General features: G+C 33.7%; 1 protein-coding gene, 1 non-coding gene and 1 pseudogene across 2 annotated transcripts; 2 read left to right on the top strand and 1 right to left on the bottom strand.

Moving 5' to 3' along the window:
• Positions 1 to 3,393: 3,393 nt before the first annotated feature.
• Positions 3,394 to 3,466, top strand: Trnai-gau (transfer RNA isoleucine (anticodon GAU)). The gene has a single exon. It is a non-coding gene; the product is annotated as a tRNA-Ile (tRNA).
• A 38,980-nt stretch (positions 3,467 to 42,446) lies between these two features.
• Positions 42,447 to 66,575, top strand: LOC128162124 (general transcriptional corepressor trfA-like). Its single transcript, XM_052825322.1, has 5 exons — positions 42,447 to 42,537; positions 42,665 to 42,793; positions 59,431 to 59,595; positions 61,725 to 61,822; positions 65,403 to 66,575. The coding sequence occupies exons 1-5, from the start codon at positions 42,447 to 42,449 to the stop codon at positions 66,573 to 66,575; spliced, it is 1,656 nt and encodes a 551-aa protein (XP_052681282.1).
• A 1,874-nt stretch (positions 66,576 to 68,449) lies between these two features.
• LOC128162123 (uncharacterized) lies at positions 68,450 to 70,308 on the bottom strand (annotated as a pseudogene).
• Between the last annotated feature and the right edge of the window lie 1,781 nt (positions 70,309 to 72,089).

The raw sequence follows: 72,089 nt of genomic DNA, 5'->3' as shown, positions 1-72,089 counted from the left end.
TTGACTGTACTTAGATTGGAAAATGTTGTAAGGATGCCCTTGGCCACTGCATAACAGTATTAGTTGAAGGTAAGACGCTTAATGAAATGCGTCTAATAAGTGTTTTTGCTGTTGAGCATGATTTGGCCTTTAATGCATGGAATCTGTAAACGGAACACACAAAAAGTTTTGATCTGGTTTCAGTTAGATAGCAACAATTGTTACAAAAATGCAGAACCTCGATTGTACACCGTTAATCCGAATTCCTTATATTTTTGTGTAGGATTAAATTATTAATTGTCCTGTATTGCATCAAATATGGGCTATTGTTTATGGAACCAGTATAAAGTATACCATAGGAGCGCTACTGTGTTTGAAATTTGTTTGCATGTGGCATTTTATAGCGATTTGGCCTCAACGAAAAAAACAGCCTGCAAGTCTGGGATTGTACATACTACAGACGCCCGCAAGACGGTGAATAAACACACTTTACAAGATGATATGAACTATTGTGAAAACATGTTTTATTAATTGTTTCCTACTGCGTACACATAATTAACATGATTTGTAAGTGACTTAAAAAGGGCACATGCATTTGACTGTACTTAGATTGGAAAATGTTGTAAGGATGCGCTTGGCCACTGCATAACAGTATTAGTTGAAGGTAAGACGCTTAATGAAATGCGTCTAATAAGTGTTTTTGCTGTTGAGCATGATTTGGCCTTTAATGCATGGAATCTGTAAACGGAACACACAAAAAGTTTTGATCTGGTTTCAGCTAGATAGCAACAATTGTTACAAAAATGCAGAACCTTGATTGTACACCGTTAATCCGAATTCCTTATATTTTTGTGTAGGATTAAATTATTAATTGTCCTGTATTGCATCAAATATGGGCTATTGTTTATGGAACCAGTATAAAGTATACCATAGGAGCGCTACTGTGTTTGAAATTTGTTTGCATGTGGCATTTTATAGCGATTTGGCCTCAACGAAAAAAACAGCCTGCAAGTCCGGGATTGTACATACTACAGACGCCCGCAAGACGGTGAATAAACACACTTTACAAGATGATATGAACTATTGTGAAAACATGTTTTATTAATTGTTTCCTACTGCCAGCTAACGTGTTTGTTAAACTATGTAAGTAGTTCAATTGTATGATATCCACAAATAGACTCAACCAGTATCAAAACATCTTATAGACTCGGAAGCTTCAACAGTTTGAGTTATGATGACTCTCCGCTCACGCAGGCTCAAACTTTTTTATTTTTTTAGTTTGAATGATAAAAATGATTGATTAAAGTTAGTGCCTCCTATACAGTTGGGAAGTTAAAAGGCTTTTGAGAACAAGTCAACTGTCACATAATCAAATATTTAAAATTTGAGGTTGTATTCAACATACAACATGCGTCCGTTGAATATTAATGTGTTCACATAATTAACATGGTTTGTAAGTGACCTAAAAAGGGCACATTAATTTTACTTTAATAAGATTGGAAAATATTGTAAGGATGCGCTTGGCCATTGGGTAACAGTATTAGTTGAAGGTAAGACACTTAAGAGCATGTCTACGAGAGAACCATGCAAATATGAAAAAAAAGCTGTGGCAGCAAGTCTCAAGAATGAACATAATTTTATCATAGATTTAAAGGATACCCATCTAGAGTCAGGTATATGATGTTTGTTTTTGCACTGGATGTTTTTATTTATAGTAACGGCCAGTATTGCATTCTGGTTGATTTGCCTCTAATACCAGAAAAGTTAAGAGAAAAAGTGTCAAATTCAGTAATTAAATACAAAATGAATAAACAATGTTTGAAAAAAATAAAATATATTCTTAAAGAGGAAGTTCAAACCTTTAATCTTTGCATATTTATTTTCATATTTCTAATTACACCATGAAGTCCCAAGGGTGTAAATGTTGGCAGGATGACAAGAAATGATAATTATACATTTTTGTTAATTTTTCAGAAAGAATTTCTCAGAAAATGGCGCATTATTTTTAGAAATTTTGAGTTAATAAGAAACTGTCTGATGTATTGTTAAAAATATTAAAAATCCATCCTTGGACTCTCAAGGACTAAAAAGTAATAAATTAACAAAACCATCCCATTTTCAAATAAAATAAAAATTTGTTGGTTTTTAAAATTTTATTTTACAAGCGATTTTAATCCACTGAAGTCAAAATTTGTAATTTAACATGAAAGAGACACCTTATTTTGCTTTTAATTAAAAAAAAAATAGTTGTTATCATTAGCTCTAATAGAATTCTTATTCATTACATGACTTGTGCATTTCATTACTACTGTTAGAATTGTCTCCCCTGTTGCGCTCTTCTGTAGAGAAGGTAAACTATTTAGAATGTTGACAAAACTATACAAGTTCAAGTTCAGGCAAAGTATTGAGAAATGCTGTGAGTGTAACTGTTGTTAATATATATTATGATATTGAATGATTTTAATTGCACAAAAATTGCCCCATCTTGTTAGTGTTAATTAGTATATCACATATTGAAGTTTGATGGCAACTTGTATCTATAGACTGTAGCAGTTTATCTCCTCTTGGAAAAATTAAAGTGTGTACCTTTTCTTAAAATTGAAATATAGTTGTAAAGGAAAAAAAAAGAGGTGTTAGATTACCCCGGGGATCTCAACATGCGAAAACCCAATAAATATTAACATAAACAATAAAAAAAAGTTATCCCAAATATTAATAAAGACATCATAACTTGTTTTTGAGGGATTGTTATTTGGGATGTTTTTTAATCATAACCCATCATAAGAGGACCTGGTCCCAGAATTATGAAGCAGTCTTGGAAAAAAGTCAAAATTTTTACACTGTTATTGTCTTGTGATTAAAAAAATTGAAAAAATGAAATGCTAATAAAATAAGTCTCTATATTATATTGTGCTGATATTTACAAATTTTAAGCGTAATTTATGATGTATTATATTTTTATTAACGATTTTTTTAAGGTTTGATATTGGGTCCATCCACCCCTCAAACAATAAAAGTTCAATCCTTTATACTGTCGGACCAAAATAATTACCCAATCTACCTTATTCTATAATTATTTGATGTGATAGACATTCATTGGCAATGGGTTCCACACCACTTCCACATTTTAAAATCGTCTGTTTATTTCAACAAATATATGTGTCACAGGTGGTGAAAAGTCAAGTCTCAACCGGGACTCGAACCCAGGTTAGAGTCCCGGTTGAGACTTGACTGTTCACCACCTGTGACATTTGGCGGCCAACGTACAAAACCTACGGTCACTCCCTAGGAACATGTTTCACAACATTTCAGTCACTCGTTGAGTTCTACTCGTAAATTCGAGGACGAATTTCTACCAAGAGGGGGAGCATGTCACCAGGTTCACAGGTGTGTGACTGTCAGTCAATACATCGGGTCTCAATAGCTCAGTGGTTAGAGCGCTGGCACGATACGCCAGAGGCCCTGGGTTCGAGTCCCGTTTGAGACATGACTTTTCACCACCTGTGACATGTTAAATCATTTTTTTTTCCATTTAGGTGATCTTTTTAGTTTTTGTTTTTGTTTTGGGATATTTTTTTTGAGGGGGGGGGGGGGGGGGGGCTTTGAAATTTGGTCCTACTTCCTGAATTGAAAGATCACTAGTTCAAGTATAATAAAATGAAAAGATCAATACATGTATCACTATGTTTATCGAATTAGAGAGAGAGAGAGAGAGAGAGAGAGAGAGAGAGAGAGAGAGAGAGAGAGAGATGTGTTAAAGTCAAGGGAGTCCTATAAGGCTTTGATAAAACATAACGATGGCGTCAGTTCCATGCTTGTTTAATTGTGTGAGCCTTCACATAAATTGATGACATCATACACATGAATATAATAGGGGTCGTTTCAAAACATACAAATGATACATCTTCCCTCTTGAGAAATTGAGTCAAATTAGCTATAATATGATATTGAAACATGTGAAACCTTGCATTGACTATTCTTAGGCTAAGACATTAAATTCTGTTGTAGATTATGATTTGGGATGTTACAATGTTATGGAGCATAGTACATTAACAGTTTTGTTTTGTTTTCCCAACATAAACAAATTACAACACTGAAACTATAATATAACAATGCACTATAAATTGCCTGTGCAATGTAACCAACTAGCATTTAAAAAAAACCCCAAACCCCCCAAAAATCAAACCTAAGCAAACAGTACAGCTTATCAAAAATTTACCACAAATGACATAGATATTCATGTCCTTCCTCTCATACCCCATTTTCATGATACTGATCTTACCCACAAACAGCAAATTAAATCTCTTCAATTAAACTCTGTGGTTTCTTAACTGACCTACCAGACCTTGTGGTCCCTGACATATTTTGGGTTGGTACATGATTGGTACTAATAGACATATCATGACTAAGTGATGGAGTATTTCCATCATCACATGGATTATGACTAGAATGATAAACATAATTATTGTTATGACAATCATATTGTTCATATGGTGTAAACTGTTCATTTGATTGCAAAATATGTCTACGATTTGTGCGGTACATATGTCCATTTTCAGTTTTAACCAAGTATGACCTCGGAGCCACTTGGTCTAGCACCTTGCCACAGTTACCCCAATTACTGTCATTATGATTCCGAAGTCGGACAGTCTGTCCTGGACTCAACGGCGATAGTTCTTTCGTGTTTCTGTCATGATACTGTTTTTGTTTGAGTTTCTGTTGTATCTTTGCTCGTTCATAAGACTCGGTGAAATGGTTACCCCGGCAACTATCAGCCATTGGTAAGTTCGAACGCAGTTTACCTCCATTGTTTAGTATTTCGGCTGGTGATTGTCCATCGAGTATAGGAGTTGCACGGTAAATGAGTAGACTCATTTGGAAATCTGATCCATCATCCGCATATTTTTTCAATATGCCTTTTACAATACCTACGGTTTTCTCGACTAACCCATTCGATTTTGGGTATAATGGACTGGATGTATGATGCTGAAAATCATATGACTTTGCAAATTCACTGAATTCAGCTGATTTGAATTGTGGCCCGTTATCACTGAACACTATTTTAGGTATGCCTTGGCCTGAAAACACATATTTCATTGCATTAATGACTGATTGACTTAACACATTGTGCAAACGACACACCTCTGAATAATTGGAGTAGTAATCACATAACACAAGATAATTTTTTCCATTGAATACACACAAATCTGCTCCCACTTTTTCCCATGGATAATTGCATAGATCATGTGGTTTAAGTGGTTCAGACTGTTGTTTTGGACAGAATTTGATACATGTTGAACATGAATTCACCATTTCCTCGATTTGTGCATATATTCCCGGCCAATACATCACTTGTTTGGCTCGATTTCGACATTTTTCGATACCACGGTGACCTGTGTAAATTTTGGTAAGCATCTCCTTTCGCAATGTGACAGGAATGACAATGCGGTCTGTTTTCATGATGATTCCATCGCATAAACTCAACTCTGTCCGTATATTCCAGTATTCTGATATTTCCTAAGGGCATTCAGTGCGTGTTTCTGGAAATCCTGTTACAATTACTTCTGCTAGTAACTGCAATTTCGGGTCATTTTGAGTTTCCTCACGAATCATCTGTAACTTACGATGTGATATGGGTAGGCTCTTAATGACAGAGTCTACATACACTTTGAGATCCTCCACCTGTGCTGATTTGGTCAGTTTCGTGGACATATCCGTTCCTCTGGACAACGCATCAGCGGTATGCATACATTTTCCTGGCGTGTAGCCAATACGCAGATCGTATTTCTGTACCTCAGCAGCAGTCTTTGTAATCGTAGTGGACAGTCATTCAGAGACTTCTTAAAGATGCACACAAGGGGTTTATGATTGGTCTCCACTTCTACAACCTGTCCAAATATGTATTGGTGGAAATGTTCGCATGCAAATGATATGGCTAGCATTTCTTTTTCGATTTGAGCATATCTTGTTTCAGCGTCTAACATCACTCGCGAAGCATCCACTCGTTGTCATGCCTCTGTAAAAGCACTGCTCCAAGTCCAGAACTAGAGGCATCTGAAGAGATTTTAATCTCTTTCTTCGGATCAAAGACTTTAAGTATTGGTGTACTTGTTAATATGGCCTTTAGCTCCTCAAATGATTTTTGTTCAACTGCAGCCCACTGAAATTGTTTTTTTTCCTCTGTAACATTTCGCAAAACTTGTGTTTTCGACGACAAGTCTGGAACATATCTTGCCTGGTAATTCAACATGCCTAAAAAGCGTTGTACATCTTTCTTACTTTTCGGAGTCTCAAAGTTAGTTATGGCCTTGACCATGGCCTCGTCTGGCTTGATTCCTTCTGCAGATATAGTGTCACCGACGAATGTAAGTTCCTTAACTCCAAATACGCATTTTTCACGATTCAGTTTGAGATTGGATTTGCGCGATGCATCAAACACCTGCTGTAGTCGTTGGTTGTGTTCTTGTAGCGTTGAACCCCATACTATAATGTCATCCATCATTGTCGTGTATCCTGGTATGTGCTCATATATCATGTGAATCGTCCTGTGATATATCTCGGGAGCTGATGTGATACCGAATGGTAGACGTAGAAATCGATACCTTCCGAATGGCGTATTGAAACAGGTAAGTTTTGAGGAGTTCTGATCCAGTTTCATTTGCCAGAATCCAGTACGAGCATCAAGTTTACTGAAATAATGAGCAGCCTTGAACTTTGCATGAATCTCATCTCTCGTTGGAAGCTGGTAATGTTCTCTCTGTATCGCTTTGTTCAACTGAATTGGATCCAGACACACACGGATCTTTCCGTCTTTTTTCGGCACTATTACAATCGGACTCACCCAATCGGTATGCTCGGTTTCTTTACATATGACGCCCATATTCTCCATGCGTTTAAGTTCATCTTGGAGTTTTTCATGTAAAGCGAAAGGTATATTACGACATGGACTCACTACTGGTGTAACGGCTGAATCTATGGATATTCTATGTTCCCCCGGTAGACATCCTAATCAATCGAACAAGTCATTATTTTGATCCACAATCTGTGCAGTGGTGTCTTTAATCTTTGTACAGTTTTCTATTGTATATGTGCGTTTTACTAGTCCTAACTTGTCGCAAGCTTTTACGCCCAAGATTGCTGTCAATGCGTCCTGAACTATCACAAAGTACACCTTAGCTGCTTTGCCCAGATGGGTCACTTCCAGAACACATGCACCTAGGACTGGAATACTAGGCTTGCTGTATGACATGAGCTGTATATTCGTCTGGTGGAGTTTTGGCTTCCATCGTAGACTGTAATACTGTTTCTCCAGTAAGATGTTGACTTGGCTACCTGTATCCAATTTGTAATTAATTCCTTTGCCATTGGTGCATAGAGTTACACGCCAATCCTCTGGTTTATCCGAATGAACTGTCTCCAGAGCATCAATGAAGAACGCTTGTTCATCCTGAATATCATGAATATGTTTCTTTTTCGGCATTTTCTTTTTCATGCTATTTTGTTTGCCTTTTGATTTGCAGACTTTTGCAAAGTGATTTGCACCATAACACTTAATGCAGATTTGACCCATGGCGGGACAAGTTTTATGCGAGTCATCATATCCACAACGCCCACACAACTGTGCACAACTTTTACCTTTTTTAGGTACCCATACTTTTTTGTCTTTGGATTTGGTACCGACCGCATGTACTTCTGATGAAGGGACGATACTTTTTATTTGTTCCTTTGTAGACTCTGCTGCTCTACAGGTTGCAAGTGCTTTGTCTAATGTCGACTGTACGTAGAAGCCTCTCTTTAAGTGCGTTGTCTGGTACCCCACAAATAATTCTGTCACGAATGAGCGAATCTACTAAGTCCCCAAACTCACAATTCTTTGCCATAGTTCGTAATTCATTCACATATTGATCTATGGTCACATCGGACCTCTGCACCCTCGTGAAGAATTTATGTCTCTCATACGTGGTATTGCGTTTTGGTGTGCAATATGCTTCAAATTTCTCGAGTATTTTTTTTAATTTATACTCATCACTATCATCAAATACAAAGGTGTTATAAACTTGAACTGCCTCTTCTCCTACTACGTGTAAGAAAATGCATGCTTTTTGCTTGTCACCTTTTTCGGACGCACCTGTAGCAGTCATATAAACATCAAACCTTTGTTTACACTTCTTCCAATTTTCTGCCACGTTCCCCGTGAGCGAAAGTACTCCTGGTGGTTCCAGTTTATCCATTGCACACTTCTGACACTTCTGACACCATGTGATAAAGTCACGGGAGTCCTATACAGCTTTGATAAAACATAACGATGGCGTCGGTTCCATGCTTGTTTAATTGTGTGTGCCTTCACATAAATTGATGACATCATTCACATGAATATAATAGGGGTCGTTTCAAAACATACAAATGATACAAGAGAGAGAGAGAGAGATATTGCCAATCTGTAGTAAACAATATGTAAAATTACACACCAAAAGAGCCCGGCTTTAAGTACTTCAGTACTTTGAGTTTCGTAGTTTTGCCCCTGTAATTATTCATTCGTGTATCTAATGGGTACTCTGTCTGTCTTAATGTGTAGCACTGGCAAATAATGAGGTGTGGGAAGTATGTAAGCTTGCTTACTTTTTCTTTTATTTATAGTGAGATATATAAGATTTTTTAAAAATAGTTAAATACACTTCAGCCTACATGTATATTCAAATTTCCATTTTCCCATGATTTCTCGGGTTTTAATTTATGGCATTGATTTAAAAAAACCCTGAAATGTGTTAAAACAACCCTTCAGTTCAATAAAATATTGTTTGGCTCGCGAATATATCGGTTTTTTCCCCATAATATACTTGTGACAATGTAAAAGTAACGCTAAACTACAGATTCTGGAGAGTTTTAAAAGTAGAAAAATGTCCAACTTTAAGACAATATATTTGCAAAATTTTTGAGAGTCCAAAGACAGATTTTTGATATATTGTAAAGATAAATGCCCTTTTATAACTAGAAACAGATTTAGTGAATTCAAAGTGCCATTTTCTGACTTTTAAGCATTTAAAAAATGTATATTTTTATAATTTTACAAAAGGTTGGAAACATGCCAAATTCGTGACCTATCTGCACTTAACAGAAAGAATATTTGGGAATTTTCACAAAATGATTTACACAAGTGTATCTTGTTAGTGTTAACTCTAAATGACTTTTTGAATTTATATTTAAACTAAACTCAGAATTCTTAACAATAATTTGGTGAATTATGCAAAATTTTATTCTTAAAAGGGTCCAAATGCTATTTTTAGTAACAGTGCTGCAGAACCAAGTTTAGACTGACCACATCAAAAAAAAAATTGTGGCAAATTATTTCATATAGATGCACACTGTTACACACAAAATATGAAGTTGATCAGAGAACCTTGCTCCCACCACCTTTTGCATGGTTTTCTCGTAGACATTCTCTTAATAAAATGCTTCTAAGAAGTGTTTTTGCTTTTGAGCATGTTTTGCCCTTTAATGCATGGAATCTGTAAACGGAACACACAAAAAGTTTTGATCTGGTTTCAGCTAGATAACAACAATTGTTACAAAAACGCTGAACCTCGATTGTACACCGTTATTCCGAATTCCTTATATTTTAGTGTAGGATTAAACTATTAATTGTCCTTTATTGCATCTAAAGTGGACTACTGTTTAAGGAACCAGTATAAAGTATATCATAAGTGCACTACTGTGTTGGAAATCTGTTTGCATGTGGCATTTTATAGCGATTTGGCCTCAACGAGAAAAACAGCCTGCAAGTCCGGGATTGTACATACTACAGACGCCTGTAAGACGGTGAAAAAACACACTTTACAACATGATATGAAATATTGCTAAAAGATGTTGCATTAATTTTATCCTACTGTCAGCTGACGTGGTTGTTAAACTATGTTCGTGTTACAGTTGTATAATATCCACAAATAGACTCAACCAATATCAAACACATCTTAGAGACTCAGAAGCTTCAACAGTTTGAGTTATGATGACTCTCCGCTCATGCAGGTTCAAACTTTTTTATTTTTTTTAGTTGGAATGATAAAAATAATTGATAAAAATTAGTGCCTCCTTTACATTTGGGAAGTTAAAAGGCTTTTGAGAACAAGTCAACTGTCACATCATCCAATATTTAAAATTTGAGGTTGTATTCAACATACAACATGCGTCCTTTGAATATTAATGTGTTCACATAATTAACATGATTTGTAATTGACTGAAAAAGGGCATATTAATCTGACTTTAATAAGATTGGAAAATATTGTAATGATGCGCTTGGCCATTGGATAATAGTATTAGTTGAAGGTAAGACACTTAATAAAAAGCTTCTAATAAGTGTTTTTGCTTTTAAACATGTTTTGCTCTTTAATGCATGGAATCTGTAAACGGAACACACAAAAAGTTTTGATCTGGTTTCAGCTAGATAACAACAATTGTTACAAAAACGCTGAACCTCGTTTGTACACCGTTATTCCGAATTCCTTATATTTTAGTGTAGGATTAAACTATTAATTGTCCTTTATTGCATCTAAAGTGGACTATTGTTTAAGGAACCAGTATAAAGTATATCATAAGTGCACTACTGTGTTGGAAATCTGTTTGCATGTGGCATTTTATAGCGATTTGGCCTCAACGAGAAAAACAGCCTGCAAGTCCGGGATTGTACATACTACAGACGCCTGCAAGACGGTGAAAAAACACACTTTACAACATGATATGAAATATTGCTAAAACATGTTGCATTAATGTTATCCTACTGTCAGCTGACGTGTTTGTCAAACTATGTTCGTGGTTTAATTGTATAATATCCACAAATAGACTCAACCAGTATCAAAACATCTTAGAGACTCAGAAGCTTCAACAGTTTGAGTTATGATGACTCTCCGCTCATGCAGGTTCAAACTTTTTTATTTTTTTAGTTTGAAGGATAAATATGATTGATAAAAATTAGTGCCTCCTTTACAGTTGGAAAGTGAAAAGCTTTTTAGAACAAGTCAACTGTCACATCATCAGATATTTAAAATTTGAGGTTTTATTCAACATACAACATGCATCCGTTGAATATTAATGTGTTCACATAATTAACATGATTTGTAAGTGACTTAAAAAGGGCACATTAATTTGACTTTAATAAGATTGGAAAATATTGTAGGGATGCGCTTGGCCATTGGATAACAGTATTAGTTGAAGGTAAGACACTCCATAAAAAGCTTCTAATAAGTGTTTTTGCTTTTGAGCATGTTTTGCCCTTTTATGCATGGAATCTGTGAACAGAACACACAAAAAGTTTTGATCTGGTTTCAGCTAGATAACAGCAATTGTTAAAAAAACACAGAACCTTAATTGTACACCGTTATTCCGAATTCCTTATATTTTTGTGTAGGATTAAACTATTAATTGTCCTTTATTGCATCTAAAGTGGGCTATTGTTTATGGAACCAGTATAAAGTATACCATAAAATCCTATACTTTAGTGTAAGATTAAACTAATAATTGACCTGTATTGCATCAAATGTGGGCTATTATTGTATGGAACCAATATAAAGTATACCATAGGATCGCTACTGTGTTTGAAATTTGTTTGCATGTGGCATTCTATAGCGATTTGGTCTTAACGAGAAAAACAGCCTGCAAGTCCGGGATTGTACATACTACAGACGCCTGCACGACGGTGAAAAACACACTTTACAAAATGATATGAAATAATGCTAAAACATGTTGCATTTAGTTTATCCTACTGTCAGCAGAGGTGGTTGTTAAACTATGTTCGTAGTTCAATTGTATAATATCTACAAAAAGACTCAACCAGTATCAAAACATCTTAGAGACTCTGAAGCTTCAACAGTTTGAGTTATGATGACTCTCCGGTCACGCAGATTCAATCTGTTTTATTTTTTTAGTTGGAATGATAAAAATGATTGATAAAAATTAGTGCCTCCTTTACAGTTGGGAAGATGAAGGCTTATGAGAACAAGTCAACTGTCACATCATCAAATATTTAAAATTTGAGGTTGTATTCAACATACAACATGCGTCCTTTGAATATTAATGTGTTCACATAATTAACATGATTTGTAAGTGACTTAAAAAGGGCACATTAAATTGACTTTACTAAGGTTGGAAAATATTGTAAGGAAGCGCTTAAACATTGGATAACAGTATTAGTTGAAGGTAAGACACTTATTGAAATGCATCTTATAAGTGTTTTTGCTTTTAAGCATGTTTTGCCCTTTAATGCATGGAATCTGTAAACGATACACACAAAAAGTTTTGATTTGGTTTCAGCTAGATCACAACAATTGTTTCAAAAATGCTGAACCTTGATCGACACCGTTTAACCGAATTCTTTATATTTTAGTGTAGGATTAAACTATTAATTGTCTTTTATTGCACCAAATGTTGGCTATTGTTTATGGAACCAATATAAAGTACACCATAAGAGCGCTACTGTGTTTGAAATTTGTTTGCATGTGGCATTTTATAGCGATTTGGCCTCAACGAGAAAAACAGCCTGCAAGTCCGGGATTGTACATACTACAAACGCCTGCATGAAGGTGAATAAACACTCTTTAAATCATGGTATTAAATATTGTTACAGCATGTTGCATTATTTGTATCCTACTGTCAGCTGACTTGTTTGTTAAACTATGTTCATAAGTCGTGGTTCAGATGTATAATATCCACAAATAGACTCAACCAGTATCAAAAACATCTCTGATCTGGTTTCAGCTAGATAACAACAATTGTTACAAAAACGCCGAACCTCGACTGTACACAATTATTCCGAATTCCTTATAGTTAAGAGTGGGATTAAACTATTAATTGTCCTTTATTTCATCAAATGTGGGCTATTGTTTATGGAACCAATATACAACATACCATAGGAGCGCTACTTTGTTTGAAATTTGATTGCATGTGGCATTTTATAGCGATTTAGCCTCAACGAGAAAAACAGCCTGCAAGTCCGGGATTGTACATACTACAGACGCCTGCAAGACGGGGAATAAACACACTTTTCAACATAATATGAAATATTGTGAAAAACATGTTGCATTAAATTTATCCTACTGTCAGCTGAGTTGTTCGTTAAACTATGTTAATAAGTCGTGGTTCAATTGTATAATATCCACAAATAGACTCAACTAGTATCAAAGACATCTCTGATCTGGTTTCAGCTAGATAACAACATGTGTTCACATAATTAACATGATTTGTAAGTGACTTAAAAAGTTCTCATTAATTTGAATTTACTAAGATTGGAAAATATTGTAAGGAAGCGCTTAAACATTGGATAACAGTATTAGTTGAAGGTAAGACACTTATTGAAATGCGTCTAATAAGTGTTTTTGCTTTTGAGCATGTTTTGCCCTTTAATGCATGGAATCTGTAAACGGAACACACAAAAAGTTTTGATCTGGTTTCAGCTAGATAACAACAATTGTTACAAAAATGCTGAACCTCGATTGTACACCGTTTATCCAAATTCTTTATATTTTTGTGTAGGATACAACTAATAATTGTCCTGTATTGCATCAAATGTGGGCTATTGTTTATGGAACCAATATAAAGTATACCATAGGAGCGCTACTGTGTTTGAAATCTGTTTGCATGTGGCATTTTATAGCGATTTGGTCTCAACGAGAAAAACAGCCTGCAAGTCCGGGATTGTAATACTACAGACGCCTGCAAGACGGTGAATAAACACACTTTACAAGATGATATGAAATATTGCTAAAACATGTTGCATTAATGTTATCCTACTGTCAGCTGACGTGTTTGTTAAACTATGTTCGTGGTTTAATTGTATAATATCCACAAATAGACTCAACTAGTATCAAAACATCTTAGAGACTCGTAAGCTTCAACAGTTTGAGTTATGATGACTCTCCGCTCACGCAGATTCAAACTTTTTTATTTTTTTTAGTTGGAATGATAAAAATGATTGATAAAAATTAGTGCCTCCTTTCCAGCTGGGAAGTTAAAAGGCTTTTGAGAACAAGTCAACTGTCACATCATCAAATATTTAAAATTTGAGGTTGTATTCAACATACAATATGCGTCCTGTGAATATTAATGTGTTCACATAATTAACATGATTTGTAAGTGACTTAAAAAGGGCACATTAATTTGACTTTACTAAGGTTGGAAAATATTGTAAGGAAGCGCTTAAACATTGGATAACAGTATTAGTTGAAGGTAAGACACTTATTGAAATGCTTCTAATAATTGTTTTTGCTTTTGAGCATGTTTGACCTTTAATGCATGAAATCTGTAAACGGAACACATAAAAAGTTTTGATCTGGTTTCAGCTAGATAACAACAATTGTTACAAAAACGCTAAAACCTCGATTGTACACTGTTATTCCAATTTCTTGATGTTTTAGAGTAGAATCTAATAATTGTCCTGTATTGTATCAAATGTGGGATATTGTTTATGGAACCAATATAAAGTACACCATAAGAACGCTACTGTGTTGAAAATTTGTTCGCATGTGGCATTTTATAGCGATTTGGCCTCAACGAGAAAAACAGCCTGCAAGTCCGGGATTGTACATACTACTGATGCCTGCAAGATGTTGACTTACACTCTTTACAACATGATATGAAATATTGTTAAAAACATGTTGCATTAATTTTATCCTACTGTCAGCTGACTTGTTTGTTATACTATGTTCACAAGTCGTGGTTCAATTGTAAAATATCCACAAATAAACTCAACCAGTATCAAAAACATCTCTGATCTGGTTTCAGCTAGATAACAACAATTGTTACAAAAACGCTGAACCTCGATTGTACATCGTTATTCCAAATTCCTTATATTTTTGTGAAGGATTAAACTAATAAATGTCCTGTATTGCATTAAATGTGGGCTATTGTTTATGGAAACAATATACAGTATACCATAAGAGCGCTACTGTGTTGGAAATCTGTTTGCATGTGGCATATCAAAGCGATTTGGTCTTAACGAGAAAAGCAGCCTGCAAGTCCGGGATTGTACATACTACAGACGCCTGCAAGACGATGAAAAAACACACTTTACAACATGATATGAAATATTGCGAAAAACATGTTTCATTAATTTTATCCTACTGTCGGCTGACTTGTTTGTTAAACTATGTTCGTGGTTTAATTGTATAATATCCACAAATAGACTCAACCAGTATCAAAAACATCTCTGATCTGGTTTCAGCTAGATAACAACAATTGTTACAAAAACGCTGAACCTCGATTGTACATCGTTATTCCAAATTCCTTATATTTTTGTGAAGGATTAAACTAATAAATGTCCTGTATTGCATTAAATGTGGGCTATTGTTTATGGAACCAATATACAGTATACCATAAGAGCGCAACTGTGTTGGAAATCTGTTTGCATGTGGCATATCAAAGCAATTTGGTCTTAACGAGAAAAGCAGCCTGAAAGTCCGGGATTGTACATACTACAGACGCCTGCAAGACGATGAAAAAACACACTTTACAACATGATATGAAATATTGCGAAAAACATGTTTCATTAATTTTATCCTACTGTCGGCTGACTTGTTTGTTAAACTATGTTCGTGGTTTAATTGTATAATATCCACAAATAGACTCAACCAGTATCAAAAACATCTCTGATCTGGTTTCAGCTAGATAACAACAATTGTTACAAAAACGCTGAACCTCGATTGTACATCGTTATTCCAAATTCCTTATATTTTTGTGAAGGATTAAACTAATAAATGTCCTGTATTGCATTAAATGTGGGCTATTGTTTATGGAACCAATATACAGTATACCATAAGAGCGCAACTGTGTTGGAAATCTGTTTGCATGTGGCATATCAAAGCAATTTGGTCTTAACGAGAAAAGCAGCCTGAAAGTCCGGGATTGTACATACTACAGACGCCTGCAAGACGATGAAAAAACACACTTTACAACATGATATGAAATATTGCGAAAAACATGTTTCATTAATTTTATCCTACTGTCAGCTGACGTGGTTGTTAAACTATCTTCGTGGTTCAGTTGTTTAATATCCACAAATAGACTCAACCAGTATCAAAAACATCTTAGAGACTCGGAAGCTTAAACAATTTGAGTTAAGATGATTCTCCACTCATGCAGGTTCAAACTTTTTTTATTTTTTTAGTTGGAATGATAAAAATGATTGATAAAAATTATTGCCTCCTTTACAGTTGGGAAGTTAAAAGGCTTTTTAGAACAAGTCAACTGTCACATCATCAAATATTTGAAATTTGAGGTTTCATTCAACATACAACATGCGTCCTTTGAATATTAATGTGTTCACATAATTAACACGATTTGTAAGTGACTTAAAAAGGGCATATTAATTTGACTTTAATAAGATTGGAAAATATTGTAATAATGCGCTTGGCCATTGGACAACAGTATTAGTTGAAGGTAAGACACTTAATAAAAAGCTTCTCATAAGTGTTTTTGCTTTTGAACATATTTTGCTCTTTAATGCATGGAATCTGTAAACGGAACACCTAAAAAGTTTTGATCTGGTTTCAGCTAGATAACAACAATTGTAACAAAAACGCTGAACCTCGTTTGTACACCGTTATTCAAATTTCTTAATGTTTTAGAGTAGAATTTAATAATTGTCCTGTATTGCATCAAATGTGGGATATTGTTTATGGAACCAATATAAAGTACACCATAAGAGCGCTACTGTGTTTAAAATTTGTTTGCATGTGGCATTTAATAGCGATTTGGCCTCAACGAGAAAAACAGCCTGCAAGTCCGGAATTGTACATACTACAGACGCCTGCAAGACGGTGAAAAAACACACTTTACAACATGATATGAAATATTGCTAAAACATGTTGCATTAATTTTATCCTACTGTCAGCTGACGTGGTTGTTAAACTATGTTCGTAGTTCAATTGTATAATATCCACAAATAGACTCAACCAGTATCAAAAACATCTTAGAGACTCGGAAGCTTCAACAGTTTGAGTTATGATGACTCTCCGCTCATGCAGGTTCAAACTTTTTTATTTTTTTAGTTGGAATGATAAAAATGATTGATAAAAATTATTGCCTCCTTTACAGTTGGGAAGTTAAAAGGCTTTTGAGAACAAGTCAACTGTCACATCATCAAATATTTAAAATTTAAGGTTTTATTCAACATACAACATGCGTCCGTTGAATATTAATGTGTTCACATAATTAACATGATTTGTAAGTGACTTAAAAGGGCATATTAATTTGACTTTAATAAGATTGGAAAATATTGTAAGGATGCGCTTGGCCATTGGATAACAGTATCAGTTGAAGGTAAGACACTCCATAAAAAGCTTCTAATAAGTGTTTTTGCTTTTGAACATGTTTTAATCTTTAATGCATGGAATCTGTAAACGGAACACACAAAAAGTTTTGATCTGGTTTCAGCTAGATAACAACAATTGTTACAAAAACGCTGAACCTCGATTGTACACCGTTATTCCGAATTCCTTATATTTTAGTGTAGGATTAAACTATTAATTGTCCTTTATTGCATCTAAAGCGGGCTATTGTTTATGGAACCAGTATAAAGTATACCATAAAATCCTATATTTTAGTGTAGGATTAAACTAATAATTGACCTGTATTGCATCAAATGTGGGCTATTGTTTATGGAACCAATATAAAGTATACTATAAGAGTGCTACTGTGTTGAACATTTTTTGCATGTGGCATTCTATAGCGATTTGGCCTCAACGAGAAAAACAGCCTGCAAGTCCGGGATTGTGCATACTCCTGACGCCTGCAAGACGTGAATAAACACACTTTACAACATGATATGAAGTATTGTTAAAACATGTTGCATTTAGTTTATCCTACTGTCAGCAGAGGTGGTTGTTAAACTATGTTCGTAGTTCAATTGTATAATATCCACAAATAGACTCAACCAGTATTAAAACATCTTAGAGACTCGGAAGCTTCAACAGTTTGAGTTATGATGACTCTCCGCTCATGCAGGTGCAAAGTTTTATTTTTTTAGTTTGAAAGATAAATATGATTGATAAAAATTAGTGCCTCCTTTACAGTTGGAAAGTTATAGGCTTTTTAGAACAAGTCAACTGTCACATCATCAAATATTTAAAATTTGAGGTTTTATTCAACATACAACATGCTGCGTCCGTTGAATATTAATGTGTTCACATAATTAACATGATTTGTAAGTGACTTAAAATGGGCACAATAATTCGACTTTAATAAGGTTGGAAAATATTGTAAGGATGCGCTTGGCCATTGGAAAACAGTATTAGTTGAAGGTAAGACACTTAATAAAAAGCTTCTAATAAGTGTTTTTGCTTTTGAGCATGTTTTGCCCTTTTATGCATGGAATCTAGGATTAAACTAATAATTGACCTGTATTGCATCAAATGTGGGGTATTGTTTATGGAACCAATATAAAGTATACCATAGGATCGCTACTGTGTTTGAAATTTGTTCGCATGTGGCATTCTATAACGATTTGGCCTCAACGAGAAAAACAGCCTGCAAGTCCGGGATTGTACATACTACAGACGCCTGCAAGACGGGGAATAAACACACTTTTCAACATAATATGAAATATTGTGAAAAACATGTTGCATTAAATTTATCCTACTGTCAGCTGACTTGTTTGTTAAACTATGTTGATAAGTCGTGGTTCAATGGTATACTATCCACAAATAGACTCAACCTGTATCAGAAACATCTCTGATCTGGTTTCAACAAGATAACAACAATCGTTAAAAATCGCTGAAACTCGATTGTACAGCGTTATTTTGAATTACTTATATTTTTTTGAAGGATTAAACTAATAATTGTCCTGTATTGCATCAAACGTGGGCTAGTTTTTATTGAACCAATATAAAGTATACCATAAGAGCGCTACTGTGTTGGAAATTTGTTTGCATGTGGCATTTTATAGCGATTTTGCCTCAACGAGAAAAACAGCCTGCAAGTCCGGGATTGTACATACTACAAACGCCTGCATGAAGGTGAATAAACACTCTTTAAAATATGGTATTAAATATTGTGAAAAACATGTTGCATCCTTCTGTCAGCTGACTTGTTTGTTAAACTAGGTTCATAAGTCGTGGTTCAGTTGTATAATATCCACAAATAGACTCAACCAGTATCAAAAACATCTCTGATCTGGTTTCAGCTAGATAACAACAATTGTTAAAAAAACGCCGAACCTCGATTGTACACCATTATTCCGAATTCCTTATAGTTAAGTGTAGGATTAAACTATTAATTGTCTTTTATTGCACCAAATGTGGGCTATTGCTTATTGAACCAATATAAAGTATATAATAGGAGCGCTACTGTGTTTGAAATTTGTTTGCATGTGGCATTTTATAGCGATTTGGCTTCAACGAGAAAAACAGCCTGCAAGTCCGGGATTGTACATACTACAGACGCCTGCAAGACGGGGAATAACACACTTTTCAACATAATATGAAATATTGTGAAAAACATGTTGCATTAAATTTATCCTACTGTCAGCTGACTTGTTTGTTAAACTATGTTAATAAGTCGTGGTTCAATGGTATAATATCCACAAATAGACTCAACTAGTATCAAAGACATCTCTGATCTGGTTTCAGCTAGAAAACAACATGTGTTCACATAATTAACATGATTTGTAAGTGACATAAAAAGGGCACATGCATTTGACTTTACTAACATTGGAAAATGCTGTAAGGATGCGCTTGGCCACTGCATAACAGTATTGGTTGAAGGTAGGACACTTAATGAAATGCGTCTTATAAGTGTTTTTGCTTTTTAGCATGTTTTGCCCTTTAATGCATGGAATCTGTAAACGGAACACCTAAAAAGATTTGATTAGGTTTTAGCTAGATAACAACAATTGTTACAAAAATGCTGAACCTCGATTGTACACCGTTTATCCGAATTCTTTATATTTTTGTGTAGGATACAACTAATAATTGTCCGGTATTGCATCAAATGTGGGCTATTGTTTATGGAACCAATATAAAGTATACCATAGGAGCGCTACTGTGTTGGAAATTTGTTTGCATGTGGCATTTTATAGCGATTTGGCCTCAACGAGAAAAACAGCCTGCAAGTCCGGGATTGTACATACTACAGAAGCCTGCAAGACGGTGTAGATTAGTGCCTCCTTTACAGTTGGAAAGTTAAAGGCTTTTTAGAACAAGTCAACTGTCACATCATCAAATATTTAAAATTTGAGGTTTTATTCAACATACAACATGCGTCCGTTGAATATTAATGTGTTCACATAATTAACATGATTTGTAAGTGACCTAAAAAGGGCACATTAATTTGACTTTAATAAGATTGGAAAATATTGTAAGGATGCGCTTGGCCATTAGATAACAGTATTAGTTGAAGGTAAGACGCTTAATAAAAAGCTTCTAATAAGTGTTTTTGCTTTTGAGCATGTTTTGCCCTTTTATGCATGGAATCTGTGAACAGAACACACAAAAAGTTTTGATCTGGTTTCAGCTAGATAACAACAATTGTTACAAAAACGCTGAACCTTGATTGTACACCGTTATTACGAATTCCTTATATTTTTATGTAGGATTAAACTATTAATTGTCCTTTATTGCATCTAAAGTGGGCTATTGTTTATGGAACCAGTATAAAGTATACCATAAAATCCTATACTTTAGTGTAGGATTAAACTAATAATTGACCTGTATTGCATCAAATGTGGGGTATTGTTTATGGAACCAAAATAAAGTATACCATGGGATCGCTACTGTGTTTGAAATTTGTTCGCATGTGGCATTCTATAACGATTTGGCCTCAACGAGAAAAACAGCCTGCAAGTCCGGGATTGTACATACTACAGACGCCTGCAAGACGGGGAATAAACACACTTTTCAACATAATATGAAATATTGTGAAAAACATGTTGCATTAAATTTATCCTATTGTCAGCTGACTTGTTTGTTAAACTATGTTAATAAGTCGTGGTTCAATGGTATAATATCCACAAATAGACTCAACCTGTATCAAAAACATCTCTGATATGGTTTCAACAAGATAGCAACAATCGTTAAAAAATCGCTGAAACTCGATTGTACAGCGTTATTTTGAATTACTTATATTTTTTTGAAGGATTAAACTAATAATTGTCCTGTATTGCATCAAACGTGGGCTATTTTTTATGGAATCAATATCAAGTATACCATAAGAGCGCTACTGTGTTGGAAATTTGTTTGCATGTGGCATTTTATAGCGATTTGGCCTCAACGAGAAAAACAGCCTGCAAGTCCGGGATAGTACATACTACAAACGCCTGCATGAAGGTGAATAAACACTCTTTTAATCATGGTATTAAATATTGTTACAACATGTTGCATTATTTGTATCCTACTGTCAGCTGACTTGTTTGTTAAACTATATTCATAAGTCGTGGTTCAGTTGTATAATATCCACAAATAGACTCAACCAGTATCAAAAACATCTCTGATCTGGTTTCAGCTAGATAACAACAATTGTTACAAAAACGCCGAACCTCGACTGTACACCATTATTCCGAATTCCTTATAGTTAAGTGTAGGATTAAACTATTAATTGTCCTTTATTTCATCAAATGTGGGCTATTGTTTATGGAACCAATATACAACATACCATAGGAGCGCTACTTTGTTTGAAATTTGATTGCATGTGGCATTTTATAGCGATTTGGCCTCAACGAGAAAAACAGCCTGCAAGTCCGGGATTGTACATAGTACAGACGCCTGCAAGACGGGGAATAAACACACTTTTCAACATAATATGAAATATTGTGAAAAACATGTTGCATTTACTGTCAGCTGACTTGTTTGTTTAACCATGTTAATAAGTCGTGGTTCAGTTGTATAATATCCACAAATAGACTCAACCAGTATCAAAGACATCTCTGATCTGGTTTCAGCTATATAACAACATGTGTTCACATAATTAACATGATTTGTAAGTGACATAAAAAGGGCACATGCATTTGACTTTACTAATATTGGAAAATGCTGTAACGATGCGCTTGGCCACTGCATAACAGTATTGGTTGAAGGTAGGACACTTAATGAAATGCGTCTAATAAGTGTTTTTGCTTTTGAGCATGTTTTGCCCTTTAATGCATGGAATCTGTGAAGGATACGCACAAAAAGTTTTGATTTGGTTTCAGCTAGATAACAACAATTGTTTAAAAAACGCTGAACCTCGATCGACACCGTTTAACCGAATTCTTTATATTTTAGTGTACGCGGGGGTGTTAAGGAAGCATATGGAATCTGATTTTCTTGTATTTACGTGAAATCACAAATCTTAATTATTATGTACATTATAGCATTGAATCATGATTTTTTGAAGTATACACTCTCATAACTGCAGCGGTGTGTGCATACAAATTGAGTAACGCGCGTTAGCGCGTTATGAAAATTTGTATGCACACACCGCTGCAGTTATGAGAGTGTATACTTCAAAAAATCATAATTTAATGCTTATATTTACATTTTTTTTAACTTCTTGCCTTGTCTGCAAATGTGATTCATACCTTAAAATTCCTATCTTATCCTAAGGGTAAGTTAATATTAATGGAAGAGCCACAGTAACAGCCACAAGCGTGAACTTTGATTTTCGCTTGTGACGTTGCAGTTTACAGCGTTCAACGTTTGTGATGTCATAATAAAACTCGTCAATTTGACCTTTGACTACTTGTTGCATTTAGAGGCATTTAAACATCACGGAATTTAATGGAAAAACACAGTAGAATGTAAATATATTCAAATATCTAAGCAACGAAACGTAGATCAAAAACAAATAAAAAATACCGAAGACAATTTTTTTCCAGAATTTAGTTTTTATTACGTAGATTTACACATTGATGACGTCATGACTAAAAGTTGAATGTCGTGTGAATTTGATTGGAAAGCACTGTAAACATATTCAAAATATAACTAATCTAAGAACTCTAATAAAGTATTGTGGTGTGATTTATTGAGAATTGAACATAAGAATACTGGGGGAGATGTTAGTTTAATCAATCATTCGCTAAAAGGTATGTAAATTTGCTTTTATTTCTCGGCCTGGCTTTCCTCTGTCGTTGTTTACGATATAAAAATCCAACTAGAACAACACTACCCCGTATATATTGAACTTGAAATTTTATACGTATGGTTAGTTTGATCAATGCTTAAATTGAAAAGTGCTGCTAGAATCCCAAGTTGTGTGTTGTTTTGATGCAATTTGCCGTTTTCCGTGCAAACTATATAAAAGTTGGGAAGGTTTTACGAGAACCGGATTAATAACTTTCTTATGAGGAAAAACATAGGATTCTAGCAGCGGTTTTGATTCAACTGAGATGTTTTGCTTTCAATTGGTATGTTTATTTTATTTTTTTAACCGCGGGGTAGTGTTGTTCTATCTCATTTTATGTTTAGGAATATACGTAAGCTATTTATAGTTATCATGTGATAATGCACCAATGTGGCAGTAATGTACTGCCCAATTTTATTGCACTGACATCTATTGTAAAGGATAATACTAAGTTTTTGATCTTATTCAAAATAATTATTGAATTTCACGATTTTGAATATACCAGTCAAAATAAGACGCTAAATTGTCCATATGCTTCCTTAACACCCCCGCGTAGGATTAAACTATTAATTGTCTTTTATTGCACCAAATGTGGGCTATTGTTTATTGAACCAATATAAAGTATACCATAGGAGCGCTACTGTGTTTGAAATTTGTTTGCATGTGGCATTCTATAGCGATTTGGCCTCAACGAGAAAAACAGCCTGCAAGTCCGGGATTGTACATTCTACAGACGCCTGCAAGACGGGGAATAACACACTTTTCAACATAATATGAAATATTGTGAAACACATGTTTGTAACAATCACATATATCAGGTTAGCTTTACGGCCCTGTATTTTTAACCCGGCTGGGTATTACCCACAACTCTCAGGTGTGACGTAGGAGAATTGAGCCATTTTTCTCAGGTGTGCTGTCGTGTTGCAAGAGGGGCGCACGATTTTTTCTACTTGCAAGGCTATGCATACAGCTGCATGAATTACTGCATAACACGGGCACGGAAAACAGACCGTGGTGAGTACTGTACAGTGCATTCGATATGGTTTCTCGTTATTTTTGCATACAAAGTAAAACTTTGTCGTTTAACTTATTTCTTAATATAGCTTGGCTAGCATTCACAAAACTTACCTGTGTTGTTCACTCAGGTGTGACAGTGGAGAGAAAGTTTAAATACCCCATTCTTATTTCTATCGATAACGTTAAACACCTTTTGTATTTGTATTTTTCGTCTCCTTTTAAACGTATTTTTCTACTGTGGAGATATTTTTTGTGTAAAATGAATTAAATATGTTGGGCGGAAGTGAGTTCCCGGAAGTGGAATCCATATTGGTTTAAACTTTGTTTACATGTTACCATGCATATGTATTTTAATCATTATAGACAGCTATAAAATATTATATACTATAGTAATATAATAATGTTGCCTATGGTTGTTGCCCACATGGATTTATATACTGTACGTTTTGATACAGTTGATTTATTAGTGTTGACTTGGTAGAGTTGTGACAGTGGTCGATGAGCATGATGACGATGTAGCACACGTTTGGATCCATAGGACTGTTTCGCTACCACGCCACACCACAACCAGTTCTAGGATTACAGCCCCAGAAATTGTGATGAGGGTGGACATGTGATTGTGTATATTGAACCGTCAGCGCAGACGTTCGTATATCGATGGTTGAGATAAGTGAAACCCTATAGCGATAGGACTAGTGGACAAGAAGTGTTCTTGTGAACGTTTGGCAACATATAGAATAGAATATAATATACAATATAATTGTGTTTGAAAACTGAACATTATGAATAAGATCATTTAGCTGTCTATTACTTAGTATTTATATTAGTAATTGTCAAGAAGGGAATTTAATTTTTGGGGTTTAGATTTAAGCATTTAGTTTTTTTGAACGAGAGTGAGTGTGTGAGTGAGGGTGAAAGAATTTGTAAATATTTCTATTGATTTATTTTCTTGTAAATAAATTCATTAATTGAAACTGTCTTGAGTGTTATTTGGAGATCGCCTGGCTCAACCACGTTACAATGTTGCATTAAATTTATCCTACTGTCAGCTGACTTGTTTGTTAAACTATGTTAATAAGTCGTGGTTCAATGGTATAATATCCACAAATAGACTCAACCTGTATCAAAAACATCTCTGATATGGTTTCAACAAGATAACAACAATCGTTAAAAAATCGCTGAAACTCGATTGTACAGCGTTATTTTGAATTACTTATATTTTTTTGAAGGATTAAACTAATAATTGTTCTGTATTGCATCAAACGTGAGTTATTTTTTATGGAACCAATATAAAGTATACCATAAGAGCGCTACTGTGTTGGAAATTTTGTTTGCATGTGGCATTTTATAGCGATTTGGCCTCAACGAGAAAAACAGCCTGCAAGTCCGGGATAGTACATACTACACACGCCTGCATGAAGGTGAATAAACACTCTTTAAAATATGGTATTAAATATTGTTACAACATGTTGCATTAATTGTATCCTACTGTCAGCTGACTTGTTTGTTAAACTATGTTCATAAGTCGTGGTTCAGTTGTATAATATCCACAAATAGACTCAACCAGTATCAAAAACATATCTGATCTGGTTTCAGCTAGATAACAACATGTGTTCACATAATTAACATGATTTGTAAGTGACATAAAAAGGGCACATGCATTTGACTTTACTAATATTGGAAAATGCTGTAAGGATGCGCTTGGCCACTGCATAACAGTATTTGTTGAAGGTAGGACACTTAATGAAATGCGTCTAATAAGTGTTTTTGCTTTTGAGCATGTTTTGCCCTTTAATGAATGGAATCTGTAAACGATACACACAAAAAGTTTTGATCTGGTTTCAGCTAGATAACAACAATTGTTACAAAAAAGCTGAACCTCGATTGTACACCGTTTATCCGAATTCTTTATATTTTTGTGTACGATACAACTAATAATTGTCCTGTATTGCATCAAATGTGGGCTATTGTTTATGGAACCAATATAAAGTATACCATAGGATCGCTACTGTGTTTGAAATTTGTTTGCATGTGGCATTTTATAGCGATTTGGCCTCAACGAGAAAAACAGCCTGCAAGTCCGGGATTGTACATACTACAGACGCCTGCAAGACGGTGAAAAAACACACTTTACAACATGATATGAAATATTGCTAAAACATGTTGCATTAATTTTATCCTACTGTCAGCTGACTTGTTTGTTAAACTATGTTCATAAGTCGTGGTTCAGTTGTATAATATCCACAAATAGACTCAACCAGTATCAAAAACATCTCTGATCTGGTTTCAGCTAGATAACAACAATTGTTACAAAAACGCCGAACCTCGACTGTACACCATTATTCCGAATTCCTTATAGTTAAGTGTAGGATTAAACTATTAATTGTCCTTTATTTCATCAAATGTGGGCTATTGTTTATGGAACCAATATACAACATACCATAGGAGCGCTACTTTGTTTGAAATTTGATTGCATGTGGCATTTTATAGCGATTTGGCCTCAACGAGAAAAACAGCCTGCAAGTCCGGGATTGTACATAGTACAGACGCCTGCAAGACGGGGAATAAACACACTTTTCAACATAATATGAAATATTGTGAAAAACATGTTGCATTTACTGTCAGCTGACTTGTTTGTTTAACCATGTTAATAAGTCGTGGTTCAGTTGTATAATATCCACAAATAGACTCAACCAGTATCAAAGACATCTCTGATCTGGTTTCAGCTATATAACAACATGTGTTCACATAATTAACATGATTTGTAAGTGACATAAAAAGGGCACATGCATTTGACTTTACTAATATTGGAAAATGCTGTAAGGATGCGCTTGGCCACTGCATAACAGTATTTGTTGAAGGTAGGACACTTAATGAAATGCGTCTAATAAGTGTTTTTGCTTTTGAGCATGTTTTGCCCTTTAATGCATGGAATCTGTGAAGGATACGCACAAAAAGTTTTGATTTGGTTTCAGCTAGATAACAACAATTGTTTAAAAAACGCTGAACCTCGATCGACACCGTTTAACCGAATTCTTTATATTTTAGTGTACGCGGGGGTGTTAAGGAAGCATATGGAATCTGATTTTCTTGTATTTACGTGAAATCACAAATCTTAATTATTATGTACATTATAGCATTGAATCATGATTTTTTGAAGTATACACTCTCATAACTGCAGCGGTGTGTGCATACAAATTGAGTAACGCGCGTTAGCGCGTTATGAAAATTTGTATGCACACACCGCTGCAGTTATGAGAGTGTATACTTCAAAAAATCATAATTTAATGCTTATATTTACATTTTTTTTAACTTCTTGCCTTGTCTGCAAATGTGATTCATACCTTAAAATTCCTATCTTATCCTAAGGGTAAGTTAATATTAATGGAAGAGCCACAGTAACAGCCACAAGCGTGAACTTTGATTTTCGCTTGTGACGTTGCAGTTTACAGCGTTCAACGTTTGTGATGTCATAATAAAACTCGTCAATTTGACCTTTGACTACTTGTTGCATTTAGAGGCATTTAAACATCACGGAATTTAATGGAAAAACACAGTAGAATGTAAATATATTCAAATATCTAAGCAACGAAACGTAGATCAAAAACAAATAAAAAATACCGAAGACAATTTTTTTCCAGAATTTAGTTTTTATTACGTAGATTTACACATTGATGACGTCATGACTAAAAGGTGAATGTCGTGTGAATTTGATTGGAAAGCACTGTAAACATATTCAAAATATAACTAATCTAAGAACTCTAATAAAGTATTGTGGTGTGATTTATTGAGAATTGAACATAAGAATACTGGGGGAGATGTTAGTTTAATCAATCATTCGCTAAAAGGTATGTAAATTTGCTTTTATTTCTCGGCCAGGCTTTCCTCTGTCGTTGTTTACGATATAAAAATCCAACTAGAACAACACTACCCCGTATATATTGAACTTGAAATTTTATACGTATGGTTAGTTTGATCAATGCTTAAATTGAAAAGTGCTGCTAGAATCCCAAGTTGTGTGTTGTTTTGATGCAATTTGCCGTTTTCCGTGCAAACTATATAAAAGTTGGGAAGGTTTTACGAGAACCGGATTAATAACTTTCTTATGAGGAAAAACATAGGATTCTAGCAGCGGTTTTGATTCAACTGAGATGTTTTGCTTTCAATTGGTATGTTTATTTTATTTTTTTAACCGCGGGGTAGTGTTGTTCTATCTCATTTTATGTTTAGGAATATACGTAAGCTATTTATAGTTATCATGTGATAATGCACCAATGTGGCAGTAATGTACTGCCCAATTTTATTGCACTGACATCTATTGTAAAGGATAATACTAAGTTTTTGATCTTATTCAAAATAATTATTGAATTTCACGATTTTGAATATACCAGTCAAAATAAGACGCTAAATTGTCCATATGCTTCCTTAACACCCCCGCGTAGGATTAAACTATTAATTGTCTTTTATTGCACCAAATGTGGGCTATTGTTTATTGAACCAATATAAAGTATACCATAGGAGCGCTACTGTGTTTGAAATTTGTTTGCATGTGGCATTCTATAGCGATTTGGCCTCAACGAGAAAAACAGCCTGCAAGTCCGGGATTGTACATTCTACAGACGCCTGCAAGACGGGGAATAACACACTTTTCAACATAATATGAAATATTGTGAAACACATGTTTGTAACAATCACATATATCAGGTTAGCTTTACGGCCCTGTATTTTTAACCCGGCTGGGTATTACCCACAACGCTCAGGTGTGACGTAGGAGAATTGAGCCATTTTTCTCAGGTGTGCTGTCGTGTTGCAAGAGGGGCGCACGATTTTTTCTACTTGCAAGGCTATGCATACAGCTGCATGAATTACTGCATAACACGGGCACGGAAAACAGACCGTGGTGAGTACTGTACAGTGCATTCGATATGGTTTCTCGTTATTTTTGCATACAAAGTAAAACTTTGTCGTTTAACTTATTTCTAAATATAGCTTGGCTAGCATTCACAAAACTTACCTGTGTTGTTCACTCAGGTGTGACAGTGGAGAGAAAGTTTAAATACCCCATTCTTATTTCTATCGATAACGTTAAACACCTTTTGTATTTGTATTTTTCGTCTCCTTTTAAACGTATTTTTCTACTGTGGAGATATTTTTTGTGTAAAATGAATTAAATATGTTGGGCGGAAGTGAGTTCCCGGAAGTGGAATCCATATTGGTTTAAACTTTGTTTACATGTTACCATGCATATGTATTTTAATCATTATAGACAGCTATAAAATATTATATACTATAGTAATATAATAATGTTGCCTATGGTTGTTGCCCACATGGATTTATATACTGTACGTTTTGATACAGTTGATTTATTAGTGTTGACTTGGTAGAGTTGTGACAGTGGTCGATGAGCATGATGACGATGTAGCACACGTTTGGATCCATAGGACTGTTTCGCTACCACGCCACACCACAACCAGTTCTAGGATTACAGCCCCAGAAATTGTGATGAGGGTGGACATGTGATTGTGTATATTGAACCGTCAGCGCAGACGTTCGTATATCGATGGTTGAGATAAGTGAAACCCTATAGCGATAGGACTAGTGGACAAGAAGTGTTCTTGTGAACGTTTGGCAACATATAGAATAGAATATAATATACAATATAATTGTGTTTGAAAACTGAACATTATGAATAAGATCATTTAGCTGTCTATTACTTAGTATTTATATTAGTAATTGTCAAGAAGGGAATTTAATTTTTGGGGTTTAGATTTAAGCATTTAGTTTTTTTGAACGAGAGTGAGTGTGTGAGTGAGGGTGAAAGAATTTGTAAATATTTCTATTGATTTATTTTCTTGTAAATAAATTCATTAATTGAAACTGTCTTGAGTGTTATTTGGAGATCGCCTGGCTCAACCACGTTACAATGTTGCATTAAATTTATCCTACTGTCAGCTGACTTGTTTGTTAAACTATGTTAATAAGTCGTGGTTCAATGGTATAATATCCACAAATAGACTCAACCTGTATCAAAAACATCTCTGATATGGTTTCAACAAGATAACAACAATCGTTAAAAAATCGCTGAAACTCGATTGTACAGCGTTATTTTGAATTACTTATATTTTTTTGAAGGATTAAACTAATAATTGTTCTGTATTGCATCAAACGTGAGTTATTTTTTATGGAACCAATATAAAGTATACCATAAGAGCGCTACTGTGTTGGAAATTTTGTTTGCATGTGGCATTTTATAGCGATTTGGCCTCAACGAGAAAAACAGCCTGCAAGTCCGGGATAGTACATACTACACACGCCTGCATGAAGGTGAATAAACACTCTTTAAAATATGGTATTAAATATTGTTACAACATGTTGCATTAATTGTATCCTACTGTCAGCTGACTTGTTTGTTAAACTATGTTCATAAGTCGTGGTTCAGTTGTATAATATCCACAAATAGACTCAACCAGTATCAAAAACATATCTGATCTGGTTTCAGCTAGATAACAACATGTGTTCACATAATTAACATGATTTGTAAGTGACATAAAAAGGGCACATGCATTTGACTTTACTAATATTGGAAAATGCTGTAAGGATGCGCTTGGCCACTGCATAACAGTATTTGTTGAAGGTAGGACACTTAATGAAATGCGTCTAATAAGTGTTTTTGCTTTTGAGCATGTTTTGCCCTTTAATGAATGGAATCTGTAAACGATACACACAAAAAGTTTTGATCTGGTTTCAGCTAGATAACAACAATTGTTACAAAAAAGCTGAACCTCGATTGTACACCGTTTATCCGAATTCTTTATATTTTTGTGTACGATACAACTAATAATTGTCCTGTATTGCATCAAATGTGGGCTATTGTTTATGGAACCAATATAAAGTATACCATAGGATCGCTACTGTGTTTGAAATTTGTTTGCATGTGGCATTTTATAGCGATTTGGCCTCAACGAGAAAAACAGCCTGCAAGTCCGGGATTGTACATACTACAGACGCCTGCAAGACGGTGAAAAAACACACTTTACAACATGATATGAAATAATGCTAAAACATGTTGCATTTATTTTATCCTACTGTCAGCAGACGTGGTTGTTAAACTATGTTCGTAGTTCAATTGTATAATATCCACAAATAGACTCAACCAGTATCAAAACATCTTAGAGACTCGTAAGCTTCAACAGTTTGAGTTATGATGACTCTCCGCTCAAGCAGATTCAAACTGTTTTATTTTTTTAATTGGAATGATAAAAATGATTGATAAAAATTAGTGCCTCCTTTACAATTGGGAAGTTAAAAGGCTTATGAGAACAAGTCAACTGTCACATCATCAAATATTTAAAATTTGAGGTTGTATTCAACATACAACATGCGTCATTTGAATATTAATGTGTTCACATAATTAACATGATTTGTAAGTGACTTAAAAAGGGCATATTAATTTGACTTTACTAAGGTTGGAAAATATTGTAAGGAAGCGCTGAAACATTATATAACAGCATTAGTTGAAGGTAAGACACTTATTGAAATGAATCTAATAAGTGTTTTTGCTTTTGAGCATGTCTTGCCCTTTAATGCATGGAATCTGTAAACGATACACACAACAAGTTTTGATTTGGTTTCAGCTAGATAACAACAACTGTTTCAAAAACGCTGAACCTCGATCGACACCGTTTAACCGAATTCTTTATTTTTTAGTGTAGGATTAAACTAATAATTGACCTGTATTGCATCAAATGTGGGCTATTGTTTATGGAACCAATATAAAGTATACCATAGGATCGCTACTGTGTTTGAAATTTGTTTGCATGTGGCATTTTATAGCGATTTGGCCTCAACGAGAAAAACAGCCTGCAAGTCCGGGATTGTACATACTACAGACGCCTGCAAGACGGTAAATAAACACACTTTTCAACATAATATGAAATATTGTGAAAAACATGTTGCATTAAATTTCAGCTGACTTGTTTGTTAAACTTTGTTAATAAGTCGTGGTTCAATGGTATAATATCCACAAATAGACTCAATCTGTATAAAAAACATCTCTGATCTGGTTTCAACAAGATAACAACAATCGTTACAAAATCGCTGAAACTCGATTGTACAGCGTTATTTTGAATTAATTATATTTTTTTGAAGGATTAAACTAATTATTGTCCTGTATTGCATCAAACGTGGGCTATTTTTTATGGAACAAATATAAAGTATACCATAAGAGCGCTACTGTGTTGGAAATTTGTTTGCATGTGGCATTTTATAGCGATTTGGCCTCAACGAGAAAAACATCCTGCAAGTCCGGGATAGTACATACTACAAACGCCTGCATGAAGGTGAATAAACACTCTTTAAATCATGGTATTAAATATTGTTACAACATGTTGCATTAATTGTATCCTACTGTCAGCTGACTTGTTTGTTAAACTATGTTCATAAGTCGTGGTTCAGTTGTATAATATCCACAAATAGACTCAACCAGTATCAAAAACATCTCTGATCTGGTTTCAGCTAGATAACAACAATTGTTGCAAAAACGCCGAACCTTGATTGTACATCATTATTCCGAATTCCTTATAGTTAAGTGTAGGATTAAACTATTAATTGTCCTTTATTTCATCAAATGTGGGCTATTGTTTATGGAACCAATATACAGCATACCATAGGAGCGCTACTTTGTTTGAAATTTGCTTTCATGTGGCATTTTATAGCGATTTGGCCTCAACGAGAAAAACAGCCTGCAAGTCCGGGATTGTACATAGTACAGACGCCTGCAAGACGGTGAATAACCACACTTTACAACATGATAAGAAATATTGTTACAAACATGTTGCATTAATTTTATCCTGCTGTCAGCTGATGTACATGTATTTGTTTAACTTTGTTCGTAATTCGTGGTTCAATTGTATAATATCAACATGTAGACTCAACCAGTATAAAAAACATCTCTGATCTGGTTTCAGCTAGATAACAACAATTGTTATCAAAATGCTGAACCTCGATTGTACACCGGTATCCTAAATTACTTATATTCTAGTGTAGGATTAAAGAAATTATTGTCCAGTATTGCATCAAATCAGGGCTATTGTTTATGGAACCAACATAAAGAATACCATAAAAGCGCCACATGATATGGAATATTGTTAAAACATGTTGCTTTAATTTTATCCTACTGTCAGCTGACGTGTTTGTTAAACTATGTTCATAATTGGTAGTTTGATCGTATAATATCCACACATAGACTCAACCAGTATCAAAAACATCTTGGAGACTCGGAAGCGTTAACAGTTTGAGTTATGATGACTCTCCGCTCGTGCGGGTTCAAACTATTTTTTTTTTAGTTGGAAATATAAAAATGATTGATAAAAATTAGTGCCTCGTTTGCGGTTGGGAAGTTAAAAGGCTTTTGAAAACAAGTCGACGGTCACATCATCAAATGTATAAAATTTGAGGTTGTATTTAACATACAACATACCTCCGTTGAATATTAATGTGTTCACATAATTGACATGATTTGTAAGTGACTTAAAAAGGGCACATGGATTTGACTTTACTAAGATTCAGAAATATTGTAAGGATGCGCTTGGCCATTGGATAACAGTATTAGTTGAAGGTAAGACAGTTAATTAAATGCGTCTAATAAGTGTTTTAGCTTTCCAGATATTGTGCATGTTTTGCCTTTTTATGCATGGAATCTGTGAAGAGAATACATTAAAAGTTCTGATCTGGTTTCAGCTAGATAACAACAATATTTACAATTGGTGGTTCAATTGTATAATATCCACATATGGACTCAACCAGTATCAAAAACATCTCTGATCTGGTTTCAGCTAGATAACATTTTTATAAGGATGTGGCCTCAACGAGAAAAACAGCCTGCAAGTCCGGGATTCTAGATACTACAGACACGGCAAGACAGTGAAAAAACACATTTTTAGTATGGTTTAAAATATTGTTAAAAACATGTTGCATTTATTTTTTTTCCTACTTTCAGCTGACGTGTTTTTTTTTAACTTAGTTCATAGTCCGTGGTTCATTTGTTATTATCCACATATAAATCCAAACAGTATCAACCAAATCTTTGAGATTCGGACGAATTATCAGTTTGAGTTATGATGATTTCCGCCCATGCAGGTTCAAACAATCTTATTTTCTTGGTTGAAGCTATAAAAATGATTAATTGAAATTAGTGTCTCCTTTACAGTTGGGAAGTGAAACACTTTTTAAAACATATTTGTAGAGCTTGTTATGAAGCCAACGGTCAGATCATAAAATATATGTATTTAAATTTGTTGGTCGTATTCAACATACAATATTTACATTTACTTTCTTTCCCCCTTTCAAATTGCATTTATTTATTTGAGTGATATTTACGCATAACACAGAAGACCCAATCAGCAAATCTGGTGCGTATGAATACAGCCTTCCTTTAGAATTTCACGAAAAACAATACTGACTCTCCACGAGACTACACGCCAGATCACGACCCGATATTAACCTACGCTGAATAATATTTCATTGATGTAAATACATTTTATTAGTAAGATGAATTCAATTGATTAATTTCTTGGTAAACCAAAAGTATATTCATCAAACTACAGAATGAAAAATAAAATTCTTTTATAAATTATCAAATCTTTGTGCACTATTTTTGTCAGCATGATTCGGCTGTTCCAATGGCTCTTCCGTTAATTGCACATCACTCTTTGAATAAGGCAGAGATTTTAAAAAATAAATTATGTTTTCGGAAAGAGAATAAATGTTAAAAAACGTAATCCGTGGTTTAAATGTATAATTTCCACATAGAGACTCAACCTATATCAACAAAAGTTTAGAGACTCAGAAGTCATAACAGTTTGAGTTACTTTGCCTCTACAGTCAGGTTCAAACTATCTTGTTTTCTTAGTTCGAACCGTAAAGATGATGTTAAGAAAATAATGTCTCGTATACGGATACGAAGTCAAAGACTTTTGAAAACATATTTGTAGAGCTTGCTATCAAGTCAACGGTCACGTTAACAAATATTTAAATTTGAGGTTGTATTCATCATACAACATACTTCGGTTAAGTGTTACATCTGTCCTTATGATTGACTTCATTTTTGAGTGACTTAAAAAGGGCACCTGAATCTGACTTAATTATAACCTGGATGGAAAAATATCATGGAGATGCGCTTGGCCATTGGTTAACAGTTATATTTGAAAGTGAGTCTCTCTATGAAATGCTTGTAATAAGTGTTTTTGCTATCGTGCTTTTTTGTCTATTAATGCTATGAAATATGTCAAGGAAACACATTAAAACTCTGATCTGGGGTCAGCCAGGTAACACCAATTGTTACAAAAGCGCCGCCTTTCTACTGTACACCCTTATTCCCAATATCTTTTATTTCAGTGTAGGCTTAAACCGATAATTGTCATTTATTGCATCAAATCTGGGCTATTGTTTATAGAAGCTACATAAGGTATATCATTAGGTCTATACTGTGCCTTTGCCATTTTCATAGACATGCAGCCTCAACAAGTAAAACAGCTTGCAAGTCTGCGATTGTACATACTACAAAAAACCAGCAAGAATGTGAAATAAAAACACACTTTACAACATTGAATAAAATATTGTTAAAAACATGTTGAATTAATTTTATCCTACTGTCAGCTGACAATGTCATGCTTTTTAACTATGTTTATAATCCGTAGTTCAATGGTATAATTTCCACAAACAAACTCAACCAGTATCAACAAAATCTTAGAGACTCGGAAGGGTTAACAGTTTGAGTTATGATGACTATCCACTCAGTTTCAAAATTTTATTGTCGTAGTTGAAGCTGTAAAAATGATCGATAGAAATTAGTGTCTTATAGGCGCTACTGTATGGGGAATTTGTGTGCCTCCATGAAATGACTGTACCATAGACGCCTTCAAGACAGTAAAAAAAACACATTTTACAACACTGTATAAAGTACGGTTAAAAATAATTGCACTGATTTTGGAAAACTTTCAGCTGACCATCTTTGCTAGCCAAGGGGTTTCTGTTTACTTTGCTCCCTATAAACCCTTGGCGGATTTCATAACGAAAATTCGGTGATGTGGATGCGCTCTCTAGCGAGCATATTGCATATATACTTTCTGATCGAAATAAACAACGGGTTATATACACATCATGGCATTAATACAACTTGAAAACAATATGACTACCGAATATCGCAACATAATTAACGATGCTTTTAGTAGTGATTAAATACAAATTAAGTTATAACTCAAGGAAAGTACGGGATGTTTTCTTTATAGTGTTTTGTAAGGACCTGTACTGGGAGTGAAAAGTCGTCGATTTCTATGAAAGCTTTTATGCTTTAAAACCAGGTATCGTTATCGTGAATATAACACAGCTCACTGAACCTTTAAAAGCAATAACCATAAGCCATGGTAAGCAGGAACGTTTATACTGACGGGATAGGCAACTTCTACATTCGCCATGTTTACTTCCCATGCTATCACGCGAGCCTTGACAAGTTTGTAGAACTATGTTCAATCACCAGTAAAATATATAGGTTTTTAAAGCGATCTGGTAAGACCATTGTTGTGGAGGCACTGTACCCGAGTTTTCGAAATGAAATCCACTTCGCTCCCCATAAACCCTTGGCTAGCGAAGATGTCAGCTGACATGCTATTTTAAATACGTTAATTATGTTTATAAAAGTGTGGGATTCTACCTACTTCGGACGCCTGTAAAACAGTAAAAACATTTTACATCATGGTATAAAATATTCTTTAAAAAGTGTTAAAATGCTGAATTGTATTTGAATGCGCTTGATCCTTGGTTAGCAGTCTTTTTCAAAAGTAAGATTCTTAAAAAATGCGTCTAATTTGTATTCTGAATCTCGCGCCCTTGGCAGGAGGAATGTTAATACAAGTTATCGAAAAATTATATCATTTATGAGAACCATGAGTACTAATTGTTCCCCATCATTGACGGGCCTATATTTGTATAATATGAAGCAGAATTTATTAAACGCTTGTACCAGAAAAAATATAAATCACTCGCTGTGGCCTTCAATACTTACATTCAGTATATCGACGGCATATTACTAATTAACAATTGTTACTTACGTACTTATGTTGACTCGATATATACGGGTGAACTTAAAATAAAAGATACTATAGAGTCTGTTTTATCTGTTTCATATTTGGATTCTTCACTGAAAAGGGACATGGGTGGTAACCTAAGAACAAAATTTTATGATAAACGTGATGACTTCAATCTTTCTATAGTCAACTGTCCTTACTTTTGTAGCAGTATATCTTCATCAAATGCGTATGATATTGTTTTAGTCTCTCAATCAATTTGATACACAAGGGCATGCTTTACGTATAAACAATTTTAAGGCGAGGTAAGTTAAAGACACAAAAGTTCATAAAACTTTTATGGTCGATACTAGGAATCTGTCCGCAAACACAATCTTCCACTGGGTCGCATGCTGATCGACTCTTTTTTTGTTTTACTTATTGTTAGACCATAATTAATCATCTAATTATGTAGGTTTTCTTTCAGTTTTCCGATGACTACAAAGAATACACGGTGTGTGTGACCTGTCACAAGAGGATACTTGCAAATACATGGTAGCTGATCCCTCCTCTAATTTTGTTTGCTCTGCTCCTATTTTGTAATCTTTTTTTTTAATTTGGTTTTGATTACAGTTTGTATTTGCCACGTCATTTTTATGCCTTTATTGTGTATGAATTTTGTGTGTGCCTATGGCCTGATAATAGCAAAACGCCTCAACAAATAAAACAGTCTGCAAGTCAGGGAAGTTAAATACTTCCGATGACTGCAGAACAGTGAAAAAAACATAGGTTACAACCTAGTATAGAACATTGTTAAAAACTTATCGCATTAACTTTATCCTTTTGTCAGCTAACATTTGTTTCTTCCAATGACCATGTTATTTTCTCAAAAGACTGAATAAATAAGTTGAAAAACAATTTGTAACTGTTTTGACCCTCTAAGTGAAAAGTATAATTTGTAAAATATACTTATGTTCAACCGTTGTGATCTCCTCAGTAATCTTTAAAAATGGCTAAGGGTTCCATAATATATGAGTTGTGATTTGCCAATGAACTCTATCATTATTGTTCGCTAATTTGGGATTCTCTTAGATGACTGTTTCAATGGAACAGCATACATGTAATAAAGTGTCACTGCTGTGATTACTTAAGAGTAATCTGTACCCTAATAATACAAAACAATGTGATCCTATGTAGAGGCCTTATTAGTGCATAAGATTCAAATGTTAAGATTCTCATATTGAAAAATATATATGAGTACTATTGTTGTTGTTAACTTCTCAGGTGGTTGAATCAATAGCTTAGGGTACCAATGAATAACTGTTGTAATCTTCTAAGAAGACTATCAAAAGGTCGATGATTTAAAGGTTCCAAAGTACAAGTGTTGTAATCAGCTATGTTAATTGTATCAAAAGTGTAGTTATTTCTTCAGTGAAGTGTATCAGTAGCCTCGTATACTTAAATGTTTGATCCTCATAGTAAACTGTGTCAAAAGAGCCAGGTACTAATTTGTTACTGCTGTTATCTTCTTAGTGGACTGTAGTGATGATACATCAATGCATAAGTGTTTTGACCCTTTCCTGTACTTTATCATTAGATTATGATATGTATGCGTACAGTCAATTCAAGCATATCTTTTACAACATACACCATAGCATAACATAACATTGAAATCGCATACCATAACATTAGAAACTCATACCATAGCATCAAAATCATAACATAGCATGCAATCTCATACATTCTCATTCGTCATATCATACCATAGCATACTATAGCATAGTATACCACATGCTTTTAACGCGATTTCAAATGCTTTTATAAAAAAGAATTAATGTTCACATTGCAGATTAGTGGTAAACTGTGGCTTCTAATCATTTAACATTGATATGTTTAGAGCTCCCCTGTGTATAGAGGCGTTTTTGTTTAAATCGCCTAACATACCATAGCATAGCCTAACATACCATATCATTAACCATTCATTTCAATTCCTCATAGAATAGCATAAAATCTCCTAGCATTACATTAAAATCTCATAGCATATCATTTGAATTGCATATCATAGCAAAGCTAAGGTTGTAAAAGATATTAATGTACATAAAATGACTGTAACAGTTGTAGTTTTCTTAGCAATCTGTATAAATAGCATATATATTGAACAAATGTGTATGATTTGTGATCCTGTCAACGTACTTTTTCATTACACTGTGGCACTTACCTCTAACTGTTGTTAGTAGATAACATTAACTTTCTTACTACATTTATCAAATATCTACGTACTGATGTAATTAATACTGTATAGGTACAAACTGAGACGTACCTGAAATAATATGTTATTTGTTGTTTAACATGTAGGGAGAGGGCGAATTAAGTTTTTATAACCTGTGCCTAATCCCATTGCAATATATAATGCAATAAAATATGTTCAAATTAACTGTTGTTATTCCCTAAGTAATACAGTATTGATAGCATATGATAGTATTTAGATATCCTCTGATCCTCTAAATAAACTCTAACAATTGCATAACTTCGTAATGTATAATCGTTTTATCCCTCTTAGTGGAATAATATTGTTACAATGACACAGAGAACCAATATATAACTGTTGTCATCCTTTCAGTAGACTCTGTCAATTGTCTTTAGTAACAATGTGTAACTGTTGTGATCTTCTCCGTCGACTATATCAATAACCTACGTTACTGATGCATAACTGTTGTAATATTCTCAGTAGATTTTTTCAATGGCCTAGAGTATTAATGCATAAGGTTTGTGAATCATGCAGTTAAATCAGTGAATAGCCTAAGATACAAATGTGTGAATATGTTGATCCTCTAAGTATTCGGTATTAGAAGCATACCGTACTTATTAATGAAAAGTATCAATAGCTTTGGTTTTCCTCTCAGTTGATTAAATCAATAGCAAAAGGTATCCATGTTGAATAATTGTGATTCTCTAAATACACACTAACAATATATAGGGTTCTAATGTAAAAGTGTTGTAAACCTCTCAGTTCACTTTATCAATATGCAAATAGAATTCAGTACTTCCTTAACTGCTGTAATCCCCTCAGTGGACTGTATCAGATGCCTTAGGTCCTGAATTGTAAGTGCTTGACCCTCCTTGTGAACCGTATCAAACACTTTGGGAAATAGTGTATAACTGTTGTGATACTCTTTGTGGACAGTATTAAAGCTTCAAGTTCAAGTGTAACTGTTGCTATCTTCTTAGTTGACTGTATCAATAGCTGAGGACACAATTGTGTTTTGTGAAGCTCTCAGCGAACAGTATCATATATTTTAGATACTTATTCGTACTGTAGTTAATTTTTTCAATTATATGTATCAAAAGCTTAAGGCATTGCGACAGTGGTTGTGTTGTGATCCTGTCAGTAGACTGTATCATTATTTCAAAGTACGAATGTACTAATTTAGAAATGATGTGATTTTTTAGTGTGTTGGCAATGTTAATAAATAAGGAATAAGGAATCATTCTTTGAGTATTATGCGGTGATAATTTCGGTCGGGGTGTGATCAAATCCAATAAAGCCCGAAGGGCTTTATGATAGATTTGATCACCCTGACCGAAATTATCATCTCATAATATTCAAAGAATGATTCCTTATTACTTAATATATTTATATAATTTTAAGCCATCGTACCATTATGTATATTTTAATGATAGATAAGCAAACACCGCTGGGGCCTCGATTTGGCGTCATTTGTATTATGGGTTATATAGTACAAAATCGATACGTAGTGTTATCGCAGGCGAAGACACTGGAAAATGTAAATATAACTAAATAAAAGCTGCTCTGATTTTTTTATTTGACTGCGCATATATCAATAAATTACGGTACATGAATATTTATTGAGATCACCTTGGATAACTCTATCGTTAGACTTAGATACTCATGTGTAACTAGTGTGATTTCCTCAGTAGTCTGTATCAACAGCTTAGGGCACCAAGGTGTATATGTTGTAATCCTCTCAATGGACGTTATCATTATTCTAGGGTACTAGTTTTTGTAAGTGTAACTAATGTGATCCTTTCTTTTGAATGCACTGAATGCATAGAGTCCTAATTAAAATGTTGTGATTTTCCCAGTGGATTCTATCAATAGAGAGGTTTAGCAAACCAACGTGTACGCGTACGTGTACGTGTAGAACGGAAAATATGTGCATTACGTCATCAGTTTGTGTAATGACGAATTTCTACACGTATGTACCCGAATGAACATACGTGTAAATTGCAAAGTACCCGTAAGGTCGAACTTGTAGCCTCTGTTTCCCTGTTGTCTATTAATTTTAAAAAATATGTTAACTTTTCTTCAACCTGAATATTCAATGCGAATACTGATATCTACCAACATAAATTTTCATTAGCGTTTATTATGTTATTGGAGTTTTATTTCACGCATCTCTTCCTCCAAAACATGCAATGGCTCCGTTATCTTATTAATATGCGATAAATAAAAATGTGCATATATAATAAATGATGTTTAATAAATTAAATTAACATATGCAGAATTCCTACTTTTCGTTTATACCCAACATTTATTCTCACCTTAGTAGGAGAGGATATCCATAATTACATTAAAACATTTAAACGTACAAGTACACGTTACAACTGCTAAACAAGAAAAGTAATTGAGCTGGTACGGGTAGTTCTAACTTGTAACCTACACGTACAAGTACACGTACACGTTGGTCTGCTAAACCTCTCTATTATCTAAAGGTACTTACCGGATGTGATCCTCCCTGGCTGTGACCATTATTCTAAAAAAACTAAGCTGTAACTGTTGTGATTTTTGTAAGTGGAATGTGCCAATAGCTAAAGTTATTATGTAAAAACTCTTATGATCCTATATCAAAAGTCAAGGATACTTACATGTATATATTACTATAATTGTGATCACCAGGTAAATGATTCCGTGTCAAAGAGTCAATGCTTCAACTGTTTGGAAACTGGACATCGAAAACAGCAGTGTAAAAATGAAAGGGTCTGCGGGGTCTGTAGAAAAATGGGACACGCTCCTGGGTCAACCGAATGTAAGTATTACGTGGATCCTCCGACAACCGGGGAAGTGGTAGTGTTTCAGGGCATGTCCATTCCACTATCCAACTTGTATCCGTGTTCTATCAATGTGTTTGGTGAGAAGCACAACTCCGCTCCGCAGAATATGCTTATCAGCTGACTAAAGCAATTCGCGCAGATGCAGCAAAAAAAGTGAGAAAACCGGAAAAGGCTTTAGACGCCAAAAAAATTGGACATAACATCAGGGACCCGCAGAACTAGCAGAGTGAAAAAGAGGCAGTGATGGAAGAAATAGTCAACGCCAAGGTTGACCAAATCCCCGAGATCAATACCAAATTGGAAACGTTTAACAACGACACCATGAATTCTGAAGGTACGTTTGACATGGAGTGGGGTACAGGACTGGACGTCCATGCCACCTTACATACCGATCCGAAAAAGTGGCCCTATGAAAACAAACTAGGGAAAATCTATCAAAAGATTGCTTATAAATTCGGCAGAAAACTCCGCAGTGCTTCCGTCCCGCGTACGAAAGGAGCGACAAATGAGAGACAGCCCAACATTTCAGGAACTGCTGAAAGATGTGCGGAATGACAAGAAGGGCAAGAAAAACGACAAGTGCGGTGCCCGTAAGTAAGTAAAACGCCCACAAACTCTTACCAACACATAAACAATTCCTCTATAAAACTTTACTCTCTAAATGTTAGAGGTTTAAATACTTACAAAAAGAGAACAACACTTTTTGATAGGTTAAAATATGTTAAATATGATATTTTTTTCTGCAAGAAACTCATTTTGTAAAACAGCAAGAACTTACGATGGTTTGGGGGAAATAGTGCATTGTTTTTCAGAATCTGTACATAGTAGGGGTGTATCAGTTTTGTTTAAAAAGAATAGTAAAATAGAGATTATAAACCATTATAAATCTGTAGACGGCAGACGATTTCTAATTAATATAAAGTATAATGATCAACAATTGACTCTAGTAAATGTTTATGCGCCTAATAATGAGAAATATAGAATTGATTTTTTCAAAAGAGCAATTACATGTATTAATTAAAATGCGATAAATTTAGATAATGTGATACTTTGTGGAGACTTTAACTGTCAAATAGATACAAATAATAAAGATAAAAGCGTTAGTGTACTAAAGAAAATCTTGAAAACATTTTTTTTAAAGATTGCTGGTTATCAGGTGGGAAAACTTACGGACAAGGCTTAACATGGTGTAATGGGGATATAATGTCCCTCAAAGTAGGATCGATTATGTATTTACTTCAGAACAGTTATCATTTCCAATGAATAATATTTTTCTAAGAAAGACGCCAAACATAGACAATAACAGGTTTACAGATCACTTGGGTATATTTCTTGAACTCTATACTTGTGAAAATCCCCGAGGGGCTGGACATTTGAAGCAAAACAACTCCCTCCTCTTTGTAGACTGTTACAATTACCCGGAGTAGGAATGTGCAACTGTTGTGATCATTTCAGTAGACTCTATGTATGGTTTAGGTAGCAATGCATAGCTTATGTGACCTCTTAGTGGACTGTGTCAACATCTGAGGGAGCTAGTATTATATGTTATGCCCCTGTCACTAAATTGCAAAGAGTACTTATGAAAATGTTGTGATTCTTTCAGAAGACTACACAAATAGCTTATGGTACTAAGTTGTGATTATCTCAGTGGAATGCATCAATACCCAAGTGAACTTTATAAATAACTGTAAGGAACTAATGTGTAACGTTTGTGTTCCTTAAAGTAAAATCTAACAACATATTTGGTACTTACATGTAACTGTTATACTCCTCTTAATGGACTCTATCAGTAGTCTAGGTCACTTAGATGTAACAGTTATCTGGCTCTTACTATGCAATATCAGTTTGTAATCCCTTAAATAGGCTGGATACTTAAGTTTAAATCTTATCTTGGAGAACAGTATGAATAGCATAGTTTATATGTATAGCTTTTTAGGGAAGTAATGAATAACTGTTGTGATCCTCTCAGTTGACGGTACCCTTAGTGTAAGAAAATAATGTTTAAGTGTTGTGATCTTCTCTGTAGTCTGTATCACTAGTCTAGGTCATGTTGTGATCTTGTCAATGGACTGTACGATTATCCTAGGGTACTTTTCTTTAACCATTGTGTCCTCTGAGTGGATTGTATCAATAGTATAGGATACTGATGCATAATTATAACATGGTACAATTTCAGTTGATTGTATCAAAAACGTAAGATACTATTGTATAAGTATTTTAATCGTCTCATTGGAGTTTGTTAATAGCTTTAATTATATACTATGGTTTCATTAATATTAAAGGGTATTTTCGTGGATAAAGTGAAAATCACAGTTTCAAGAATACTTTAATTCGTGGCCAATAACCCTATCAATACACCATATTAGTGGAAATTGCAGTTTAATGAATATTTAATTTCAAGAATAAACTTAACAACGAAATAAAAAAAAATGGTATTCAACGAATATTGATAAAACCACAGTATTGAATATACTTAGAGGATATCAACAGTAATTAACATTACACAGTTTGAACAGTGTTCAACCAGAGCTATCACCACATGTCATCTTTACTACCCTAGATTTGTGATAAAATCAACTGAGAGGATCAGAACAGGTATACTTAAGTACCATTAGGTTTTAATTCAGTCCACTGAAAGGATCACATTATTTATCATAATGTACCCTTGGCTATTGGTAAAATCTACTGAAAGGATCACCATTGTTACTAAGTTGAACACTAGGCTATATAAACGCAAAGAGCTAAATAACCATATAACAGAATACACACTCTTTCTTTGTTTTACACGATTGATAATAGAAGAAATAGTAAAAAGTATCTCCTAAAAAAACAACAACAAAACAAACAAAAACAAAACAAACAAACATCGATCATCTCCAAAAGAATGAAATCAACGGGCTATTATTGGGGTTGCCAAATTTTTCTGTATGTGCTCAAAATGGATTGATAATAGACTAACATCGATGTACTATTGTATATACATTTTTTCAGATTGTATTGATACAAGTTTATACGGTAATTCTTGTCATTTGTATATTTATATCTGCTTTCAGTGTCTACGTACATGTCCTCATTCATAGTAATTGACAACTTTGGTTTGAGATCTATATACAAAATATATTCATGCATGCTCTCGTATATTTGGATTAGAACACTTTTTATCCCGCTTATAAACAGAGAGTCGTGTATAAATTTTAGAACCAGGTACATATTATGCATACATTGGCAGGATAACAAAATTGTATATCTTTATATGAAAGCTATAATTAAGAAATAAACTTAATGTCTACTCAAGTTATACGAGGATAACCTTGGTTGGGGCAGTTTACACTTTTAAATCTGCGAAGCGAGTTATAAAAAAGCGTAAATTGCTTCAACTTAAGTAATACGAGCATATCGAAGGTAGATATTGAGTTCATTCCTTATAATCTATTTTTCTGGAATTTACTGTACAAATTAGATGCCTTTAACTTTTTAAAATCTAATTAAACTGTTCAAAATTTAATCATTACGTCAAGCGGATTAGTACGTTTTTGACGTTGATGCATTGTGACGTGTCTGGAGACCTGCAAACAAGATTTTACGTGTATTTTCTGTTCAAACTCTTCTGTCGACGATTAAAAAACACATCTTATCAGGCTGTCAAGTTTAAGTTATTATAAGGAAAAATGTTTTGATAAATTATATAATGATCACCCAAATAATAATAATACGGGTTATATGTTCAAAGCGTTAAATCAAGATTGCCATAGAAAATTAGACAAATTTGTACACACAACCTTTAATCACAGAAAATTAAAACGACTTATATAATTTAATGCTAAAGTGACCTATAGGTCAAATGGGCCGGGTGCAGTTTAGTTTATTTCGTTTACAGTATAAATTACAGTGTTTATAAAGCAGAATGTCACTTTAATAAACGATTTACTTATATTTTCTATTGTAAAAATGGATAAACACACGTTCTTAAACTAAAACATTCATTCATTGTTAAATACAATGGTATAAGATTAACTTACTGATTAACCGTATTGACTCCGTAAGAATAGGTAGATGGTTAGTCAAAACATTGTAAATGAAACAAACTGTCTTTATATATGAAAGAATAGATGCATTTATTTATTTTTTTAATTGATAAACTTAAGGGATTAAATTCTAAATCAGTTATATTATTTGTGATATTTTTTCATAATGAAATTTGATGTGTTTTTATAAATAATAAATCTGATTGTAAAAGAAATAGTAAATGAATTGCATTGGGTTTTTTTTAATCTTAAATGAAAGAGATAGACTAAAAGATATTTCTTTTAAAAGTATTTTGTAAACATTAACCGATCAGATCTATAAATGTTTTTATTTATCTATGACATTTCTTTTCTTTGGGTGGATAATGTGTGTAAAATGCCTACACATGGATAAAATAGAAGGCTGAACCCTGTAACAGGTTGCAATGTAGATAATATACTAATTGTTATTATAGTTATTAGTAATTAATAATTTTAATGAATTAATTAGATTTATTCATTTAGAATTTTTTTTAAAGTTCACATTTATGAACAGTAAAAAAATACCGAACCAATTCGGAAATTGTTTTATGCGTTTTGTTTATATAAGATGCATAGTACTGTCTCCTTAAACATTGCTTTTTTTAGTTTAAAAAATGATTGATAACTCCATTTTTTGTTATGCTTAAAAACCCATAATTAAAATAGAAACTTTCATTCATTTCTAATGAACTCACAATATTTTCTCTGAATATAGTAATCAAGGCAAACACAGGTAAATTCTTCTTGTATCCTTTAAGAGGATCCCATAATTGCCTTGTTTAACATGTATAATAAGGTGTTTGTTTTGGCAAAAATTCGTTTGGGGAATAAACTAACATGCGCTTGAGGGTGACATTTCACATAAAGCAATTTTTCAAAACGAGAAAATATCTTAATTGTACCAATTAACTGCATACGAAACAAACAATCAAAAACCGAAAATAATTTGTATTGTTTTTAATCAGCTGCAGGAGTTTAGACTTCTTTCCTGTCCACTTCTCAATATATTCAGCCAGTTTTACTCAGTGGTTTTACTTTTTAAGACACAAGGGCAGGTTAAGAATAACAATAAAAAAGTGAACACAATATCTGCAACAAAATGTGAACAAAAAGAATAAGGTGGCAGGGTATTTACAAACCATAATGTTCAGGTATTTAAAACATTTTATCGCAAGCTTAAATAACTTATTTACTTTGAAAAAAAAGCTCCTAAAATCATTTAGAAAAAAAATCTAAATACAATTTTTTTCAAAACAGATTATTTATATTTCAACGATATATTAGCTACTTTGAACACCGCAAAAAATTTTTACCTATAGAAATCATTTGTATTTTTAAAAAAAATATTTTAACAAACAAATAGAAATAACCTATTTTCTAATCTTAAAAATATTGAAGACGAAAAAAATTGACGAGAATTTTTGTTGTAAAAATGGTAGAAAAAAATGATAAATCAATGTTACAATTCCAAAACCAATTATTCATCAAGGTTTTAAATAAATCAATTAATTACTTATCAAATTAAAAACTATTAATCAACAGATTAATTTATTAGACAATTGGAAAAGTTTATAACAATACCAAGTTCAACAGTTTAAAGGAATAACACTTAAGAAATGTGCTTAGATGTCCTCTATGCATCAAAGCACACTTGATCCGCTCCCGACGCAGCGTTTTAGATCTGACCCACATTCGAGTCGGATATGACGTGTTTTGTTTTGAAGTATATTTAGCAAACAACGATGAGCACAAATCTATCGATTAAGTCTTAGAGTAGGATAAAAAGATGCATTTTTTTTTTTACAGAAAATTAATAAGAATGATTAGAATACATGACATATTAACATAATAATTATCACATTTTCCTATGTATTCTGTTAATGATTTTTCGATGTTGTTAATTGCAAGAGTCACAATTAAATCACTCATAATAAGATATTTATGTTTATGTTGAGCGTTCGGCGTAGGTATGAAATTAAACACTTAATTAAATAATGTCAATGTGTTTATTCAACACACAGTTAAAAAGGCCCACAGTGGTTACTAGTTGACCACACATATTATGATTTTAATAATTCATTGCTGGTGATAATTAATAAACATTTAAGGATTAAATGAAAATTTATCGTATAGAAAATAGTTTAATGTTTTCATAGTGAAAATGTGTACTTAAAATGGAATTATCCTAACACCCCCCCCCCCAACATGTTAATAAAGAATTAATAAATGGTCAGTCAAGAATAAGGCCGGAGTGGTTTTCTCCCTTCGTTTGCACCTATGTGATAGTTAAACTTAGGTGCAAAAATTCAGTAATAACTTCTAAGGACTTAGGTGCAAAGAAAATTGTATAAGCTAAATCATTTTTTTGTTAATTTTCTTTTTGTCCGAAATTCAGATGTTTTTTTCTTAAAATCTTCTTTTCTCCCGATGTCATCATGAATAATCTCTTAAAAGATAAATTTTCCCTATGAAAACAACCATTGGCACCTATGTGACAACTCAGACGGTTTACACCTAAGTGACAAGATTCGGTTATATATATATATATATATATATATATATATATATAATATATATATATATATATATATATATATATATATATATATATATATATATATATATATATATACATTACTTGCATATTCTAAAAAGGTTAACCTTAAAGTCTACATGTGCATACGTATCACCACACTTATCAAAACGAAGAAAAGGGTCATCTTTTACAATAATATCACTTATGCCTATACATTGATCTTAAAAATTGCCATTGAAGCCAATTCCATTAATAAACTCAAATCTTTTGTTCCATCTGTGAACTGCAGCTTGTCAATTTTTTTACCTTAAAAAACAACTAAATAGTCATTGACGAAATAATGTCATTTACTAATGAAGAATAAAAAAAAACTTATACAAATAAACAACATCAGAAATGGGGAGATCCCTGACAAAGTCAATACTTAAACTTATTAAAATGACTTATTAAACAGGTACTGTGGGATCTCCCTTATAGCTAAAACACCTGAACAAATATTGAGATCACCAGGTACATGTAAAATATAAACAAAAAATAGTAAAAAACAATAGCAGGGTGATCTCCCTTAATATAAACATGTAAAAAATTAAAGGTGGCATATACAAAGTTCTGCCATAAATTATATACCTATTAGATTCCCGCCACCAAAAGGAAAAAGATGGAATTGGAAACTTAAATAACTGTATTATACATTTTGATTTATTTAAAATGTCTGATATTATTGTAAAATAGTTGTTTATTGAAAAGGAATTCCACCCGATATGGATTATAGGGATATAAAATAAATGCGAATCTGCAGTAACTCCAGATTCTTCACAGGTAATATGTAGGTCCACCCATGCTTTAAAAACATCCATTAAGCACTTGTTTTTTGACGATTTCAAAAGTATATTAAATTTATTAAATAATTCCATACCACACAATGTTAATATATTTTGATTAATATACATGTATAAGGTATGGAATGGGATGAACGACAAATCCCGAAGGGTGTTTGACAGTAGAGTGTTTTTCTGCAGAATTTGGGGTTTTGTAACTTATCAGACGATTTTTGAAACATTGAACAGTTACTGTATCCTTTATGCAATCATACAGTTTTGTTTAAATCACAGATTCACCCGTAATGCATTTAGAACTTTTACATTAACTTCGAATTTCAGGTATCTACAATGTAAATGTTCAATCATTGTACAAGGTGTGGAATCCATATTAACTATTTTCAATATTCTGTAGTTTTAGTACAAAAACTAAGGAGGCGAATTTCCATGTAGATTTTGTATAATGAAAATCATTGGTACATGCATGGTGAAGAATGCACGGATGGGGGGGGGGGGAGATATTTGGTAGGAAAAAAATATTTATTGGGTCTTTTTAATTGATAACATAAATATAATTTTTATGTGATAATTTTTTTCATTATCAGAATTTTTTTCGAAGTCCGGAACGGCATTTTATTGTATAATTATGTTTTTTGTTACGCCAATAACTTTTTTTCTTACATGTATAGGTATATGCGCATAAAAAACTTTGTTACAGTGTATATCATTATGAATGCACATATTCATAATTATGTGGTTTAATTATTAATGTCTTTCATTTTTTTTCATGATAAATTATTGAAAGCTTTAAAATTCTAGATAGATTTGACAATGTTAACGTTTGAATTCTTTAAAAGTTCTCATCTACAATCTGCTTTTCAATATGATCATGCTCCACTTTACGTGTACGTCTATTCAATGATATTAATAAGCAGAAATATTATTAAGGTCTTCCGTTTCCAACGGAAGACCTTACTATTATTCTGAAAAATTTTCAAATTTCTTATTAGGGTCTTCCGTTTCCAACGGAAGACCCTCTTGTTATTCTATTGTTTCTTTTTATTAGGGTCTTCCGTTTTCAACGGAAGACCCTCTTGTTATTCTTCGGTTTCTTTTTATTATTATTATTATTATTCTTTTTCTTTTCTTCTGACTCCTTTTTTGCTTCATAACTCAAAAAGTGTTTAACCGATTTTGATGAAATTTTCAGAGATTTTTGCAAGTTGGCGTCCCTCAAAAATATTAAAGTTTTACAGAGAACGTCACTCCCGTTTTGACGTGACGTCATTTTTAAAAATTTCAAAAAGTCATTTTGTCCCGGACTTTTCTCAAAAACGCTTTAAGATAGAGGCTTGAAATTTTGAATGGTAATGATTTGATCGATTTACCTCTGTAATAAGGCTGGAAATGAAAATCTATCACTTCCGGTCGAAACCGGAAGTAAAACAAAATTTTCGAAAAAATGAATTTTCTGATTTAATCAAAAATGTATATGTGTTTTGTAGAGCTTATTAAGCTGAATCTAACACTGAAAGCCGTTTTAAAATCGGACGATGCATTGCAGAGATATCGGGGTTTAAAAATTGATTTTTCCGGAAATTTTTATTCTGCGTCCTTGGTTTAAAAAATAGCGTAATGTTCAAAGTAATATTAACTCGTACCAAAAATAATTGTTAAGTCGTACTTGGACACATTCGGATTTTTTTGTTAAGTCGTTCTTGAAATCAGAAAGGTTTTTGTTAAGTCGTACTTAAAATCATTCGGATTTTGTTAAGTCGTACCAGGAATAATTCGATTTTTCATCTTTTTATTTTAGTTACTCTTGTTATTGGTTTAAGAGCTCTGCTTCTTACAGGAACTTCCAGCTTTACTTCCGACATTAACGGAAGACCCACTCGTTGCTTTGCAACGAGCTTTGCTCTAGTTATTATTATTATTCTTTTTCTTTTCTTCTGACTCCTTTTTTGCTTCATAACTCAAAAAGTTTTTAACCGATTTTGATGAAATTTTCAGAGATGTTTGCAAGTTGGCGTCCCTCAAAAATGTAAAAGTTTTAAAGAGAACGTCACCTCGGTTTTGACGTGACGTCATTTTTAAAAATTTCAAAAAGTCATTTTGTCCCGGACTTTTCTCAAAAACGCTTTAAGATAGAGGCTTGAAATTTTCAATGGTTATGATTTGGTCGATTTACCTCTGTAATAAGGCTCGAAATGAAAATCTGTCACTTCCGGTCGAAACCGGAAGTGAAACAAATTTTTCGAAAAAATGAATTTTCTGATCAAATCAAAAATGAATATGTATTTTGTAGAGCTTATTAAGCTGAATCTAACACTGAAAACCGTTTTAAAATCGGACGATGCATTACAGAGATATCGGGGTTTAAAAATTGATTTTTCCGGAAATTTTGATTCCGCGTCCTTGGTTTAAAAAATAGCATAATGTTAATCGTAAAGTTAACTCGTACCAAAAATAATTGTTAAGTCGTACTTAAACACATTCGGATTTTTTTTGTTAAGTCGTTCTTAAAATCAAAAAGGTTTTTGTTAATTCGTACTTAAAATCATTCGGATTTTGTTAAGTCGTACCAGGAATAATTCGATTTTTTTCATCTTTTTCTTTTTATTACTCTTGTTATTGGTTTAAGAGCTCTGCCTCTTACAGGAACTTCCAGCTTTACTTCTGACATTAACGGAAGACCCACTCGTTGCTTTGCAACGAGCTTTGCTCTAGTTATTTTTTTTTTTCTTCTAGACGCCAACTTTGATCCTTAATATCTCGCTCGTTTGTTCACCGATTGTTTTGAAATTTTCAGGACTGATAACATGCCGCGTGATGTTGTCGTTGCATATTTTAGTTGAGGAAAATCCCCATCCGGTTTTGAGTTATTCCCCTTTTAGTAAAATTTAACGACTTCTTTTGTCCAGGGGGGATTAGCTATAACGATGACTGGCAGAGTCTCAAAGATGGGCTGGTTTGGAAGCTAATACATTGAATTTGTGCGAGATATATTTTATTTATTATTTAAATGCAAATAAAAGGGGTGGTATAGATGTTGAAACAAAGGTACGAAAAAAATTCAAAAAAAATCGCGTATTTTCCGTGTTAGTTTTCTACCTGATAAAAATTTGTTATAACATGTAATTTAAAAGATCTTGGTCTTACCAAGACCTTTCATTCGGTATACAGAAAAAGGGGCTGGCCCCTATAATTAGGGAGTTAGATGCGTCAAAAGTTTCTTGTCAATAACTTGTAAAGGAATAAAAATTTCTAATGCATTATTGAAGCAAAGTTGTAAAGAAATTAATTTTAAATCCTTCCGTAGTATTCAATTTAATGTTTTCGTAATTTATAGCCAGTATTTGCAGAAACAATTGTTGTCAGTTCGGTCCATTTTTGTGGGGGTGCGCACGTTTAGGAGGTTATGAAAGGGCTTTTTGTAATGCACTAACTGATACATGCAGCGCGCAAAAATAATTCTACATAAAATTCCCAAATGTTTTTATTCATATGTACATATTCATTTCATAAAGATGAACGTCTTTGACCTTATTTTTGTTGTTTGTTTCATAACTGTGCCCCTTTCTATATTTAGATGCATTACGAGACTCAGGTAACTGATCGATAGAAGAGTCGCTAGCTGTATTCAGGCCGTCGCCTTGACGACAGTGCATATGCTTGTAGAGCTGGACGTACACATGTTTAACGCCCCACTGTGTTACTGTAACAGAGACATTTTGAATTGTTTCAGTACTGGGAGATGTGTTAATAAAATGGTTCGAATGCATGGTAATTAAACTCAACTTTTCTACAGTTCGTATACACGGCCGTCATATAAAGCACAATGTGTATTACTGACATGACAAATGTACGCTGGCAATTTAAACGAACGCGGGATTGCTCCCGATAGAACATTTCTTTTAAAGCAAAACAAAATACTGATTTCCGATGGATATAATATTATCATGGTGGAGATGATTTTAAAAAGTGAACTTAATATTCGTATACGATAATATTTGAATCCAAAGCCGCTATTTTTAAGTAACGGTTATTAGGGATATTAATTATGACTTGCCCCGCGTTTCACGTTTTTTACTTGCAATGCATCTACAAACGAAAATACCAAACAACCTTCGGCAGCAATTTATAAATTATTTATTACATGCTAGTACACAATATTAAAGAGATAATTAAATAAATTGTGCTTTATAATTGTACTCGCTATCTTCCGTGGAAATAATGGCATGGAAAAAATGTTGTTCAATGTTCATCAAAAACGATGTAGCCTAGCTTAGCAATCGAAAAAAATTAACAAACTGTATATTGATAGATTGACACATTAACAAACATTCAGACCCGCAATGTATTTTTTGCAAGTTCTATAAAATGTAGACTCAATAAGTGAATTTTTCCGTTTGGGGTATTTTGAATCACATGTGAACGCTATGTGTACATGTACATATAGATTAATAGCCATATAGATAAACACTTTCAGTGTTGAATTTTTAAAAGATATTTTGTACATGCAAAGCAATGCAATGCAAGGGCTATTAAATTCGAACAATGTACATACGGTAGGGATCGAACTGATACTGGTTCTGCTTGTTCTACAAACAGCGAATAAAATGCGAAGTATTAGGGTGTTATTTTTTAAACAAATAAGTATTGCTCTCTTAAAACCTTGCATCACTAAACAAAGTATTTCATCGGAAGCATTATTAGTTACCTTAGCTGCATACAGACTTGCAGCTAACATTACCTTAGAATTTCCCGCTGTTCATAAATTCATTAAAAGACGTGCAGATTCAAGTTGTTATATGTCGTTTGATATGGGATTTATGATGTCTATTTATATTATTTTAATTAAGGACAGACGAGACGTTCCTCAATTTTATATAATTCCTTGATATTTCATTCCTTATTTTTTAAATTTATTTATTAACATTTAAACCTGTTAATTCCAAAAAATTTAGAGTACATTACCAGGCTCGTTTTGGAGCTAGAATATTTCGAACTTTCCTTAAAATAGCACGCAAAATGCATTTGAATGCTTATAAGTTAAGTCATACTATATATTTTTATTTGAACACTTTATATCCAAACCAAAAAAATCATATTACCTAAAAATTTAATTATGAAATAACAAAGTGGAAATCTTAATTCACATTGTGGAGATAGGAAAAAATGGAAGATACATGAAGGTCGCGTCTGACCTTAATATTATACATGTACAAGCAATAGCTTTCCAAAAAGCTTGCCTGACTACCCAAATTTATTCAATGGAAGCATTCATGTATCAATTAGGCTATCTTATAAGAAATTAAATTTAATTATCGCTGCGGATCATAAATTATTAACATGAACGTGCAGAGTTTAGAAGCAATTTCAATCTTTTTCTTCGATCGAGTGCATGTACCTGTATATCACTGGAAATTAAATCATTTCATTATTTTAAATCATTTTAGGAATGTACATGTATCGAATAATCTCAAACAGCCAAATTGAAAATTGAATTTGTTATATATTAGATGCAAAATCAAAGACATTTTGTTATTTCTAACCATATAGGAAAGGATATTCAAACACGTACATGTAGCATCGTTATTTGAAAGTGTGTGTGTGTGGAGGGGGGGGGGGGGGGGAGGGGGGGGGGTAGGGGGTAGGTGGGCAGCTTTATCCAAAAAAAATCGTGACAAGGAATTTAAAAAATGGGGAATTTTGAAAATCCTAATCCGTAGGTGGGAGGGGGTATTTACATTTTAACTTCAATTTAATTCAATTAGAATTACTTTATTTTTTGGTTCCATTTATTACATGCTCCGACAAAAGTGAAAGATCCATGATATCTCTATTTATTATATGACCAGTTAAGAAAATAGAGTGGGTAAGACCATCTACACATCATGTGCTCTTGCCTTACTTGGACTCGCCCACTAATCGGCGAGCCAAAATTAAGAATGAGACGTATTATGGCGCGAAGTCTTTCTTTACCATTCACGCAACAGCTGAGATCTCAGATAGATCCATCGGCATAGATCCATTGGGAGGGTGTCAACTAATAACTACATATATTATACTTTGGATTGAATGTTTTAGAAGAAATCTATCCAATTAACATACACACTTAATTGACTAGCAATTGTTTGATGTACATTTACATTTGTACACGCGAGTGAAACCCTTTTCCAGATGAATGAAATCGCCCAATTGATCGAAAATCGGGTCACACGTACCCCACTTCGGCGAATTACTTGTACGTAGCCCCTCCAGTAAATATTCCAATTATATGAATTTGTATTTGTTTTAATTAATCCAAACTGATGATTCTTTGTTAATGATGATAATCCAACACCAACTATTACTTACATTGTACTACTTAGACAATGTGTATCATCTTGTTGCAATGACACCTCCCTCTCTTTTTTTTGACCTTTCAAATATGGCAATCTATTTTTAAATCAGGATTACACACGTGCAATGTGAAAAGCCCTTTTAATTGAACAATCTTGCTCATTGTTGCTTATTACATCCCATATAACGTTTTCATCAATTATGAATATAAATGTTGACACATTAAAGATGCATCGTCAGGCAATTATTAATTCAAGCTTATGGGTGCCCCCCCCCCCCCCCCCCACCACCACACTTTTTCTCACAGCAACTAATTTTTCCGGATTAGGATTTTGAAGATTTTGGGAAAGTTTTTTTTTTTTTTTTCTGCTTGTCAAGATTTTTTGGATGAGTCTGCCCCCCCCCCCCCCCCACTTTCAAAAAGGATGCTACGTGCCTGCATAAAGATAACAACATTCAAGGGCCTTCCGTCATTTTCAAGCCATGATAAACATGATAAAAAGGGCTCTCAAAATAAAAAAAAATAGACGCAAAGTAAACTGCATTCACGGCATATGTTCACATGGTATTCCTATTCTATTCCTATTTTGGACTCGTCCACTTTAACTACGAAAAAATTAATGAATGAGACATTCTGATTCTGGCGCGGAGTCTTGTAAATGAAATTTCCATTGATCTGAATGGATTTTTCCGTGAGGGTCGGGGTAGGTATAAAAACAAATTTAATCGTTCAAAGTTTTGTATTGTTAACAACGAAATATCAGATCGAATGTTTTAGAACGATTTATAAATCCAAAATACAGTCATTTTTAATCGGTTGACGCGTGAGCATATGTATTAAGTAGGCGGGCATCCTTACACCCTATTAATTGAAGACAAATGAAATCGCGTCCAGCAGAACTCCCTGGCATTTTAGTGTATGTTATTATAAATTTATGATTTTGTTTGTTAATAACAATTCAACATCAATCATTAATTAACAATGTACACTCTAGTACGCTAATACACAATTTTGTTGCGATGACCCCCCCCCCCCCCCGGCCATTATACCTATTTTTAAATCAGGATTACACACGTGCTTGCATGTGCAGAAGACAATCTGGAACTTAACTGATAACTATATCATCTCTTTGGAAATTTATTTCTCCGTAAGCAAAAACGTGTAGTAACTGATACATGCAATTGTGAAAACCATAGAGGAATGCATGATCTGCGCATAATAACTAACTGCTTGATACAATATTTCTTTTTTCCAACATGTTTTAAGTCAATAATAATATGAAAATATATGCTTGACTTCATAACGGAAATTGATCCAGATAAATATAATTATCAAAAATAAACCTAAAAAACAAACTACACTTTCATCCTTCACCCACAATATTGCCTTTTCGATATTTGTCATCGTGGTAGATCCGTGTAACAATCTATTAAGTAGGTGCTTGCACGACATAGAACCGGCCCTTGCTGACCAACGTTTTCATTAACACATATAAAGGAAAAAAAATATTTAGATTTTTTCTTGGATTTATTTTGATGTAAATAAAAAATAGAAATAATTAGTTCTACAATATATATGCGATGTTAATCTTTTTTCCATGCAATATTTCGTATAAAACAACGAAGAGTAGTATCTTGAAACTTCATTCAAAATTTTATTAGACCTTTAAATTGTAAAATGCTAACATTGAAAATTGTGCCCGATTCCTTTTGTTTTTAAGGTAAATCTGTATTGTTTAAAAAAACTGATTCTTTGAGACAAAATAAATTGACATAATCAGTTTGACATTCTCTAAGTGCAGTTCTGTAGCTCTTAGTCTGAAAAAGAATCGGATGGACGACCTAGGACCCAGATCGTCCATCCAAATTTCTTGAATGTTGCCATTTCTTTCGTACGCGGACGCATGTTGGCCGAATACTCACCGAGACTAAATGGTTCGTATTTTAAGTTTTAACTGCGTTTAAAGGTAATATTGGAATTCCGATAATTTTGAAAATGATTAATTAAATAAAAAGGGTTAAAATTACCGTTAAATTACCGGCATCGGTCTTCCCCATGCGCGAATCTAGAAGAGTCGGGTGAGGGTTCCAGATCCAACCCTAACCCCCGCAAAATTTCTTTCCATTACATGTACAATATAAAATTACAAAAATATGCCTCGGACATCCCCAGGCAAACTCAAATAACCGTCAGACACTCAACCCCCACCCCCCCCCCCCCCTCAAAAAACAAAATTATTCTTCAGAACCCCCTGTAAAATTTCGAGGATCTCCGCATACATTATAAAAGATTCATTGGCCCTTGCTTTCGATTAAAAATGCGAGTAAAATGTTTGGTCTTTTTACGTTCATACCGGGCATACCCACTGTGTGATAATAATCGTCGTCCATATTCTGTGTATATTGAGTCAATTATGATGATTAGATAAGTTTCTCAAAATAAAATGCACATGCAAAAAAAAAACATGCGGGGAATCAAACTTCAGACAACTTTGAAAGATCTGTATTTGCTTATATACATGTACTTGTTTCTTTTACACAGTGTTTACACATCTAATATTGCACCATGGTCAGGTATCAATTTTTGTATTACGTCACAAGTATGACGCAGCTACGACGGAAGACCTAATCGTTGCTTGCAACGAGCTCGTCTCTAGTTGTTTTATCTTATCTAAAACGTAAGTAAAGATAAATCAAGTGTTCAGAAGTGAGTTTTAGAGTAAAATTGTTTGTTCAGGCAATTATTTTTGCAGTGCATATTTATGGAAGAACAAATATTACTGTAACATTTGTTGGATAAGCCAGTCTGAAAATTGCAAAACCAAAAATGCTATCTCTCTCTCTCTCTCTCTCTCTCTCTCTCTCTCTCTGCAGCTTTTTGATTTAGGTTTTATCGTGTAAACAAGCAGCTTAGGCAAAAGTATATAAATAGTACATGTTTGTGTGTATAACTGTTGAAATTGACACCCCGAGAAAACAATTGTCTACCGACGCGAAGCGAAGTTGACAATAGTTTTCGAGGGGTGTCAATTTCAACAGTTACCCTCCCAAATAAGCACTATTTATTTTATTATACTGAATGACTGTCTTATTTTTAAAGAAAATTTTACTGCTTTTATATAGAAATGAAGTAAATTTTACAGCGAACCGTACGCGCATAATTTACGCGCATGTAACAATTCGTTGCCAAGTGTGTTGCTAACGCTGAGGGTAATAGAACGGATTACAATCAGATTTCAGTATCTAACAAGAAAGTATAAATTCTCCATATCCAAATGAACCAACAAAGACTTAAAAAATCAAATACTGCGTCTCATAAAACTAATGTTTAAGTTAAAAACATATTTCAATAACCGTCAAAATCTGTATATTTACTAATTTCAAAGCTCCTCGTATGATTAAATCACTGAAATCTGTGAGTAAGCATTGCATATCTTAAAATTCATCTTAGTGGACTAATATTGTATCTTTTCTTTCAGCAAAAATCCCTACTTGGGCCGCAGTACATTACCCCGAGGACGACTCTACTGGCGTCATCTACACCAATAAGATTCTCGATCTCTCTTCCTGTGAAGAGAATGCAGAGATTCTCATTCGCTGGACCAAGGACTCGTTGGTACCTGCCCGTATCATAGCCGTGTCAGGTAAATAAATTGTTATAGAGTTAGTAAATCGGTTTGGAAATTAGTTTCTGTTGCGCACATAATTATTCCTGTTTGTCCAAATAGAGGTTTTATTTTTTAATAGATATTACATGTAATACATAGTAGTTTTATATATGATCGACCGAATAATCATTAAGAGTGATGAATGGTCATTGCCACTTTTTGGTTTTATGTACCTCATTTAGACGAAGAGCTGTGTAATAAAAGAAGATATTATCTAAACAACTCGTTAAAATGCTTTCTATGGTGATTTATGCAGGATATAAAGGTGGCGACATGCAGAAAAAAATCCATAACCCACGTTAGAAGGTTATGTAAAAAAAAATGTTTGCAATGATCGTTACCTTTATAACCTGCATGAGTCTTAAAAGAAAGCATTTTTGTGTTTATATTCACATCGCTCTTTTAACAAATTAATAAATTGATTGTAAACAGTATTAAATAAAATTCACTAAATTACTGTTAATGTACAATCATCAGTTTGTTAACTAAAAAACAACCAAATCGTCTTCTATGAGAATTTAAATCAGGCATCATCATGATCACTTCGTGCAGTCCATGATTATTATTAGGTCGCTTTCGGTTTCGACCAATCGATAAACGGGGCGAGTAGGGACTCACTTTATAAACCAGGGAAGCGACAAACCTGGAAATTCCACTTACAACTACTGTATTGCAATTTCAAAAATTTCTAAGTCAATAATTGTTAATGTATATAAGAACGTTAGCTAAAAGAAACAACCAAATTGTCTTCTGTGAGGATTTGACTCTGACATCATCACGATTATATCGCGCAGTCTATGATTTTTCTTAGGTCGCTTTAAGTTTCGACAATCGATAAACAGGGCGTGTCAATTTCAGTCCTTTGTAGATGTAAATATAAAGATATAAATGTAGGTCGTATCTACGGAAGCAAATGTTATAATTTCGCCGCAAAAGCGAAACAATATATAGTACTTGAGATACATAAAGTTTAAGTCATGCATAAGAAATGTTATGTCGGTCTCAAAATATATTTCTTTCGATGCATATTTTCGGCAACTTTACTATGAGAATTTGTTCAATTCATCATTTTTGGGGGTTAATTTTCGGGGGGGGGGGAGGGAGAGGGAGGTAAAACCCCCGCCCCTGACCTTTTTTAAGACTTCAATCCGAACATTAAGACGAGTCAGATCTACTGTACAATTTTATAATTATCCCACACCGCATCAATTAAAACACTCATCAGACATGTACATTCTTAGCCGAGGCGTCTAATTACCCAAATTGACCCAAATAAACGCAATTTAACTATCGGGAGAAATTCATTTTTTTCCGATTCGCTTTTTAAATCGAATCTAATCTTTAAAAAAAAAAACTTTCTATATACCTATACACATACATGAATATTCACGATACTGAATTGTTTCAACATTAGGAAGGGGGAGGGCTCCGGGAAGGAACGAGTACCTAAACTCTCATAATGCTTGATATAAGTAACAAATTGGTGGGTCGCAACCAGTAGATACATAACGGTAAAAAGATATATGTATAAGTAAGTAAGTAAATAATTTATTGTTATAGTGACATGCATGTGTATAGAGCATGACTACAAATATAACACAATACACCCGGCCCAACGGACCTATAAGTCACTTTCAAACTGTTACAATGTGAATAAATTTTACATGTTTTGGGAGCAAGATGGCATTGTCAATTGAATCTGTCTTAAATTGTATAATTCATAAATAAAATAAGCGATTTTGCGGGGGTAGTTACATATTACGTCAACGAAAAGAGTACTGCCATTTGTATTATTTTGACTTACAGTTAAATCATATCCAATTTTATAAAATAATTGACTTCTGTATATGTAGTCGATACATGTCGAAGTTTTTATTACCTTAGAGATGATAAGATACTATGACATTCAACGCGTGAATAACATTTTTAACGAGATTTTCGTAAGACTCAGAATCTTGTGCATACACAAGATAGTACACAGGATAGTAGGTTTTACGAAAAGCTCATTAAAAATAAATTTCATCTCGTGGTCCCATGTTAAAATTCAATATTATATACTGTAATTCACAGTAACACGGTAACTCAATTAGACATTATGATTGCAGATTCATTAGAGGAGCTTGAGGATGCCATCAAACGTTTTGACGAAGCCATGGATGAAGATGAGTTTGATCCATTCACAGACCAGGCACATGTCATACAGGTAATTTACAACAAGAACACTTTAAAGGGACTTGGACACTATTTGACTTAAAATTTTCAAATTTTATTTTTCCGATTTCAAAGTTTATACTGATAAATATAGAAGTTTATAATGCTATGTCAAAATTTGAAAGTCAAATATCAAGTTATAAGAAAGATACAGAGTTTATTATGATAATTCTTTGTTTTGTAAACAAAGTTCGAATATTGTCATTTTTTACATATGTAAGTAAGTAAGTAAGTAAGTAAGTAATTTATTTATTTATAGTGACATGTGTATACATTTCCAAGTGTAATATTAACAACAGTCAGCATAGATTAAACACCCGGCCCGTCGGGCCTATATGCCACTTTGAACACATAATACATGAAAGAAGAAAAGAAAATAACACAGCATCAAGCGGTAAACAAAGATATGATTGAAAATATACATGTATGAGTATAAAAATTTCTTCAGAACCTTGAGTTTGCATAGTTTATATAATACAGTATATGTTTATTTTCTGAACAATAAAGATTGTCTACGAGTAAAAGAATGATATAAGTATTTGGCAACCTGCCGAGGATAATTTGAAATAAGAACAATTAATGCTTCTGTATCTGACAAATCTAGTAATTGATTAAACCCAGTATTTTCGAAAAGGATTCTTCTATAGTCGTTATATAAAGGACAATGTAATAAAAAGTGAATTTCGTTTTCCATACTATTTTTACAACAAAAAGTACAAATTCGCTCTTCAGCAGGTTCACCGTGGTATCTACCCGTCTCAATTCTTAATGGTAAAATCCCACACCTAAACTGAGCCAAAATTGAACGCAATTGTTTAGGCATATCTAAGACTACATAATTTTCTCTACCAAAAACTGTTTTAAAAAGTGCGTAAGTACGTAGTTTTGGAATATTGCTAATCTCACTGTTCCAGAAATTGGAATAGAAGACGTGTATTTTTGATTGAACTGTATTTGTGTCTACTATCATTCTAGAGTCAAAGTAGTAATCTAAATCTAAACAGTGAAAAATTTCTTTTAAATCACTACACCAATTATTCCTACATCTGTTGTAATCAATTTCAAATACATTTCTTGTGATTCGTTCATTGTCAAAGGATAAAACTCTATTCCAATATCTAATTATATTAATCCAACGTCTATATTGACTAGGTATCCATCCAGTGTCTCCATAAATTGACAAATTTGGCGCAAAGCGATGAACTCCAAGAAAATAACGAATAGCTCTATTTTGAATATTATCGATCGATTGAAATTTTTTGAACCCCCAGACACTGGATGAATAGTCCAAAACTGGAATGACACAAGAGTAAAATAATTTCTCGTATGAGTTAAACCTAAAGTCTTTATTATTATGTATTGAGGAAATAATCTTCCCAAGAGCTCGTCCCCCTGCTTTAGCTAGCCTTTCTCCATTTTCTGTAAAGTTTCCTGAGTAAGTAAATGTTACTCCCAGATACTTATAATTATCAACTGTTTCTAGTTTATTAGACCCAATAGTAAATTCAAAATTAGTCGCTCTTGCCCTACTCTTTCTAAAATGCATACATTTTGACTTGCTGGTGTTTATAAGTACTCTCCAACGTCTACACCACTCATGTAATTTATTTAACATACATTGTAAATCTTCTGTAGATTTGGCTATCAAAGCAATATCGTCTGCGTATAATAACATGGATAATTTACGATTTACAAGATCTATTCCTACATCTAGATTATTAATTTCCTGAGCAAGGTCATTGATGAAAATTGAAAATAAGGTTGGAGATAAATTATCACCTTGTTTTACACCAGTTTTACAATCAAACCAATTTGTGAGGACACCATTAATTCGTACACATGATTCTGAGCTCTGATAGATATTTTTTATCGAATTATATACTTTACCATCTATGTTATTGATTAACAATTTATATAACATCATATCCCTATCGACAAAGTGTTGTATTAGTGTAAGTTTCAATCAAATGTATTTTTCTTTTGTTGATAATAGTATTTATGAAGATATTGAGTTTAAAAAGTTTTTAAATGTCATTTTGTCTAAGAAACGGCAATTTTCTACATTACTTTTTTGTAAACAACAATACAATGTAAGACTCCATCTTTGTGTACATAACAACAAAATGAATTCTTATCTCTGTATCTCCCTTGTAACTTGACTTCAACATTCAATATTTTTGTCAATGATTTAAAATGCACCAGTAAACCATTTTATACATAAAAAATAAAAATAAAATTTTTGATCTCAAATCGTGTGCAAGTCCCTGTAACACTATTTTGATATTTAATAAGAATTGTATGGTCAATTAGTCACGATATACAGACAAGATTTCCTGATCACCTGTTGTCTGCAACTGACCGTATGTTTGTCTGTCAAAATTTCACTCGCTTTAAACTTCTCTTGAGCCATTAGTTTATTATTAAAAAAACAAAGATTACTTTCTTAGAAAAAAATGTTAAGGTTCAAATTGGTTTCAATACTTAAAAAAGAACGAGTGTCTTAAAAATATGCTATAAGTCTTACCATCCAGACTGTAGACACGTTTATTATAGTGTTTTTTTTTCTCCTAAATTGGTCACAACATGCATTTAATAGCCGAAGGAAGTGTTTTAGTTTCTCTAGATCGACGATATTAATATCAATTCTTTAAGAAAATTAGATCCCAGGCTTATTTAAAGATGGTGTCAATTGTTTATCAAATGAACTGCAAAATCTGCTACTTATAACAAATAATGTATAGGTTTATGATGGGTGGTTGTCGTTACAATTTAAATTTTTGATCGGCTGGTCGGACGAGCTTCATACTCTATCAGTTCGAATGATAAATGTCCCAACATGCCAGAGTAAGATTTTTAAACTCATATATTATGAAATATTAGTTCCCAAATACCACTATTCATTTCATAACATTTTTACATAAAGCACCTTCTATGATTAATAAACCAAAAATTGTTGAGAAGAATTAAACTATTAGAGTTACCATGCATTGCTGGTAATTTGGTATCGTGATAAAAAAAGTCAAATAACGTCGAGCTGCCAGGCGGTGACGAGACGCGAAGCGTCGAATTTAATCTGATGATCCGCGCGTGGCTACATTGTACATGTACAGAGCGTGATCCGGCTCTTTGGACCAAAAATTAAAAATCTATTATAAAACACTGTGCCGGATAATTATGCCAGTGCCGAGGTGGCATTTTTGCACCCGCTTAAGATGCAGTTTCGGAAAAAAAAATTATCCGGCACAGTGTTATATATTCTTGTCCTTTTAAAATGTTTAATTACAAATCTATTTTTCTAAAAACCAATTGTACGTCATTTACATATTCAACAAAGCTATTTTTTAAACATTTGTTTTTAAAGCGCTAAAAACAGAGTGACAACAATCACTGTGTACTACGTTATAAGTTTCAAACAGTTGTGATACGGACATTGTGCTGATCGGAAAAGTCATACCACACTCCGTACAATTTACAGTATCAAGAAATGAAATAAATGGATAATTGTTATATTCTGGCACGCTTATTATGAGCCTATTTTGTTTTTTCCTAATTATAAATTCCTACTTTTGCAGGACGTACAAGAATTTACAGCGTTCAAGGAAAATGTTCCATCACAAGACACGGTACATGAAGAAATCACCGCCACGCTGACCGGGCAGGAAAAAGCAAACCAAGAGACAGGTACTGCAGAAACCATCACACCGTTGCAAGAGCCATCCTCTTCTGATATGCCCACACAGGAAGTCCCAGAAGAAATTTCCATGCAAGAAGATGCATCAAAAATTGTTACAGATACAGAAGCACAAGAGAGAGCCATAGAGATGCAGTTTCTACCGGCTTCTACAGAAATGGACACACAACCAGCTAGCAAAGAGATAACATATACAGATATTGGTATCCAGACAGCTTGCTCCGATCCCTCTATGATTGCAGTTGGAACCCAGACCGAGTGTGAACAAGTGTCCAAAGCCATGTCAACACAGACAGAGCCATTAGAAGACCAAGATTTAGAAAACACCAGTTTCCCTCTGCTCAACTTGTCAGAATATTTAACAACGATGGATGATCCTTATATACAGAGACAGCACCGTATGATGAAGCAAGTAGAAGACCACAACGCATCTTTGAAACGAATTCATGAGAAAGTGGACAAGATTGAGGCACTGCTGAAGAAAATCGTTCATCAACCGAAGGAAGCAGAACCATATAACAACAATGGAATCGAACAGCCTACTTCAGCAGCGGCAGGAAGTAAAGCAGCGTCCGTTTGTTCGAGTGCAGGAAACATGCTTGCCTCTTCACTTTGGACATCAACACTGAAGAGATTGCAGACACCAGCTTACAAGCCTTCCAAGACATCAGAATCAGCAACACCACAGAAACTACCCAAATCCATCTTTGCCAGCGTAGAAAGTCTTGCTTCCTCTTCCTCTAATTCTTTATCAACACATATGTCTTCATCAGCAGCTACAATTAAAGTTGCAAAGTCCATCTTTCGGAGCATTGATTTCCTTGCTGCTAGTGATTGTCCTTCATCAGCTGAACTGTTATACACGGACAAGTCGTCAGACATTACAGAGGAGACATTAGTTGTCACACAGCAGCGTAAACCAGTGAACTCTTTGGGCTTTGCCAAGATGTGTGAAGAGGAAAGTTTTGGTGCGTTAAATTCCGAAGATGACCGTGATGGGCCTATGGAGATAGGAAGCATGCGTTGTGAAGACATACGGAACTCCAAATATTAAGTGCACATGACCTAGTGATGGTGTTTGATTTTATTCATGGCAGTATGGCCCGGTCTAGACCATCTGTTAGAAAATGACGAAAAAAAACAGTAACAGTTATACATGTTGGAATTGATAACAATGAAAACTGTATAAACTTTTCATAGCATAAGAATTATAATACAAGTATGCAAGTATATGAAGTGAAGCTTTTTTAACTACATAATATGGTTAATAAACTTTAAAGCTTGTAAAATATTAATAGTGGTTTTTTTTTTATCATTTATGATTTGTACAGAATGTTACCCCTGACACATTCTATAAGTAACTTTCAAGATTGATTTAATTTCTGAACATTCTTTAGAAATTTATGAACTTTTCCAGATGAAAAAATATCAATAGTTACAAATATATTTACTATATAATACTAACTGAAACCTTTAGGTAAAAATTGTAAAACAAATTACGTTTCAATGATAAATCTTAGATTGTTTTCCTTTTCATTACCTAATTGATGTTAATGTTTATTTTTATCTATAATCATTAAAAAAGAAGGAAACAGTAACCCCTGCTTAAAAAAACAAAGATGTTTGGTTTTTTCGGCCAACAATATACTATGAATTGGGGATCCAAAAATGCAACACCACGGATAAAAGGTTATGTATACATATCAATGGGTTTGCAGTTATAAGTTATACAATTTTGACAGCTGCTAAATGGAAAAGCCACCAAAATTACAAACGAAATTTGTAACGTATAGTCCAATGCATTTCAAACAATGAAACAAATCACGTGTTGTGGGACATGCAAGCGGGATTTATATATAAGGATAACGATAAATATCAATTATTGTATATTTAATTTATAATAAATAATTGGTGAAAATTGTATGACAAATGATAAGTGATCTTCCTTTGAATATTATCATTGTGAGGTGATTATATCTGCCAGGCATGCACACATCTAGTATCATTTTAAAGCCAGGTGTTGCAACATTTTATGACAGGGGTGTCGGAAGGTATTTCACATTGGAGCGACAAATTTCATTGATAAAGGAGCGAAAGTGGGATGTGTATTGAATTTGACTCGAAATTAAGATTATAATAATTCTTACTTTTAGTGTTATGTTTATGATTTGATTGCACTATAAGACGCAAAGCAAAATCATATTGTACTTAATGTTTGTTTCTTTACATTTGGAGTAATACACATTTAATTAGATAAGTTTATATCATTAAATAAGCATACATTTTGATTAAACTTATCAGTCACAGATGCACATTAAAAACGTCCTAAAACAAATATCCATGAATTCCATGCTAACACAAATTCGCTTGCGGTAAGAATTTGAATGATCAGATAATTTTTAATTTGTTTTGTGTCGTGACAAAACGTCAAATCATCTTGATATTATCTTAATTTTAAGAAAGTACAGTAACAGAGAATTATGAGTTTGTGATATCTACCTCGTTAAAAGGAATCGTAACTAACAAGAGATGGAATACGTAAACCAGCAATGAACTTGAAATATACTAAATGTTAATGTCAACCCTTCCATTTTTGAAATTGGAATACAGAAAATATACGTTATTGATAATTGTACATGTATTAAGTTGTTGAAGATAATATACAGATATTTCACTACTTTCAGTACTTAGCACAGTCGTTGATATGCTCATTCATTGTAATATTCTCCGATAATTGATTATTATAATACTAGTAACTAACTTGTCAACTTGTTATTTATCATAAAAGCTAGGAGAACACATATATTTGTTTATTTCTTTAATGTCAAAACTACTTAGTATCAAATAAACGCCCTGTTGATTTCTTATATGGGTATCAGGTGATGTTAGGCTATGAGACGGTCATTTAAAAGAGACCAATTTGCATGTTCATGCAATCATATCTATATGATTTGAGTCTGTGCATCCAGAACTTTTCCTTGCTTGCTTGTCTGTCCAATGAGGATTATGGTCAGTAACCACTACTGTCATGTCTTCCCATTGGTTGCCTCTCATTTTGAATTGTTCCCCGATGGGCTCTTTGATTATTTTTGGTTCTTTTGGTAGAGCGATGGTTGTTGATTCTTCGCGGAGGTAACCTGTTTCACCAGTGTACTGCTAAGAGCAAACTTTGCAACTTATGAGATAAATGCAGTTGTCTGTGCGGCAAGACGTGTTGCCAAGGTTGTTGGTGCGACCCGTGAGGGGCATTTAAAACTGTCTATGTTGGTTTTGTGCTTGCACAGAAGGCCTCTGGCATCAGAACATATTTTAAAACAACCATTTGGCAACGGGTTGTCTACTATCGCATTTATATACACTCGCCCACTTTTGTGGAACAAAAGTGTTTACACTTTGCCGCTCCATTGAAAGCAGATTACCGTTTTCATTGCCGTTCAAGTGAACACAGAGCGCCGTTATGAAATTCAATATTTAAGCCTTCAATAAAAAAAAATCTTTTTGGCAAAATTATTTAGCGGCTGCCGATGTTCCTATTCCTACGCCCTTGAATAATACAGTATCCACTAATGATATAATCTTTTTTGACACATGCTTAATAGAATGCCGACGTCTTATTACATTATGTTTTATTATATAAATAGTACCTGTTTGGGAGGGTAAATGTCAGATGCCAATGGTTTTATTTTTTCAGTGTAGAAATTAATTAAATTAATATTGCAATTATTCAAATGTGGAAAAACTTATTGTGGCATGATGTTAGCGCTTTGAGCTTTTAAAACATTTCCTTTTCGATGCTGTTGTACAACTGTTACAAAATTTGCTTGATGATAATGAGATATTCGACATTTGTCTTTTCTTTTTTGCATAGCTTCTAACTGATGCTTCATTTTTGCGTCCCGAAGCACGTATAATGAGTCTTGCCTCTATCCCTGCTTCATCCATAGCTGTAATTGCTGTTTCACGACTTGATTGGTTAGTGTATTTGCGAAACAACTTGACTTGCTTGGAAATTTTCAAACATTAGGCAAGCTATGGTGTATTTTCTTTATAGAGATTTGCAGTACCATGTTGTACTTTCTTTTGATAAAGTATCTAAAGGACGCTGCAACCATGCATCAAATTTCTTCTGAAGCTTAGAAAAATACTTTTTGAATGCTTTCACGGGGCACATACTTCCTAATTGTGGCTATGTATACATTCTTCCTTCTCCAATTGTTTCTTTGAGTGCTGCATTGGATCTCAAAACAAGGTACAATCTTGAAAACCATTATTTATATTTCAAGAAAGATGAGTGTTAATTAATCAGATCAAACCAGACTTTGTTTGCAGCCCACATGGTGTATTAACATGGAATACAATGCTTTCAGAATTAAACAGTTTATTTAGGTCTTCTGTGAAAAACGCTAATTAATTATCCATGGGTCCGAAACCTTTCTTTTTCATGTCCATGAGGATTGATGTAAACTTCTTTTTGAATTGTTGAATTGTGGACCATGATTTTCAAATTTGCAAGTGTCTTTTAAATATTTAGAAAGCCAATACATGTATTTTATGTTGTTCAATAAACTCACTATAAGGTTCGTTCTGTTTTTTCTCCTAATGAAAACAAAAAAAGTCTCAAATTCTATTTCTTGCTTGGATAGACCTTCGAATTCCCCGCTTCCTTTTGTTGTCAACCGGAAGGTGCGGCATAGATTAACAGACCTCTTTATAGTACGTTTAGAACTAACATAGTCTTTCTCATCTAACAGTTTTGCTATTTGGGACTCTTCCACATTTGCAAACATGCTTTTCCTTTGTCTGTGTTGTCGTTTGTTTTCTTTAACAAGCTTATTTTATATTTAAAAAAATGGTGAACTACTGTAGCCATCTTTTTAAAACACAATAGTAGATTCTTAAACCATTTGTTTAATTTTCGGAATCGATTAAATTAATAGAAAGGCACAGTGGTGTACTGAAACTGTGTTAGGTAGGGGTTGGGTCCTCAATTCAGAATGGTGACTCTAGAGTGGGCTTTACATTGGCAATGGCATAGTTCATAAACCGCGCTTTAATCATTCGGTATTTACTGTATTTCAAGTTTGAGGTAAAAATATAAAAATAAAGGATCAGTATAACCAGTGGTATTGTTTTGTGGCAATCGTATCTTCTAGGGCCTTTGTGCGAGCTTGGAAAACATAGGAAAAAACCTAGCTATTGATCTTAGTTATAGAAATGATTTGTTATTATAGGACCTAAGGTATTGTTACTTTTTGCCATTTACAACAAAACACAAAACTTCAGTTCATATATCATGGCAAAGTTTATCTACCATAGAATTTCAAGATTGTCCTACCGTGAAGTCGATTTAGTAAAAAGAGTAACGTAATATATTTGTTCTCATTATTGATTTGGATTGTTAACTTCGTCTAAACCAATCAGATTTTAGTATTTAAGATGAAAGTATAATGACACTACTTGACGGCTAATATGCTTCGTTAATGGTAAAATTATATTCCATTAATAATCAAAATTCTAACCACCAGTGCAACTTTATATGTATAATGGATACTGTATCATTAGAAACTACTTCAAAACTCTTCGGGCTTTATTAGATTTAAGGGACCTCCACACACCTTAGAAATGTTCTGCATGCAAGATCATTTTTCTAAATACTTAAAGATATAGATTTTCAATGTTTGACTTGAAAAATGACCAAAAAAATTTAAATTTCGGGGAGGGGGGGGGTCATCTCTTTAAATTTTACCGCTTTTTCTGAAAATGAAAGTCCCTGGCGTATTCAAACTCGGGACTTGCAGGTTGGTAAACCCAAGCTACTCCCATTGTGCCACAGAGTTAGATATCGAATCTTAGAGATAAAAACTGTTTTACAATGCTCTAAAATCGCCATGTTGTGACGTTCTTTCATAAAAGCTAGAAGTCACGGGGTGTCGAGGATCCTTAATCCTTAATTCTTTCATTTTTATCAACATTAATTGTGACCGATATTTTAGAAGAGGGGTCGTTTCTTTCAGTCTTCGTCATTTACGTTAAAAATTAAACAGATTTTAAATCTATGTAAGGGACTGTACTCTACTCGTTGATTAGTGATCTAACGAGTGATGAAACGTTAGTATTTGGTTTATCATTACCTAATACGTGTAACGGCATCTATAACTGATACCTGGCTCTGCTCAGCGATCAAGTCCAGTGGTTTATGTAAAACCCTTAAGGGAAGGAACATGTACATGTACCTATACCATCGACTTACCTATAACACAGTTTATCAATGTCACATGACACTTCGTCGTCATGCACTACATATACCCGTCGCATACGAGGATTTATGGTCAGTGTAATCAAGTTGTTTTAATCAATTTGATTTTATTTTTTACGGGGAGGGGGTATATTTTGGGGGTTTGGTTGATGATGAAGATGAATTGGGGGTATGTTAGATTAACAGACCTCTTTATAGTACGTTTAGAACTAACAGAGTCTTTCTCATCAAACAGTTTTGCTATTTGGGACTCTTCCACATTTGCTAACATGTTTTTCCTTTGTGTGTGTGTTGTCGTTTGTTTTCTTTAAC

The sequence above is a fragment of the Crassostrea angulata genome, chromosome 9 (genome assembly GCF_025612915.1).
Source record: "Crassostrea angulata isolate pt1a10 chromosome 9, ASM2561291v2, whole genome shotgun sequence".
NCBI lineage: Eukaryota > Metazoa > Mollusca > Bivalvia > Ostreida > Ostreidae > Magallana > Magallana angulata.
The sequence above is the reverse complement of the archived record's forward strand: the minus strand, read 5'-3'. Positions and strand labels throughout refer to the sequence as shown.

What these genes read in the sequence shown, in the direction of transcription:
- LOC128162124 (XM_052825322.1), top strand. Translation starts at nt 42,447, where the DNA reads ATGGAAGAAATAGTCAACGCCAAGGTTGACCAAATCCCCGAGATCAAT. An exon ending in AAACGACAAGTGCGGTGCCC is followed by an intron (nt 42,794 to 59,430) that starts GTAAGTAAGTAA and finishes CTTTTCTTTCAG; the next exon opens with CAAAAATCCCTACTTGGGCC. An exon ending in CCGTATCATAGCCGTGTCAG is followed by an intron (nt 59,596 to 61,724) that starts GTAAATAAATTG and finishes TTATGATTGCAG; the next exon opens with ATTCATTAGAGGAGCTTGAG.